At 45.0% G+C, this 60948-nt stretch overlaps 1 protein-coding gene across 11 annotated transcripts; it reads right to left on the reverse strand.

Annotated features, from left to right (window-relative positions):
• Nucleotides 1–35261: 35261 nt before the first annotated feature.
• On the reverse strand, nt 35262–60360 carry THNSL2 (threonine synthase like 2). 11 transcript variants are annotated; one of them, XM_010330351.3, is made up of 10 exons: nt 60201–60360; nt 57847–57921; nt 57273–57507; nt 55690–55884; nt 55133–55285; nt 51469–51699; nt 48095–48243; nt 47864–47989; nt 45757–45908; nt 44602–45334 (listed from the first exon to the last, which is right to left on the reverse strand). In XM_010330351.3, the coding sequence occupies exons 3-10, from the start codon at nt 57493–57495 to the stop codon at nt 45106–45108; spliced, it is 1458 nt and encodes a 485-aa protein (XP_010328653.3). In that variant the 5' UTR covers nt 57496–57507; nt 57847–57921; nt 60201–60360; the 3' UTR covers nt 44602–45105. The 11 variants fall into 11 exon arrangements, with proteins under 11 accessions (XP_074253233.1, XP_010328653.3, XP_039332861.2 ...); XM_039476927.2 differs by lacking the exon at nt 60201–60360 and adding an exon at nt 59239–59354; XM_010330353.3 differs by lacking the exon at nt 57847–57921 and having other exon boundaries at nt 60027–60360.
• Between the last annotated feature and the right edge of the window lie 588 nt (nt 60361–60948).

Raw genomic sequence — 60948 nt, forward strand, 5'->3', positions numbered from 1 at the left:
ACAGCTTCCTGCTGCCTCCTTACAGGATGCAGTTCAGACCAGAATATTAATGGAGATTACAGCAAGGAGAAGCATAGATTTGGGTGCGGAGGGACTGCCTAGCAGAGAAGCTAGGTACCCAGGTAAAGGCCTTCCATGGATGATCTTGAAGCACTTGCTGGAAGCAGGATGGCATGTAGTGGGCCCTTCCCAGAGATGCCTAGAACTAACCCATGTCCTGAACTCTGTATCTAGGACAAATCTACTCATACCCTTGTTTTTCTAGATCGATGATGTGCATGCATCTTTTTTTCCTTCTGCATGTCAAATTCTACCCACTATAATAGGGTGACCACACAACCCAGTTAGACTGGGATAGTTAGGATTGCATCTTTTGTCCTGATACCTCATCCAGTTATTGGTCACCATCAAAACAGAACATTCTTCCAGGGTTGAACATCAAAGAAGACAGGTGACAAGGACTATCAAGTGAGGGGTTTGTAGTGTGGCTCAGTTAGAAGGGCACTAGACTTAGAAGCAGAGGACTTACGTTTATCACTTAAGTGGTAAACTGTACCACTTTCTGCCTAGGTAGGACTCAGTTGTCTCATCTATAAAATGAGCATGATTGTACCCGCTTAAGAGTTATCAAATGTCGGGGAGGTGGGAAGAGATAGCATGGGGAGAAATGACAGATACAGGTGAGGGGACAGAAGGCAGCAAAGCACACTGCCATGTGTGTACCTATGCAACAATCTTGCATGTTCATCACATGTACCCCAAAACCTAAAATGCAATAAAAAAAAAAAGAAAAAAAAAATTCTCATTTTTTCTCCTTCCTTGCCTTTTGTTGGACTAATAAAGCATTCGCTATTCTCCCCACACCAAAAAAAAAAAAAAAAAAAAAAAAAAAGACTTATCAAATGTGAATGGCCTTAGTAAGCTCTGTTCTGTTCTCTCTAGCCATTCCTTTTAATGATTTGTTTTACTTTCATTTTTCAGTTTCAAGTGAGCCAGTTTTTCTCCAAGGTAGTTAACATCTGGTCACATGGAATCAGTGGGGATGTTGGGCTAGGGTCAGGAGCTGGCTGGCCACCTATAGGGTCCCCTCAGAGCTGTAAGAATCTAGTTATGCTTGGAAAAATTCAACCCATCTCTCAGGACTGCAACAGCTGGAGCAGCCATGCCCCAGGAACTGCTAAGTAGAGAGAGAGGTTTGAAAGATCTGGAAGATTATAAAAAGCATTTACTCATTGGAGGTTTAGGAAATTTGAGCCAAAAAAGCAGAAAGCAGTATTGGGAGGTAGATTAACTACAATAAAGGGCTGCATTTGTGCAGGGGAGGAAGGGATTGAAGTCAGCCCTGCAATGCCAGGCCCCTGGGGAACCTGGCTCACAGTGGTCTCTCTAACCTGGTTACTGAGTGCAGCCTTACTCACCAAGTCCTATGTTGGTGAGTTGGATGTGGTGGACACGTGTGTCCAATGCAGAAGACACCGCCAACCTTTGCTCTGGCTGTTTCCTCTTCTTGACAAGCCCCAGTTCTCCCCACCATGTAAATGTAGCCACCTTTCAACACCCAACTAAAGACTGTTGATGTTTCCAGCTTTTTCTTGACTCCACCTGTTCCGAGAAGTATGAATTGCTCCATTCTCACTGTTTTACTCTAAGGTTAACCCTTTTTACAAATGTTGTCATGTTTTATCAGAGACTCTCTCTATATCTGTCTTTTTCCATCCATTGTGGGCTCTGAGAGGACAGGCACTCTCTCCCCCAATCTCCACAACCCCAGTGCCTCCAACAGTGACCTTGGTCAAGTTAACCTCGTAGAGACTCTTTATCTGGACCCAAGATGTTCTGATCCTCCTATGTTGGATATTGCTTAAAGGTGAACTGCGTTTGTTTCTACCCTCTTCTACGCACTCCAGTGCACTGCAGAGGCTAGAAGCCTGAGAACTACATTTCCCCAACTGCCTTGCCAGCAAGGTCAAGGTGCTGCCAATGGCCAAACTTGCAAGAGATTTGACAGCTTTAGCAGATGCATTTATGGTGGCCAGTGATATTTCTCATGCTCTGCCTGTCATCTGTGCTAGCATCAGCAGGTTCCTGCAACCATCTGACCTCTAGATTGCAACATCCCAGAACAGCCTGACCAAGGGTCTAGTGGTGGCCCCGACTCCACCCTTTTACTCTAAGTACCTCATTCCCTGCAATACACTCTCTTTTTGAAATATCTAAAGTGTTTTTTTCTTTTTCTGCACTGAATCTAGATGATACATCATTATACTGACCTGAAGGTATTTGAATCCTGGGTTTATAAACAGAAAATTTTAAAAATAGAATTATACTAATATTAATACATTTTCAGCAAGAGAACATTTTTGGCAAATCTCATTAATCCAATATAATTTTAGATTGATTTTCTATATGACACAGTTATACAACTCCCTCTCCTGTTTCCATTTTATTTTATGGAATTTTAAAAATTAGAATTGTGTTTTCTTCTCTTTTTTCTGTAAAACCTAATGAAAGACTCAGTTATCAAGGGGGGTTTTATTTTTGTCAAATTCAATAATACTTATTGTGTCTTCTAATGTTGTGATTTTTATTTTGTGGTTTTATGTCTGCCAAATCTAATTTTCCTAGTGAGATCCTGTAATTCTCAATTTTGCTGAGAAAATTTAATTATTCTGTCAATTTTAAATCCATAACAAATTTTACCATATATGGCTTTAGCTGTTGACAGTTTAATTAGACGTTGAATATTTTTACATAGCCCAATTTTTCTTAGATCAAATTTTTACGGCTTTGATGTTTCCCATAAGATATGACTCTTCAGTTTTTCTCTCTGCCAGATTTCACTGTGCACCATTTTAGCTGGTATCAAATTTCTTTCTGTGTTATTATTTTTACAGGTTAATCCTAACAGTAATTGTCACTGTAAATTAATTGTATAGAGACTGATTCTTTGCATTGTTTTTTAATTAAAGCAAAGATCATCAGAAGGATGAAGATAGAGGATGTATATGCATAATAAAAATTCTTCTTTCATTTCCTCAACTATAAAACCTAGTTGTTTTGAGGATTAAATTAAACAACACACGAAATACTTAGCATATCTAAAACATAAAGTCAATAACTGCTAGTCATTATTATATTAATTCCAAAGATTTGTGAGATAAATTGAACTGTTAACCCTGTGAGATGGGTATTGTTATTATTATCTCATTTTACACCCAAGGAAAAAGAATGGATTGGTGGCTGGCCATGCCAATCCAGACCATGGGCTCAGGCCTTCTAAGAGTGGATGCCAGATTCTTTCTCCCATCCTATATAGCTCTGCAGGGAAGAGAATGTTTCTGCTCCAGAATGAGACAGTCAGTTCAGCTCTGGGACACATCAACTAGATACGGGTGTGATATACATGACAAGTCATTGTAGAAATTCCACCAGAACATTGCCAAGGGTAGGCTAGGATAGATCTACACACTGGAAAACAGGTTAAACAGAGCAAAACACCAAGCCAACTCCAGAAAGTTGGGGCACCAGGCAGAACTCACCAAACAAGGACCACTGAAGAGGGCCAATGACACCCCAGAAACCCCAAGAGCTTTGGACAAAAGGGATCAGAAAGGAGCCTAATGGTAGCAGATAGAACGAGACTCCTGCTACCTGTCACTCAATGCCCAGCTGGCTATTACACTTTGAGAGCAAGGCAGGCAACAGAGGGAAACAGCAGCTCATTTTGAACATTGAGTAGGGCTAGGCCAGGGCCAAGGCTACATGTTACTTCCCTGTTGCTGTTACAATAAATTATCACAAATTTAGTGACTTAAATGATAAAAATATATTACAGTTCTGGAGATCAGATGTCTGAAATAAGCCTCACTAGGCTAAAACCAAGGTGTCAGGCTAAAACCAAGGTGGAAGCTCTAGGGGAGAATCCGTTTCCTGGATGTTTCCTATTTCTACAGGCTGCCCATACTCTTTGTCTTCCTTCAGTAACTTGAGGCTGAGTCCTTCTCCCACTGTCTTCCTTTGGTTCTCCCTTCCACTTTCTTGGACTTTTGTGATTAGACTGGGCCCATTTGGATAATTCAGGACAATCTCCCTACTTTAAAATAATCTAATCAATTACCTTAATTCCATCTGCAACTTTAATTGCATTTTGCCATCTAACCTAACATGTTCACCGGTTTCGGGGATTATTAACACAGAGATTTCTTTGGGGCCCATTATTCTGTTACCAGAGGCTGATAGAAGTCAACCGGGATAAAAGTAAGGACAGGAGAGGCCAGATCACTATAGAAACAAATCACAACCTGCATTACGTACTAGTTATTGGGCAAATTCCTAGGAGATGGTATGATGTAGCTTTGGTATCAGGCAGAAATGGATTAGAAGTCTGGTTCTAACACTTAATAACCAATTAACAGCCACACTGTGATATTTCCTCAATTGTAGAGTGGTGATGTTAATGCCTAAGTCACATAATTTTTAGCAATAATTCAACAAGACATTGTGTATGAAAATGCCTAACATATTCCAGATATGCTCAATGTCCTTCTACCATTGCTCACATTACAAGATGCAGCTTTTGTTTCCTTCACAACATTCATGTATTTGGCACATCATATGGAACATAAACTATGTACTGGGTACCATATTAGATGCTGCATGAGAGTCAGTACATGGATTCTATCCAACTTCAAAAACACAACAGAGGGTAGAGGTGGATAACAAGGATGAAAAAGGATGAAAGAAGAAATCTTACACCATTAAGAAAGAAGAAAGAATAATAAGGAAAAAGTTGAAACATAAGTAAGTACAATAGATGTTTCTTCTCCTCTTGAGCCTTCTAAATGATGTTTGATTGTTGAATCAAAATTAAAACACTGTATGATGTGTTTCTCAATGTAGAGAAAATATATAAGACAACTATAAATGGAGGAGGGTACAGAAACTCAATGGAGGTAATATTTTTACATTTCACATGAAGTAATAAAATGTTTCACCAGTAGACTGTAATGTTACATATGTATATGTAATACCTACAGAAGCTACTATTTTTCACAAAGTATGCAAAAACATATATTTGAAAACACTATTAAAAATCTTCAAGTAGGCTGGTTTGATGATAATGGGCTACCAGAACTTATTAACATTAGTGTCATTAAAGTTGGTATACAACCTCCCAGTGCTCAATTTGACTGACTTTAAAAAAATGTTCAAGCAATCCACAGGAAGGCATCAAAGTGGAAATAGAGAAATGGAAAACAGAAGCAATAAACAAAAACAAATAATAAAATGACAGATATAAGCGTTAATATGTCAATAATTGCATTAAATATAAATGGTCTGAATATACTAATTAAAAGTTAGAAGTTGGCATAGTGGATAAAAAAGTATGACTTGACTCTAAACTATATGCAAGGAACTCACTTCAAAGATAATGATATAGACAGGTTAAGAGTAAAATGACACAAAAATATACCATGCAAAAATTAATGAAAAGAGAATAAGAGTGACAATATTACTATAAAACAAAGTAGGCTTCAGAGCAAATCAAATTACCAAAGACAAAGTGGAACATAACATCATGATTAAAGCATCACTCCACCAAGAAGACATAGCAATCCTAAATGTGTATGCACCAAACAACAGTGCATGAAAATATATAAAGCAAAAACTGATAGAACTGAAAGGAGAAATAGACAAACCCACAACTCCTGATGGACTTCACCACTCTTTTCTCAGCATTGATAAAACTACTAGACAGAAAATCATCAAGGATTTAACTGAGCTCAACATCACCAACAACCAAAAGGGTCTACTGTCTTACAGGACACTCCACCAAGATAAAATCTATGATTCTAGATTTTGGTGAATGCCGTTTATTCTGAGCTTGGTGCCCTGCATAATAGAAGCCCCTTAATAAAAAGTATGCAAAAGGACAAATGAATTTTAGTAACTTCTGATTTTTTTAGATGATTATTTTACTTGTCCTCTGTGGCTATAAGAAAACTGTGCTCCAACCAGTATGTAAGAACAAAGTGCCTTTAACAGTGCATGGCACACACATAAAAATTGTTAGTTATGATTTGTCCTTCTCAAAAACCCTCACAATGTGGCAGAGAAGACATTATTACTACTATTGTTCAGATATGGAAAATAAGAGAAGTGGTGAAAGTTTTTTCACCATTTACCTCAGCATCCACCATTTTGCAAATCTGTATGCTTTCACAGATCTCTCATTGTAAATTTTGGACTAGCCAACGAAATTGGGTACTCATTGGCCATTATTTCTGGCAAACAGTGACTTGACTGCATGTTTGTGTTTCACATCTGACCCCTTCACTGTTGTCATCTCATAAGGACACTGCCTCCAGCTTGGCAGTCTCTTTTTCTCATCTAAAATTGTTACCAAATCAGTTAACTACAGCTACAGAATCAGAAATTCAAAAGCAGATCAATATAAGTCACCCAATCTAAAGCATCAAAGGAAAAAACAATGCATGAAAAAGAAAAAGCTGAAAGTTTTGTCCCAAATTTTTGACTAAATTAATATTTATTTTTGCACCTTCAAAAACACCCCCTTCTCAATGGCTGCAATACCTCAGTGGGTATAAGTCCCATCCGAAAGCATGTCCTGTTTTATGATTGAGGTCCTTTCTGATGCTGAAGTTTCATTATCAGGTCCTAGAATCACCTGTTGGGGAGACATGCTTTCAGTCTATTACCCATTTTGACATAAATGTGTATGAAGAGAGGTCCCTTTGGGCTTGGGTGGTTTCAGTTCTCTTGTTCTTGTTTTTCACTTAGGATAAGGAAGCGGTACGAAGGAAAGAGTTCAGACAGGGAGAGCTCAGTTCAATTCCTATCCATGATTGTGTAAGGTTATAATTCAGATCACCCAACTCAGGAGTTCTCAAAGGCTGGCCTATGACAAATGTGTAGCCCAGCCATCTCCCAGCAGCTTCCTTGTGCCTCCTGTTTCCTTTCCATTCTTGCATTTTCCTATTTGGCTTTTGCCCCGGGACCAAGTTGCGAGAGAGTAGCCACCCCATCAGGAAGCGACTGCAGGCTAATGCCTGGGCTGACCCTAAGGAGGCGTAATCCACCTCTCTCCAAGAGGCACAGCAAAGGCTTCTGATTCTGTCACCCATGACTGAGGCCAACATGCACATTTCTGCTGCCGGAGTCACCAGCCCAGCCTGTATCCTAATCAAAACTGGCAGAGGAGGAAAAAGAAAAAGAAGAAAAAAAGCATTCACTTGGGAGGCAGCTTAGGGTAGAGAGTAGAGGTGACCTGATCATACCCTAGGCAGTATCCTAAGTGTGTTAGAATGTATGAACATTTCTCATTTAATACCACAACAGTCCTGCAAATAGTACTGTTGTTCATATTTCACAATTAATAACAACACTAATATTTATTAAATGCTCATCGTGTGCCGGGCATTACGCTAAGTGCTTTATGTGCATTACCTCATTTAATTTCAAAATCTCCTATGAGGTAGATGCTATGATTATCCCCACTTTACAGATGATGAAACCAAGGCACAGAAAATCTATGGAACTTTCCCAGTCACGTAGCTAGCAAGCAGAGAAACCAGGATCTGAATCCAGGCCCCCTGGCTCCCAATCTTTTGTTTTTAACCACCTTTCTCTAACTGCTTCATATATGAGGGAAACTAAGGCTCAGAGAGCAAAGTCATTTGTCCACAGTCACACCCAGCTGAGATGCCCACAGAGCTCAACTTAAAACACAAGTCTAATGCGAAAACACAGACTTAAGAGGGGAGAAACCCAGTATTTATTAAGTTTCTAATACAGCCCAAGCACTAGGCCTAGCATTGTTGCATAAATGTTTAATAATCCCCAACCATGGGAAATAGACAATAGGACTCATAGTTTTTTAACAAAGATTCTGAGGCTCTGAAAAGCCCAGACCATGGCACACTCAGATGTTCAGTCTTCTGTCCTCCAAGCTGCCTTTGCTTCACAACTTCTCAGTTGCATCCTCAGGCATGGGTGAGCCATGGGACAGGCTCCTACTATGCTCCTGCTCCAGCAAGAGTTTGGGGCAGAGGTAAGACTTCCCAGTGCTTAAGTTGCATTGGACATGGAGGCAAGAGACCAGCACTTTCAGCTCTGTCTCTATCTCTTTACTAGTGGTGAGACCTCAGTCAAGGGGTCATTTACTATCTATGAGGACAGAGTTACTTGATCAATCTTTGGAAAAGTGATCATGTGATAGTAACCTGAGCTCCTGCTTGTACATATGGGACCTTAGATGGGGTAACATAGCTTCATCATGACTCAGTTTCCTCACCTGTATATCAACATAATCACACCCACTTCACCTGCCTCCCAGTCCCCACCTTGAGTGCTTTAGTTAAGGTGGATGTCTTCACTTCTTTTTTTTTTTTTTTTTTTTTTTTTTTTTGTTGAGACGGAGTTTCGCTCTTGTTACCCAGGCTGGAGTGCAATGGCACGATCTCGGCTCACCACAACCTCTGCCTCCTGGGTTCAGGCAATTCTCCTGCCTCAGCCTCCTGAGTAGCTGGGATTACAGGCACATGCCACCATGCCCAGCTAATTTTTTGTATTTTTAGTAGAGACGAGGTTTCACCATGTTGACCAGGATGGTCTCGATCTCTTGACCTTGGGATCCACCCGCCTCGGCCTCCCAAAGTGCTGGGATTACAGGCTTGAGCCACCGCGCCCGGCCCCGTCTTCACTTCTTACCCGGGTTTCAGCAATGGCTTCCTGACAGGTCTCCCTGTCTCTTGGCTGGTCTGGATGTCTTTTCCACATCCTCTCCTAGCCAGGCTCATCATCTGTTATGAGTTTTATTGTACCCTCCAAGAAAGATCTGCTGAAGTCCTAATCCCTAGCACCTATACACATGACCTTGTACAGAGTCTTTGCAGGAATGATCAAGTTAAGATGAGGTCATTAGGGTGGGATCTAATCCAATATGACTGTATCCTTAAAAGAACAGGAAAACTCCATATAAAGATAGAGACACTCAGGAATGAGGCTGCAGGACTACAGAAGCAGAGGTTGGAGTGATACAGCTGCAAGCCAAGGGACAGCAGGGATGGATGGTCACTACCAGATGCTTGGAAGACAGAAGGAACGATTCTACCGAGAGTCTCGAGGCGGGCATGACCCTAACAGCACCTTGATTTCGGCAGAGGGAGCCAGGCATGCACCCATGCCACTGGGCAGATTCCAGGCCCTTGCAAGATCAAAACCCTGCAGTCCCCAGCACCTGTGCACCAAGCAGCCAGCCCTGCTGCAGCAGGTACAGACCCAACAGCCAGCTGCTTCCTCCCTTAAGACAAAGCCCAGAGCCTACAGCTGTCGGGGATTAGAGGGCGCTGCCATGGGTCACTAAGCTGTTAAACTGCAGGCGCTTTGCTGCTTCTGCCACCGGAGCCGGCTCCTCCAGCTTCCTCTGCCACCTCCTCCTGCTCTCCCTTGCTATGCTGCCTACTGAAAACTCTGGGATTGGGGCACATTTTGGAATACAGGTCTCTAAATAAGGCCAATACTGCTTTTAGGATTAATTTTTAAAGAACACAGGATTTGAGCAGCCTGGTCCAGGAGTCCAGAGGCCGGTGGAAAAGCAGAAATCAAAGAGCTCCTACTGTGTCCAGTCACAGGGTCACTGCCGTGAACTTAGTTTGTATTATGTACCAGGTGGGTTTATATGTATATATATAATCTCGGCAACTCTATGAAATCAGTCATAGCATCTGTACTTTCTAGAGAATTGTCTAAGGCTCAGAGAAGTTAGAGGACTAAAAAGCCAATAAGAAAATCAAAACCCAGTTGCCTGATTGGCAAGTCCTTTCTCCTCTCCACCTGGAGGCTTTTGCTTGTTTAAATCCCCCTGTCTTAGCCCAGATGGGGCCGGGGTGTGCATGGGCGTGCGGGGGAGAAGCAAGACATAGTGAAGTGGTTCTCAAAGTGTGGTCCAACTAGCAGTGCCAGCATCACCTGGGACCTCCTTGAAAATGCAGATTCTCAGGCCGCTCCAGGCCTCCTGAGTCAGCAACCCAACAAGCGCTCCAAGTGATTCTGGAATGTGCTCAAGTTTGCAAACCACTAGCCTAAAAATCTATGGCTCTCTAGGCCTGAACTCGGGGTCCCCTGGCTGAGGATGTGGCGGCTCCAGGGTTAAACGGGCTAAGCATAGGCTCATACCCTATTACCATACCACTGACTGGGGTAGTATGATCCCTTTCACTCACAAACTACCTTTCCAGACCCCGTTCACCAAACCCTCGGACCAACCGCAAGGATAATGCATGTCATGGCCTTCTTTTTTCTAATTAGATTTTCTTAAAAATGCTGGGTTGAAATCCAGACTTTGCCATTCTCTGTGTGACCTTGGCTAAGTCACATACTCTCTGCGCCTTATGCTCCTTATCTGTAAAATGAGGTGATCCTGTGTCCCCACCTCCAAGGACTGAGTGCCAGCGGAAAGCAGAGGCTGTGCCAGGAGCCCAGTGCCGTGCCTGTCACAGCAAGTGCCTGTGCAACAGTTGGTGGATTTCACTGCTGTGGCTGGTCAGGGCTCCAAGAGAATCGAGAGGCTCTGAAGACTAACCCAGGCTGCCTCTCCCTGAGGTCTGATCCCTCAAGAATCTGAGAAGGAAGCGTAGCGCCCCAGCTGTGGCTCTGCTCCCTGCTAGTAGGGCACCCTCCAGAATTCTAGAGAAGGCACGGGATTCCCAGGCTGCTGCCCATGGCTCTGGCTTTGTAACTCTGAATTCATCATTCATCTTCTCTGGACTTGGGTTTCCTGTAAAGAGAAGGGGCTAAATGTGCTCAGAGTTTATCCACGTGCTTGGAGGAGGCTCCCTGGGCTCTGGGTGGAGGAGGCTGTGAGGCCATCTGGGCACGAATGAAAAGAGATTCATTTCAGGACCCATGCAACATAAAAGAGCAACCACACCAAATGCACTCCATCCATTGTAACATCTCAGGGTTATTACAGTGTGGGTTTCCAAACTGAGGAAACTCAGGCTCTCCTGCCACAGCCAGTGTTGCCCTGCTGCCCCTCTAAGAGGCAGTAGGAAGTATCAAGTCCCTAATCACTTCCTCCTGGATGGGCACCTGATCTGTACAGAGGCCGCCCCTCACTTTCAGCCATTCTTGGGCTGTAGGAAGAGGCAGACACTGGACATGCATACTGGTTTCAACCCCCACATGTGCTGTTTTCTCTCATATTCAATCACAGGATGAAAACCTTCCCTTTAAAAATTAAGCAATGTGTTCGGTGACCAATGCCGGAAACTCTGTGGTCTCATTTGCTCCTCAGAGCTGTTCTGAGAGCATGGTGTCATTGTTCCCAGTTTTCCAGAAGCTTGCACAGCTAGAAAGTAGAGGAGTTAGGATCTGAACTCCTGTCTTCTAACTACAATTACATTGCGCTTTGCTTGGAGCTGCTAAGGGTGTCCTGTGATGCTAGAGGCATTACAGGGAGGCCAGCATAAGGGCCCTGAGGAGGGGTCTCTGCTTCAGCAGGTAGGGTGCAGGTTCAGATAGCCTGGGTTCCCATCTTGGCACAGCAACTTTTCAGCTGTGTGTCCTCTGGCAAGTCAATCCACCTCTCTGAAGCAAGTGTCATGGTTTGTGACTGTATAAGTTGAAGGGGCAACCCTGGATATTTTGTGGGGAGAGAAAGGTCTGATTGCCTGATTTAATAAATAAAAGAAATGGAGCTTCATTGTTTCATAATAAAAGTGGTTTATTTGGTAGGCAAAACCTTTGAGAAACAGATTCCATAGAGTGGAAGGTAAATAAGAAAGGCATTCCAAATGATGAAAAGATTAGGGACTGTGCCAGTCCACAGGTGCCAGCCAGGGCCCTCAGCCCACCTTTAGACTGGGAGTGATTTTCTCTCAGATGAGAAAAGGGTTGATGCAAGTACTCCTGGTGGCAAGTTTTCCTGTGGGGCAATTCTCTGTATTATACCTGCAGGGGCTCATCTACCTCTCCTGAATACTCCCAGAAATGAGAGAACCTCTCATAGGCTAAACTCTTGCAGTTTAGATGGCACTGACTGTTAGAAACCTTTTTGTAGAGCAAGTCAGAACCAGCCTCCCTTGGACCCCCATGCCTTTGGTCTCACTCTGGTCTTGAAGGCCACATGGTAAGTCCAGGCCAACAGCTCTCTGGATTTTTGCAGACAAGCATTGGTGTCTCCACTAGCAAAGACTCATGTTTGTTTTGAGTCCATTGCCGTGGCACTCAAAACTACCCACCACCTTACCCCTAGAATGTTATGGACTGGTTTGAAAATTAAAGTTAATTGGCCTGGGCAATGTGGCTCACACCTGTAATCCCAGCACTTTGGAAGGCTGAGCCCAGCGAATCACTTAAGGTCAGGAGTTTGAGACCAGCTGACCAACATGGTGAAACCCCATTTCTACCAAAAATACAAAAATTAGCTGGGCATGGTGGCATGTACCTGTAATCCCAGCTACTTGGGAGGCTGAGGCAGGAGAATCGCTTGAACTAGGAGGCAGAGGTTGCAATGAGCCAAGATCACACCAGCACTCCAGCCTGGGCAAGAGAGAGAGATTCTATCTCAAAAAAAAAAAAAAAAAAAAAAAGCAGTTAATTAAATTCATATAGGGAATTTTATATAACCTCTCCCATGCTTAAATACCAAAGAGATAATAATACCACCACTACCCATTCCCGTATCTGTGTGGTGCTTAATTTCCTTAAATGCACTCTTGCATTATTTTGTTTGATCTCAGCATCCCGAGATAAGCCAATTGGGGGCAATTATCTTCATTTCATGGATAAGAAAACTGAGGCTCAGAGAAGTCAAGTGACTTTTCCAAGGTCACCTGCAAGTGAGTAATGGAACTTCTTGAATTAAAGATTCCTTACTTCATGGTTGGTGCTCTTTCTAGCACAGCTCATTATCAGAACTACTGCTGGGTTCAAAAAGAATCCATTTCTAAGACTCTATCCCACAGGAATATTTATGAAACAAGGCACACGTTTATGTACAAGGATGATCACAACATTGCCTGCATATGATTGCTTGCAATTGACTGTTTGTAATCTGGCTTCCCATCAATGAAGAATTGGTTTAAAATGATAGAACAGCTATTAATGGAATTCTACACAGCTTCCAAAACAGATGAAGTGGCTCAGTGTGTATTCACAGGAGGAATGGGTATGCTGCTTGGCTGAGTGTAGACTGGAAGAGGAGTCCACTTCCAAGCTCATGTGGTAGTTGGCAGGATTCAGTTACTTGCAGGTTGTCAGACTAAGGGCTTCAATTGTTTGCTGTTTGTGGTCTCAAACCACCTTCAGTTTCTTGCCACGTGAGCCTCCATAGGGCAGCTCACAATGGTAGCTGACTTTCCCAAAGTTGCAAAAAGAGAGAGTCTCCTAGCAAGATGAAAGTCACAATCCTATGTATTCACAGGAGTGCTGCCCTTTGCTGCATTCTATGGGTTAGAAGCCAGTCGCAAGTTCTACCATCACTCAAGGGACAGGAATGCCACAAAGACAAGCATACCAAGAAGCAGGAGTCATGCAGGCCGTTTAGAGTCTGTCCCTACAGGGATCAGCCACCTTTTTCTATAAAAGCCAGACAACATATATTTTAGGCTTATACATTAGACAGTTTCTACTATAAGACAGTTGCAACTATTCAGCTCTGCCTTTATCACGCAAAAGCAGCTACAGACAATATGTAAATGAATGAGTCTGTTTCAGTAAAACTTTATTTATGGACAACAACATGTGAATTTCATATATTGTGACATATAATGTCACAAAATATTCTTTTGAGTGTTTTCTCATTTAAAAATGTAAAAATCATTTTTAGCTTGCAAGCCAGAAAAAAAAGGCAGTGGACCAGATTATGGGCCAATGTTTATCAACCCATGTCCTAATTTATCAGTTAGAAAAATTAAATTTTTGCATATCAAATTTTTTAAAATGTGAGTTACTCCAGAATTGAAGGCCTTGGGACAACCTCTCTATGTGATCAACTGCTTATCATTGGAATTGTTCAATTTAGAGACACTGTGACTCTGTTTTGAAGGAGGGAGATAATCCCTGCATTTGCTAAGCCTGAATTCCTTTCTTATTGTCAATATGGTAGCTTAGGCATGCAGAAAGGCTATCGGTCTTTTTTTTTTTTTTTTTTTTTTTGAGATGGAGTCTTGTTCTGTCGCCCCAGCTGGAGTGTAGTGGCGCCATCTCACTCACTGCAACCCCCACCTCCCAGTTGAAGCAATTCTCCTGCCTCAGCCTCCAGAATTGCTGGGATTACAGGTACCTGCCACCATGCCCAGGTAATCTTTGTATTTTTAGTAGAGACCGGACTGGTCTGAAACTCCTGACCTCAAGTGATTCACCCACCTCAACCTCCAAAAATTGGAATTACAGGCATGAGCCACCACGCCCAGCCCAGCATATTGGTCTTGAACTGACTTGTTCTGAGGTTAGGAAGTGACCTTTGATCAGAACATACAGGCCACAGATGAGGCACTCAAGTCCAGAGGGGCAAAGTGACTGCTCCCCACTGCCAAGGAGAGGACTGGACACCCAGCCTCCTGCTGCCCAGTGCATGGTCTTCCTCTATGCCATGTCAGCCCACTCTGGTCTTCCCCTGTTTTCACTTTCATTCTCATTCTGTGTATGTGTGTGTCCTAAACCCACCTCCAGTCCCCTGAGCTGACCCACAGCTCCCTGGGGGCCTGGTAGAGTGTCTCGCTTCTCTTCCGTCTGCTAATCGCATCCTACTCCCCACCCCCCCCTTTTTTTTTTCTGGAGATGGAGTCTCATTCTGTTGCCCAGGCTAGAGTGTGAGTGTAATGGCACGATTTTGGCTCACTGCAACCTCCGCCTCCCGGGTTCAAGTGATTATCGTGCCTCAGCCTCTGGAGTAGCTGGGACTACAGGCTCACACTACCGTGCATGGCTACTTTTTTGTATTTTTAGTAGAGACAGGTTTTCATCATGTTGGCTAGGCTGGTCTGGAATTCCTGACCTTGGGTGATCACCCACCTGGGCCTCCCAAAATGCTGGGATAACAGGTGTGAGCCACCACACCCGGCCTGCTTATCCCCTTTGTCTTCTCTCACCCAGGCATTGACTGGGACATGGTGGGGACTTCATGCGCAGCAAGAGGTGGGAGGAGGGAAGCAAGTTCTCCATGAGTCCAAGTGAAATGCAGTGGGGTTGCCTACAAAGGAAGCATTTGGCAAATTCTTCTTCTGTAGGAATCAACACTTGCTGAGCTGTTTGCTTTGGAGCCAGAAAAAAAAAAAAAAAAAAAAAAGGAAAGGAAAGAAAGGGGAAGGGAAGGGAAGGGAAGGGAAGAAGGGCAGGGAAAAAGGAAAGGGACGTGAAGGGAAGGGAGGTATGTGTTTGACTTGGTGTCTCCTCCAGGGACTCCCACTGGACTGGGAGGAAAGGTAGTTCCACATGGCTAGTGGCAACAGAGGCTATTTCCACTCAATTTTTGTTCAAGGGTTTATGAATAATAAATAGTCATTTAATGAAATTATACCCAGGGGCTTAAAATAGAGCTTGTCTCTAAATGATAAAGTCTAGAGTGATCTTTTAAAAACGGTAATGGCATCATGCCTCCCCCTGCTTGATATCCTTAGGATAAAATCCAAACTCCTCCCTGTAGACTACAGCCCTGCAGCTGCACAGTCCTGCAGCCCCAGCTGCCCCTGCCTGTTTCTCCCGACTCCTACCCCTGCCTTCACATTGGCCATCACCTCCCTGGCCTCCTCTCTATTCCTTCAATAACCAGGCTCATGCCCCCCTCGGGATGTTTGTATTCTCTGTTCCCCCTGCCTAAAAGTTCTTTCCAAGCTCAACACGGTGGCCTGTAGTCCCAGCTACTCAGGAGGCTCTGGTGGGAAGATTGCTTGAGCCCAAGAGTTCAAGTCCAGTCTGGACAACATAGTGAGATACCCTCTCTAAAAACAAACAAACAAATAAACACACATAAAGAGCTTTTCCCCATAAATGTATACAAACAATAAAAACAAAGCTCTTTCTGGGACTTTTAGAAGGGTTGATTCCGCATCATTCAGGTCTTAATTTTAATGTTGCCTCCTCAGAGGGGCCTCCATCCACCTTTTGTGTGAAGGAGTCATGTACTCAGTCATTCTTCCCTCTGCCTGTCTGTGTCCTTTGTATCCCTTAACAACCCCTGCAATCATCCTCTTTGTTTATGGGTCGATAGTCGTCTCTCACTTACTGCCACATCACCAATACGCACTATAGCACCTGGCACACTAGGGCAACTTCATAAATGTTCACCGAATGAATCAATAAATCCTTACTTTCTTTTATAAAGGATAATTGGAATCCCAGTGTCCCTTGATGGATGAATGATTAAACAAACCGTGGCACGTCCATGCCACCAATACAACTAAGCAAGGGAAAGGTGCCAATTATTGACAAGCACAAAAACTTACATGGGATCTCAAATAAATTAAGCTGAGTTGGGCGGAAAAAGCCTATTCTAAAAGGTTACATACTGTGTGGTTCCAGTTATGCAACATTCTTGAACCATTGTAACAGATTAGTGGTCTCCAGAAGTTGGGGGCTGGGGTTGGGGGAGAAAGCGTGCATCTGTACATTGATAGCATGAAGGATCCCTAAGCTGATGCAACAATTCTGTATCTTGACTGTGGAGGTAGTTACACAAAACTACCCATGTGATAAGATAAAATTGCATACAACTGTATGAATGCATATACACAAATGAGTGCTTGCAAAACTGGTGAAATATGAACAAGTTATATGGATTGTATCAAAGTCAATTTCCTGGTTTTGACAGTGTACAAGTTATGCAAGATGTTAACATTGGGGGAGGTTGGGTGAAGCGTGCGTGGGACCTCCCTATATACTCTCTTTTTTTTTTTTTTGCAAATTCCTATGAGTCTACATTTACTTCAAAATTTAAACTTTTTTTTTTAAGTTTTTCACAATCAAAAGAAGACAAATTAAAATATTTTAAATATTAAATTCATTCATAGACAATATTGTTATTGCCATTGTGATATAAAGTGAATCCGATACAATGAAAACTCTTTTGCAAAACAATAATTGAGCAATGTGCTTCGCCTCTAATATCAAAGAACAATCCTTTTGTCTTATTGTTGGATTGGCATTTCTACCTGATTAATATCTAACATGGATAGTGCTTTACAGATTACAGGGCTGTCACAGGTATCATTTCTTTGGAGACTATTAGTATTGAGGCAGGACTGTGACATCCTCATTTCATGGATGAGAAAACCATAGCTCAGACATAAAAATTTATGCAACTTGACTGAGAGGTAGAGCCTGAATGATTCAGGACCCAGGTCTCCTAATTCTAAATTCTTCATCGTCCCATTTTCCACCAATGACACATGTTTGGATAACTGTTCGGAAATCCTAAACTTAAATGTATTCAGATTCTTGGGCTCTGAAGCCTGCACCCACTCCCTCCTCTAGAGGAGCTGTGGCCTCCCAGCCCCAGCCAATTTCAAGAGGCTAATTAGCACTGCTTTTCAAAAACTCAAGGTGGACTAAGAGAGAAAAGCGACTCTGTTGGTTGTTGCTCATTTGCGGATGTTTTCCCTGCAAAACCACATCAAAGCAGGGAAGCCCACCGTGGACTTGGCCGGAAACCAATGCTCACTGGCCAATATGAGAAGCAGCAAGTTTCATCAGGTAGAAAACCATTTTATCTTCTGGGCCCAGATTCCTCACTTAGAATGGATGGAGGCGGAGCATCTCCCAAGCAGCAAAGCTCTTCCTAAGCTCTGAGCTGGTATCGGGAGCCCCCAGCTTGGAGAGCCCTGTCCTGAGCAGGCAGGACTGGAATGGGAGGCAAGCCTTCTAACAAACCCCACAGATGGTCACTCAGTGCCTACAGGGTGCAGGCAGGGTCCATGTGGCTCCGGGAAACAACCCCATCACATTCAGGTACTGAAAAAGTTAAAATGTATTTTAATCTTCCTGGAAGGCTTCACTAAATACATATTGATTTTTTAAAAGAGAAATCAGAGGAGTCACTCTGTTAGAAACTGAAGAAGACAAAAAATTAAAACGCCATGGGTCCCACCTCCTCTCTCTCCACACAGGTCTCCAGGAGATTCCAGCAATCAGGACACAGAGGAACACAGAGAGTCTCCCAGTGAAGAGTTATATTGATGTGAAAGCAGCTGAGGATTTAGCAGGATACATGAATTGGAGTGGGAATGGGGGTGGGGTTATTTGCTGTGTTGGGGAGGGCATTTCAGCAACAGGGGCCATGCATACTCTAACGCAGTGTTCCTGTCTCTCCCGATGTAATTGGGTTTATAACCATCTCCTCAGCTATGCCCTGAGCTCGTTAAGGGCAGAGTCCATGGCTTTCATCTTTTTTTCTTTGTATTTATTCATTTAAAATAATGTTTTGAGATAGTGTCTCACTCCGTCACCAGGCTGCAGTGCAGTAGCACAATCACAGCTCACTGCAGACTCAAACTCCAGGGCTTAAGCAATGATCCTCCCATCTCAGCCTCCCAAATAGCTGGGACTACAGGTGTAGTCCCATGGGCTAATTTTTTCTTTCTTTCTTTTTTTTTTTTTTTTTTGGTAAGGTTGGGGCTCTCACTATGTGGTTTAGGCTGATCTCAAATTCCTAGGCTTAAGCAATCCCCTCTCCTTGGCCTCTCAAAGTGCTGGGAGTACAGGCATGAGCCACCATGCCCAGCTGCTTTCATCTTCAGATCTCAAGTGTCTGGCACTATTACTGGCACATAATAGGCACCAATAAACTTTGAGTGTGTTAAAAGAAAAACCTTAGACAAATTAAATTTAACAGAGCTTAACTGAGCAAAACAAACAAACAAACAAACAAACAAACAAAAAAACTAGTGAATCGGGCCGCCCCCAAGCCAGAATAGGTTCAGAGAGGCTCCAGTGTTGCCTCATGGTAGGAGCAAATTTATGAACAGAGAAAGGAAAGTGGTGTACAGAAAACAACCAGGTAGAGAAATAGCCACAGTGGTTGTGGCTCAGCATTTGTCTTCTTTGCACATGATTTGAACAGTCGGTTGCCTGTGAATGGTTGAAGTGTGACTGCTGGGGTTGGCTGAGACTCAGCTATTGTTACTGAGGCACACTCCTCAATTAGGTTTTCAGTCTGCCTACCACTAAATTAGGTTATGGTTCAACCGTAAGGAGCCAAGTATAGGAGTACAGAGGCTTTCTCGGGCCAGAGTTTAGCTTCATTTAACAAGTGAATGAATGAGTGAATAATGAATGATTATTCTCCTGGTACTGGAGACTTATCCATGATTTCTAAGCTGTGGAGATGATGCAATTTTTTATATGTTATAAAATACTACCTTGACAGCCCTATGTAAGTTTTGCAGTAGGATGACGGTTTGGGAATTTTAGCTAGGCATTCTAAATCTGTGAGGATAGGGCAAGTCACTTTAATCCTCCTCCACCCTAAACCCTTACCCTGGTCCTGTAAATAAAGAGCTATGTTGTGGCTTGGTGCATATAGAATCTGAAAACCCTTGAGCTCTTGTAGTTCTGAGGTTTGGGCTAAATGTGACAATCACCTTCCATTCACTATGCTTTATAGGAATCTTGGACTCCATAAATACTTGTTGATTCGCTAAATGAAGAGGTCTGGGGAGTATCATGACTTTGGGAATATAGACCTTTGCCATTCTTAGCTTTGATCCTCCTTCCTATGTTAGAGAAATACCCCCCTTTATTAATCTTATTGAAAAGAACCCATCTCACACTAAGGAAGAAGAAAGCCAAGAAATTGCTTACCCAGCCTTCCTTGCAGCAAGAACACTGACAGGGACTGAAGGTAGCCAACCAGATACCACCACCTCCCTGGACTTTAATGAGCTGCCGGTAACTCCCATCCCATACCTCAGTCATGAACTTTCTACAAAACAAATACCACTGGGATCACTGCAGACTCCAGTGACACCCAAAGAGCACTCAGCAGATCCAAGGACTCCTGCCTCCCTCCTGCCACGGTCACAGTGGCCCCAGCTCTGCCTGTACCAAGAGATGCCCCCTTAAAGGAGAAGCAGAGCAGATCCACCATGTTTACTCAACTCAGAAGGACTTCAAACTCACAATGGAGACTTAATTGATTCCATATTTCAGGTTGTAGGTAATGCTCCATTGTCAAAGGCCAGAGAGTACCTGAAAATTTTTTTCTATTCTATTATTCTCTGAATGTTTCTTTTTTTCATATTTGATAACAGCTTTTTTTATTGGTTACAGAGCCTAAGCCCATATACAAAATTAGGAACACATTTAGATGCCTCTTTTTAAAGAATATTTTAGTCTTTTTAAACTGAGTTTCTAAAAAATGCAATTTTTAAACAGTTTTGAAATATTCTGTGAATATTTAAGGAGGCAGCATTTTGAGGCTGTTTTATACTAGATAAGAAGTTAAAATCATAATGTAGAGAGGCTAGTTACATGGACCCCAGAATCAGAGAAACTAGTACTTTGCACTGAAACCCTTGAGCTGTGTGACTTTGGTAATTTGGCATGTGGCGAGTTCTGTTCATTGTGGCTGCTATCACTGTTACTGACTGAGGAGTCAGTGTGGGAGAGATGGAGGGGGGACAGGCTAACTCCCAGGACTTGGCCCGTGTGCCTGGCTGAGCCCACCAGACAGTGAAAGAGGGATTAAATCTACTCGGTGGAGCCCTGAGGGCAGAGGAAGAACTGAAGGTGATGTGTTTGGCCTGGATGTAAGACTTTCTAACAAATATTGGAAGATGTGCCAGGGTCGCTCCGTGGAGAACATAAATCTCCAGTATGGGAGGTTTTTAAGCCAAGGCTGGAGAAATGCTTGGTGAGCTATTGGAGAGAGAATTAAATAGATACCTGATTTGATCCAAAATTTAAGCAATGAAACCTCCTGTTTCTTTCTTATTTTTTCGTCTTTTTTTTTTTTTCTGTTCTCTGAAGTGAATGAATTGAACTAAAGAAACCTCCATATTCTGTGACACCCTAGTCACTGCTCTGACTACCTAAAAGGCACACCAAGCACATACTCAGAGCCTCAGCAAAGGAGGGAAAGGGAGAGAAATTCCATTCGAATAAATGCAGCTGGAGTCTTTCAATCAGCGTACCTAAAAATGAATTCGCTTCGTGGCAGCAATTAAAAACAAGTTGTATGTAGCAATGGGGGCACCACAACCTTGGCAGTAATCAGTATTCAGGGCTTTTAAAGTCTTAATTTGGCCCTGAACCCATTACAACAAACAGACCAAAGCAGAGCTGTTAGGGAAAAAGGAGCAAGACCCTTTGAGAGTCACAGAGCCCAGTTTGAAGAATCCCAGAGATTCCATCTAGACAGACGGCGGGGAGGGAGGTGAGGGGAGGTTCTTCCGATTATTACGCACACTGGCTTACATCAAGCCCTGCTTAGAGTTTTATCTATGATATTATTTAACTTAAATTTACTTAATAATCGTAGCTTTTCCATTTGTCTTCCACGTCTATTACCTTAGTTCTACTTTTATAACATTGACTGAGGGAGATTGAAGAGTATCTCCTTTTTCTATATCTTACAGGTGAGGAAATGGGTCCAGATCATACTACATTTTTCAGTGGAGAATTGATAATAGGTAAAAAGTGGGAGGCAGAAGGGTATGATGGACCCCTATGACATGTATGGTTTGGATCTCTGTCCCCACCAAATGTCACATCAAATTGTAATCCCCAGTGTTGGAGGTGGGGCCTGGTGGGAGGTAAGTGGATTGTGTGGGCAGAGTTCTCATGAATGGTTTAGCACCATCCCTTTGGTGCTGTTCTTGTGAGAGTTCTCATGAGATCTGGTTGTTTAAAAGTGAGTAGCACCTCCCCCCTCACTCTCTCTTTCTTCTGCTCTGGCCCTGTGAAGTGTTTACCTTCTGCCATGATTGTAAGCTCCTCGAGGCCACCCCGGAAACAGATGCTGCCATTCTTCCTGCACAGCCTGAAAACATGAGCTAATTAAACCTCTTTTCTTTATAAACTACCCAGTCTCGGGTATTTTTTAATAGCAGGGCAAGAAAGAACTAATACATCCTAATTATTTATTATTCATCCTTGACAACAGTCATCAACCCCTGGCCGGTGGTACCTTATATACACTCCAGTCGAGTTCTCCTTCTAGTTTTATTTGAAACAAATCCCAGCATTGTCTTATTTCATTTGTAAATATTTTGGTGTGTATCTTTAAAATATTAAAATTCTTCTCTCTTTTCAAAACATAATCACAATACTATTATCATACCCCCAAAATTAAATATAATTATTTAATATCATCAAATATCTCTTTGGGGTTCATGTTTCCAATTGTTCGGAGTTTTTCTCTTTTTTTAAAAAAAATCATGATCCAAGTAAGGACCACACATTGCAATCTGTTGATAAATTTTTAAATAGTCTTTTAATCTATACTCTATCTTATCCTGCAATTTATCTGTCGAAGAAATTCAGGCATTTGTTCTATGGAGTTACTCATAGTTTGGATTTTCCTGATTGTATCCCTCTGGTGTGACTTAAGTGTTCTTCTCTCTTCTCCCTCCTCTGTATTTACTGTAAACTAGTATTTGGTTCTAGAGGCAGGATCAGATTTAGGTCACACAGATATTTATGGAAAGCAGGAAATAGCCTTGGTGTGATGATATCCATGCTGTTGGTCCCAGGTATGACTTCCATGTCTGCCACCAGGATTAATGCTCATGAGCCATTGTGCAAACACTGAGCTGGCTGAGGACAGAAGTAGGCTGAGATCTATTGGCTGAGAGATCCTAATTGCTCAGTTGTTTAGTCCCCTCTTCTGCAGTGAAAGCTCCTTGCTGAGCATTAAGGAGTCAAGATAAAGATCCTCACACCTGGTTGGCTGCAGTGGCTCATGCCTGTAATCCCAGCACTTTGGGAGGCCAAGACAGGCAGATCACCTGAGGTCAGGCATTCAAGACCAGCCTGGCCAACATGGAAAAACCCCATCTCTACTAAAAGTAGAAAATTAGCCAGGCACGGTAGCAGGTGCCTGTAATCCCAGCTACTCAGGAGGCTGAAGCACGAGAATTGCTTGAACCCAGGAGGCGGAGTTCGCAGTGAGCCAAGATTGAGCCACTGTACTCCAACCTGGGAGACAGAGCAAGATTCCATTAAAAAAAAAAAAAAAAAAATCCTCATACTTTAGGCCCATTCCCGTAGATCCGTCTATAGACCTTTTCTCCAAACTTCTTTGTCCCTGATCTTCCAATGTTGCTTCTTTTAGATTCCTGACAAGCCAGCCAAGCAATTCACCACAGTCCAGAAGTCTATGTTTACTCTTTCCTTAGGCAATTTCTCTGTCCACAAAAAGAAAATGGCCAGATGTAAGAGATACAGGAAAAAAAAATTTTTTTTTTTTCTTTTCCTATGCAGTTAACACAGAACACTTCACCTGTGTTCGTGGAATGGAGAGAAGTCACCAATATGCATATGGGGATTTTTCCTCACATATCAACCAAGCAGTTCTCCAGCAGATCCCAGCTGGGTATCCTATAATTAAATTCAATTCTAACACTGTCTACCAGGAGTTAGAGCCCACAGGCTGAGGGCTCAGCCTCACAAGACTCCCCAACTTCAGAAGCCAATTGCAAGCTCTAGGTTGTGACCTGTGCTTCTAACAGGCTATAAATCAGTGTTCCCATCATCCACTTTGCAGGTTGAATTCATTTACTAGAAAGGCTCAGGGAAACATTTACATTTACTGGTTTATTATAAGTGAAATTACCTAGGATACAGATGACCAGCCATATAGGGCAAGGTACAGGAGAAAAGGGACACAGAGCTTCCATGCCCTACTCAGGTGCACCACCCTCCAGGCATGTGTCCAGCTATATTGAAACTCTGCAAACCTGTTCATTTGGAGCTTTATGGAGGCTTCATTATGTAAGCATGATTGATCACATCATTGGCTACTGGTGATCAATTTAACCTTCAGCCTCTCTCCTGTCTCCAGAGTTTGAGGGGTGGACTGAAATTCTGGTGACCAGCCCCAATCCTGAAGCTATCTAGGGACCACTAGGCATCTAATTAGCATACCAAAGACATTCTTATTCTGGAGATTCCGAAGATTTTTAGGAGTTGTGGTGCCAGGAACCAGAGGCAGAGACCTAATGTATATATCATATTACATCATATTACACCAGGTGTCCATTGGGAGGTCTCCTGACTGCTGTCTTTTAGGGCCATGCTGAGAGAGGCCATAGTGCATCCACAGTCCACTTTGGTCCTGCAGCTACCACTCAGCTGACTTGTGCACGAACCAAGATTTAACTTTTTCCTCCTCTGTCAGTTGGTCATGGAGAGCACCCTCCCTCCTGCCCAAGACCATAGGTGTGAGCTGAGGAAGATGCATTGAACAATCGTGGTTAAGGGATATGGATGCCAGGACCATCTATGCGTGTCGCTTACTTACCCCCTACCCAAACCTGCATAGACTCAGTCTCCAGTGTACCACTTTCATTTATGACAGATTTCTGCTGCCCAGCCCATTTTCCTCCCTCCTGCCACCTTGGGACTTGGTAGCTTTAACAATATCCAGCTCATGGCCTCATGACTACTTGACTTCCCATGGTCAGAGACTCAATTTCTACAAAGGCGCAGTAACATGTCAGGAGCTGTTCTTGAACTGACGATGTATAAGTCTCTGTTGCAAATGCCTTGACCTTCTTCTAGAACTCTAAGTGTTGTGCTGCCACTTTCTCATGGAGTTTGCTGGAAGCTCCAGATGGCATCTTCCCCTCTTTCTCTGCCACAGATATGTTTGATATCATGCAATCTTCTAGGTTATATGAGCCAAGCAGCAAAGCTGCTTGTCCTATAGTCTGAACCTGCTACAGGGCCTGTTTTCAACTCTGGACCCCACCCAAAGCTAGTGGCCTCCGTATCTACTGATAAATGGGTCACACCAGTATTCCTAAGTATGGAATATGCAGCTTCCAAAACCCCAAGATATCTATTAAGTAATATTTTATCTTTCTTAGCAGTAGGAGTTTTAAGGTACAATAGGTTGTCTTTTACTTTGGAGGGAATATCCTGACCATGTTCTAGACCACTAGACCCTTAAAAACTTTATCAACATAGCAGGTCCTTAAATCTTTCATGACCTTTCGCCTATACTCTAGAGCACATGTCTTTTACCATGGCATCCAGAATATTTGCTTTTTTTTTTTTTTTTTTTTTTGCACTTCAGATGAAATTAGCATGATTTCACATTAAGCATGATTTCACCAATTTATCATGGGAGCTAAAGAGCAGCTTGTGCCCCATGGGATGTTAATAGATGTTTCACATACAAAAAAAATCCCTCAAAGCTATATTAGCTATATTTTTTGCTCTAAAAATTTTTTAAATCTCTAACTAAGAAAAATACTCGTCACTTATATAGGTGCCTTTGATATTATTATGTGATAATACATTTTTTAGTCAGTTAGTGGATAAAGAAACTGTGGTATATACCATGAAATACTAGTCATCCATAAATGGAATGAAATAATGCCATTTGCAGCAACCTGGATGGAACTGGAGACCATTATTCCAAATGAAGTAACTCAGGAATGGAAAAACAAATATCATATGTTCTCACTCATAAGTGAGATCTAAGCTATGAGGATGCAAAGGCGTAAGAATAATACAGTGGGCCAGGCGTGATGGCTCACACCTCTAATCCCAGCACTTTAGGAGGCCAAGGTTGACGGATCACCTGAGGTTAGGAGTTCAAGACGAGCCTGGCCAACATGGTGAAATCCCATCTCTATTACAAATACAAAAAAAATTAGCCAGATGGGGTGATGGGTGCCTGTAATCCCAGTTACTTGGGAGGCTGAGGCAGGAGAATCACTTGAACCCAGGTGGTAAAGGTTGCAGTGAGCTGAGACCATGCCATCGCACTCCACCCTGGGCAACAAGAACAAAATTTTATCTCAAAAAAAAAAAAAAAAAAATATATATATATATATTTATATATATATATATATATGACTTTGGGGCCTCAGGGAAAAGGATGGGAAGGGGTTAAAGACTACTCATTCAGTACAGTATACACTGCTCAGGTTATGGGTGCACCAAAATCTCAGAAATCACTACCTAAAAACATATTCATATAACCAAACACCATCTGTTTCCCAAAAACTTATTGAAACAAAAAAAAATAGTGTGCCTTATTGAAGAATGCCAGGCAGCACTACTTGATCATAAACATGTGGCATCCAATGCAGCTCTATCTATACATGGGGCATATAATAATTAATCCTTGTGCTACATGATTCTTCAATGATCATTATCAGCCTATGCTGCATGTTCAGACTCATACATTTCAAATATATCTGTGGTGCCATTAAGTATTTCTTGCATCCTAAACATTTCTACTGTCTCATAATTTTCATGGCTTTAGAAGAAGAATTTTATTTTATTTTTAACTGACAGATAACAATTGTATATATTTATGAGACACAATGTGATGTTTTGATATGGCTCCCTATATTAGTCTATTTTCACAATGCTGATAAAGACACACCTGAGACTGGACAATTTACAAAATAAACATTTAATTGGACTTAGAATTCCATGTGGCTAAGGAAGCCTCACATCATGGCAGAAGGCAAGGAGGAGCAAGTCACGTCTTACATGGATGGCAGCAGGTGAAGCGAGAGCTTGTGCAGGCAAACTCCCATTTTTTAAAACCAGCAGATATTGTGAGACTCATTCACTATCATGAGAACAATGCAGTGCAGAAAAGAGCTGCCCCCATAATTCAATCACCTCCCATTGGGTTCCTCCCATGACAGTGGGAATTGTGCGAGTTACAATTCAAGATGAGATTCAGGTGGGGGCACAGAGCAAACCATATCACTCTAACATATGAGTGAGAACATGTGATATTTGTTTTTCTGTGCCTGGCTTATTTCACTTAACAAACAAAAATTTCTCTAAGTTTTTCCATGTGCTTCCAATGACAGAATTTCCATCTTGTTTAAGACTGACTAGTATTCCATTGCATATATATACCACGTTTTCTTTACCCATTTATTTGTTGATGGACACTTAGTTTGATTCTCTAAGTTCACCAGTATGAATAGTGCTGCAATGAACATGGGAATACAGACATCTATCTGCAGCAAACTGATTTTTGTTCCTGTGGATATATACCCTGAAGTGGAATTGCTGGGTCATATGGTAATTATATAGGAAGTTTTTATGTAAAAAGCAGAATCATGTGCTCCCAAACTGGTTCTGACAGACAATCACAAAGTCAGGCAGCCTCCAAATGAAGAGAGACCCTTCAGTTTCTAAAAAGCTGGGAAGAGAGCTGTCCAAAATGAAATAACGAATTGCTAAAAATAATAATAAAGCACTGTACAAATATTGCAAAATAGGCAGTTGATATTTTCTTCTTTGCTACATTGTACTGGTGAGAAAAATAAAGTAGAAAAATAGACTTGATATTGACCCTGATAACAAATATCCAAAGCAACCACCTTTCTCCTTATATTAAATGGAAAGATGGTTTTTAAATAATGCAAAGATAAATACTTGAATTTAAAAAATTTGTAGGGATCATACTTTATACAAAAGATATTCCTATATTGTTAAAATCTTGATCTATTTAGTTATTAACAAAATAAAAATAGTTTAATTTCTGTAATTTCATAATTCTATTCTAAAGTAAAACCATAAACCTCCCTTTGATAACTTCTTGCTGCAAAGAATCTGTAAGATAATGTTCTGCTCTCTAGTGTGATCCAATAGCATTATTACATTTTAATCATCTTCATGTCCCCCAGTACACTGTACTTGTAAAAAGTATTTCACAATGATGTAAGTCCTCTGTCTCTCTCTCTTTCTCTTTCTTTCTCTCTCTCTCTCTCTCTCTCTCTTTCTCTCTCTCTCTCTCTCTCTTTCTCTCTCTCTTCCCCCACTCCCCTTTCTTTCTTTCTTTCCTAGGGTTAAGCTCTGTTGCCCAGGCTTGGATGCAATGGTGCCATCACAGCTTACTGCAGCCTCAAACTCCTGGGCTCAAGGGATCCTTCTGCCTCAGTCTCCCAAAGTGCTGGGATCACAGGCAGGAGCCAAAATACTTGACCCTTTATGCTGTTTCTTAACTGTGAGTCCTGGGACAAGCTCCTCAACCTAGATCTCCATTTTCTGACTTCAGAACCGCAGTTTCTTGGGGGTGGAGAAGGCCATGCTAAAATAATTGTAACCATTAATATCTGTCAGGCATCTGTAGTGTCTGTGTGAGCTATTCCACCCACCAGGGCTTAGGGAGCAGCTGTGGGGCCAGCAGCTTCAGCTTCCTCCGGAAGGTCTCACTGTGTTTACCACCTTCATATCTCCTAAAAGTGCCTGTCCTGTTCCCTCAAACTACCAGATTGACACATGGCTTTGGGAGGCTGCAGTACAGCCCAACTACTTCCTGCAGGCGCCTTCTGTCTTCACAGAGGCACCTGAAACAGCCCAGCAACTGCAGTGTCTCCAGGAGCCTTTGAAGCGTGTGCCTTTGTGAGCACCAGCTTTCTCTCTCTCTCTCTGTCTCTCTCTCTCTCTCTCTCTCTCTCTCTCTCTCTCTCTCTCTCTCTCGCCTCTTTCTTCTCTCTCCTTTCTCCTGTCTCCTCTGTCTCTTCTCTCTCCCCTTTCTCTCCTCTCCCTCCTTCCTCTCTCTGTCCTCTTTCCTCTCTCTCTCTCTCTCTGTCCCTCTCCTCTCTCTTCTCTGTCTCTTCTCTCTCCCTTCTTCTCTCTTTTCTCCCTCTCTCTTCTCTCTCCCCCTGACCCCTACTCCTCTCTCTCTCTCTTAAAAAGGGTTAAAATGGACCAGGTGCGATGCACCTCCTCTCCCCACCCTCACCCCACTCTCTCACATACACACACACCCGTCCTTGGGGCTGAAGGGCACACCCCCAGCTCTTGGGAATTGTTTGTGGACAGCCAGCACTCTGGTCCCTACGTGGAAATGGCCTCCTGAAGGAATGTCACCTGACCCAAGATTCCCCTTCCTGGGCTGCCTGCCCGCGGCGACGGGCTGACCCAGGGGATGGACACCACCCACTCCTGCCTCTTTTCCTTCCCTTCCCTGTGGGAGGCCACCCGGGGCTCCCTTTCTCCGTTGCCCGCTGGCCCCACCCCCAGGGACTGCCCTGCTCCAAACCCCTTCCACAAGGCATTTCCTCTGGGAAGTTTCTTGGGCCAAAACCTCCATTTCCCACTTTAATCTGTGAAAATTCCTGTTTTGTTTTTATTTAATTTTCCCTTGGGGAAGGAAAGAGAGGAAGATTCTCAGAAGAGAAGAGGGAAAGGAAAAGTCGAGTAATACAACGATGCTTTTGTGAAGCTCAGCCCAGCTGGCAATGGGATTTCATCCACGTGATCTTAGGAAAGAGGACAAGGCCTCCTCCTTCCAGGCAGCGGAACTACAGGTGATCGTTTTCTTTCTTTCTTTTGCTTGTTGCTTTTTTATATTTTCAGATTTCTTTTTTTCCATGAGCAAATAACAGAAGAAGAAAAACAATAAAGCTATTTTGAAGGAGAAGAAGGAAGTGAGGCCACAGGGCTGGAAGGCTGGGCTCTGCCGCTCTTCCTGAGGGACCCCCTCCCCGCCCCCGCGCAGCAGCTCGGCTGAGAGCGGCTTGGGCAGAGGAAGTGCGGCTGCGAAGCTCAGAGGCGGCTCAAAGCTGGGATTTCTGGCCGAGTAGATCCCCCCATTCTTTGCTTCCAGCCTCAAATCCCACGCTTACTCACTTCACAGCACCTACTTTTAACCTGCCAAATGCCACTAAATCTGTAAATTAAACCTCTGATTACAGAATTCCTTTTGATGTAAAAAAAAAATGTGGGGATTTTTAAAATGTAATTATTCATACACTAAGATTTTAATTGTGCTGTTTTCTCCCTCTCTCGAATTTTTTTTTTTTTTTTTTTTTTTTTTTTTTTTCAGGGCACGGTGATTCCCCCGTGCTGGGCCTGCCCAGGCAGCGCCAGGGGCCGGGTGCAGGAAAGAGCCTGCAGGAGTTTTCTGATGCGGATCAGGAGATCAGGATGCTCTATTCCAGGAGGTGGGAAGGGGTCTGGGCAGCAGCTGGTGGTCCCAGGACTCCGCCCCGCAGCCTCCCGGTTTTAGTCACAGATGACAACTAGATGCCAGGCTGCAGTGTCATTTCAAATGTGGGGAGCTTTGAGACTAGCCCCCCAAGTCCTGGCCTCTGCTGCAGGTTCAACACCCAAAGTGCTGGGACCTCGGCACGATCTCTGGATGAACGACGGTCTGGAGCCAGCAGGATAATGCAAGGAGCACTGGGGATCTGGCCTGGGCTGACCACGTTTCTCTAGCTTGCTTCTCCCTCCCCTCTGCAAGGTGCAACCAAACGGAGCTTTTTGCCTTTTAAAATTGCGGTAAAATACACATTTACCATTTTAAACACCCCCCAACACACACACCTTTTTTGAGATAAGAGTCTTGCTCTGTTGCCCAGGCTGGAGTGCAGTGGCGTGGTGCACTCTCAGCTCACTGCAACCTCTGCCTCCAAGGTTCAAGCGATTCTCCTGCTTCAGCCTCCCGAGTAGCTGGGACCACAGGTGCTCACCACCACGCCCGGCTAATTTTTGTATTTTTAGTAGAGACAGAGTTTCACCATATTGGCTGGGCTAGGCGAAATCCTGACCTCGTGATCCACCCTCCTTGGCCTCTCAAAGTGCTGGGATTAAAGGCATGAGCCACTGCACCTGGTCCATTTTAACCCTTTTTTAAGTGCACATTTCTGTGGCATTACGTACATTTACACTGTCATAAAATCATCACCACCATCCAACTCCAAAATGTTTTCATCATCCCAAACTGAAACTCCATACCCATGAAACTTCCCATTCTCCCCTCCCCCTAGCTCCATCTAAGCACTTAGACCCCTTTCTGCCTCTATGAATTTGACTACTCTAGGACCCTCATAAAAGTAGAATCAATCACACAATATTTGTCCTTTCAACAAATGAAAAGGATGGATGAATTTGTGGCACAGAGTCATCCATATGCCACAATGTCATTCCTTTTTAAGGCTGAATAATATTCCGCCATAGGTATATACTGCATTTGGTTTGTTCATTCGTCCGTTGAAGGACATTTGGGTTGCTTCCGTCTTTTGGCGATTGTAGGTAAAACTGCTGTGGACATGGATGTTCAAATAGCTGTTTGAGTCTCTGCTTTCAATTCTTTGAGTATATACCCAGAAGGGAAATTACTGGCTCATATAGTACAGACTCATTTTTTAAACATGCAGATCAAACCATTCTGTCTCACTGTTTAGAATAGAATCCAAGCCCCTCTTGGAATCTACAAGGGTCTGCCTGATGGGGTCCCTATAGACTCAGGGACCTCCTCTCATCCCATTGTCCTTGGGGACATGGCCACAATCACATTCACCTTCTTTGGGATTCTCAAACACCCCAGGACCTTCCCAGCCCTAAGCCCCTGCTCTGGCCTGTGACTTCCTCCTGAAGTGGTCCTGTGATTGGCCATCTAACCTTCATTCTTGGTTTGGCAACTCAGAGACCTCCCCTGACCACCCCTTCCAAAGCTGGCCTTGTGCCTCTCTGTCCCCATCATAGCTTTGCCCTTTTGACTACTTTCCTTGGTCTGGAATTACTTGCTGATTTATTGACTTCTCGCTTGCCTGCTTCCTGATCTCTCCAAAATGAAAGCTCCAGAGGAGTGTGGACTTTGTCTGTTATATATGTATGCCAAAGACTGTGCCTGGCTTGTTGCTGATGCACCTTAAAAAATTGTTAAATGAATGAGTGAATAAATGAATGAATGCCTGAATCCAAGCCCGCATCTTTCCAAATAGGTGGTAGGTAGGGCCACTGGGGGTTCTTCAGGCCATAGACTGAGCATGGGTATCTTGTAGGGACATAAATTTTACTTGAAGAGATGAAGGGGAAACTTTTTTTAAAAATTGAGATAGAGTTTCACTCTGTAGGCCAGGCTGGAGTACAGTAGTGTGATCATAGCTCAGTGCAGTCTCCACCTCCTGGGTTCCTTGGCCTCTCAAGTAACTGGGACTACAGGCACACACCACCACACCTGGTTAAATTTTTGTATGTTTTTTGTAGAGACAAGGTTTTGCCATATTGCCCAACCTGGTCTTGAACTCCTGGACTCAAGTGATGTTCTCACCTGGACCTCCCAAAGTGCTGAGATTACAGGTGTGAGCCAGTGCTCCTGAAGGAAAACATTTTTATATTTGCATTTACTAAGACAGAAAGATACTTTAAGGAGTTACTAGTTTCCTGGGGCTGCGGTAACTATTATAAACTGGGTGGCGTAAACAACAAGCATGCATTGTCTCACAGTTCTGCAGGCCAGAATCTGAAATCAAAGTGTCAGCAGGCTTGGCTTCCCTTGAGGTCTCTGGGGGAGAATCTGTCCCAGACCTGTCTCCAGCTGCTGGTAGCCAAGGTAATCCTGGGTTTGCAGCTGGCATTCTCCCTGTCTTCATGTCATCTTCCTTTTATGTTTGTCTTCATGTCTAAAGCCCTCCCTTTCATAAGGACACTGGTCATATGGGACTAGGACTCCTCCTAATGATTTCATCTTAAACTTGATCATCTGCAAAGACCCTTTTTCCAAATAAGGTCACATTCATAGACCCTGGCGGTTAGGACTCCATCATCTTGTATGGGATCACAGTTCAACTCATAACAAAGGATGGCATGGAAATGTGCATGGATGGTTTAGATGTGGCGAGAACTTTTATTTGTTTAGACCCAGTAATCAGCTGCACCACCAGGGCAGGTGGATTGTGTTGTCATGTTCTCTCTCCTCTACTGAACTTTGGAGGAAAAGACTGAAAAAGCCATGGCTCTTTTACAGATCAGGCTCCTGAGCCCAGGGAGGGGACGTCTTGCCTCTGGTCATGAGGCTGTCTTAAGTGGAATGAGTGCAGGAACCCAGAGTGCTGACTTCCTGCCAGGGCTCTTTCCAGATTGGAGCTTCTCAGATGGAAGGGGAGTCTCAAAATATGGAGATGGAAATTTGTGTGCCAAGACTTTTGTGGACCGTACCCTCAGGAGATACACCTGCGAGGGAGTGAGGATAGCAGGACAGGTAGAAAGGTGACCCACAAAGCATCTGCAATAGAGGACTCAGACAGTCCTGCAGGGAGCCAGGAGCTGTCCTTTGTATCCCAGCCTGGACCCCTGGGAGGAGGTGTAGCCTTAGGTGAGGTAGGTCCCTGCCATCCAGGGCAATGCCCAGCAAGGGATGCAGCTGTAAGCTATGAGCAGCTGGTATTCCAAGCAGCTGGAGGATAAATAAGTGTGTAGACCCCAAAAAGGGAATCTGGGCAGAGCATCACGGCATCTATTACACAGCTGAGTAAACATTTGTGGACAGGTGGGAAGGTCAGCAAAGTGAGACTTCTTGGATGTGGGCCACAGTGAGCAGTACCAGTCCAGTCAAAATGACAATGATCATGATGATGATGACAGCTGGGAAGGGAGGTGAACAACAGGCAAAGGGAAGCCACGACCAAGCAGTGTGGTCTTTGGCATTCAGAGCCTCTGGTTTCTCATCTGAAAGCAGTGTTTGGGGCGCCTCGAATGGGTTGTGTGTCCTGCACCTGCCCGGCACACAGGAGCTGCGTCCTTTCCCTTCCCTCATCAAGACAGGCTGCTCTCTACTACATTCCCGCCTCTCTGAGTGATTTTCTGCATGCTTTGCCTCTTGGCGGGTGTTTTCATCAACTAGGATTTGACTGCCATTACAAAGTACCACAGCTGAGCCACTTAAACAACAGGAATTGATCATTTCACTGTTCTGGACACTGGAAGTTCAAGATCAAGGTGTTGGTGTCAGCAGGGATGGTTCTTTCTGAGGGTCATGAGGGAAGGATCTGGTCCAGGCTTCTCTCCTTGCCTTGCTGGTGGCCATCTTCTTCCTGTGTCTTCACCTGGCCTTTCCTCTACACGTGTCTGTGCCCAAACTTCTCTTTATAAGGACATGGGTCATGTTGGATTAGGGTACATCCAAATGACCTCATTTTACTACAGTCATCTCTTTATAACCCTATCTTCAAACACAGTCACATTCTGAAGTACTGGGGTTAGAACTTGAACATATGAATTTTGGAGAGGGAAGAGACACTCTTCAGCCTATAACAGCTGGAGACCTCCCTTAGCAAAAACCTACCACCCTTTAGTAGCGTATTTGACTCACTCCCTCTAGGAAGTTCACTAAGTGCCCAACGCTGTATCAATGAGTTCTCAGAACCATCACAGGAAATTACCTAGTGCTCCCACTCCTTGATGCCTGAGTGTGTGTGTATGTGTATGTGTGTGTCCATCTTTATGTGTGTGTGCACGTGTGCGTGTCTGTGTGTGCATGTGTGTGCATGTCTTTGTGTCTCTGTGTCTGTGTATGTGTATGGGTGTGTATGTGTACATGTCTGTGTGTGTACATCTGGGTGTGCATGTCCGTGTGTGTCCATCTGTTGGTGTGTGCATGTGTCTGTCTCTGTGTGTGTCTGTGTGCACATCATATGAGTATACATGTGTGAATGTGTAAGATTTTGTGTGTGAATGTGTGTGTGTGTGTGCGTGTGTGTGTACAGCTCTTCTGTCCAGGGCCTACCTTCTTTAGGATGCATCTCTGTGTTTACCAAGCTGCCAAATACTGGATGTTCAACTGTCTATTGACACCAGACCTGACACGGAGAACAGCACTTTTTGTTCTGAGGAATCCCATCCTCTCCCTCTGAAGGACCAGCACAAGCAAAAGATGCAGCCCAATGAAGGGTTGTGAGAGGCCAAGGGCATGGGGACTGAGAAAAAAAGCAGAGGACGTGGGCTGTGAATAGCCCAGCCCCACAGATTTGCAGACAGGTCCCTACAGCGCAGACAGGTGATGAGGTAGGTATTGGAGGGCACCCAACCAGATAGCAGCAGGGGCAGGAGCCGGGAGGCCTCCTGACTTCCAGGCTACTCCTCCGTCCACACAAACATCACCTCTGTCCCCAGGACAGGTCTCTGTGCTTAGAACCATTGACCTAAAGCTATGCCAAAACATAGCATGCTTTCTTTTATCTAGAAAAAAATGAGGTTTCAATTAGAAAGAGGAACAAGTTCAAGAGATCTACTGTACCGCATGATGACTGCAGTTCATACCAATGTGTTATATGCTTGAAAATGTCTGCGTAGAGAAAATGAGGTATGATGCTTCATTGAGAGTAATCACTTAAATCACAGAAAAACTATCAATTTTCAAAAAATTGTAAGGACTAGAAGGGAAGATTCCTGGCAGTAAAATGGCACTGAGGAGACTGTGATGCTTTCTTTGAAGATGCTGATGTCACTGCTGGTGCTGACAGGATCTCAACGCCACCATTCCAGCCTCCTCCTCAGCAGCCTGTCCTCTGTGAGGTCCGTGAGACTGCATCAACCAACTCAAACGCGTTCCCTGGAAGTTGAGTTTTACAATAAATCTCTAATATGAACATGCTTACTTGTTTTATTCTTCTTTTTCATCAGGCTGAGAGCAGAATAAGGCGCATTCCCAATGTGCTCATTTAACATATTTGCACCATTTTGCCTTTTTTAACCATTTACATATCACTTTGCACTATCCCATCCTCCACACTGCCTACAAAGTCCTAGATCATAAATCACTCCATTTCAGCCCCTGCTCCTTCTCTTTCTTCTTTTCTTCTTCCTCTTCCTCCTCCTTCTTCTTCTTCCTCCTCTTCCTCCACTTCCTTCTCCTCCTCCTTCTTCTTTTTATTTTTTTGGAGACAGTAGTTTCACTCTTGTCACCCAGGCTGGAATGTAATGGCATGATCTCAGCTCACTGCAACCTCTGCCTCTGAGGCTCAAGTGATTCTCCTGCCTCAGCCTTCCAAGGAGCTGGGATTACAGGCACCCGCTAATTTTTGTATTTTTAGTAGAGACAGTGTTGCACCATGTTGGCCAGGCTCATCTCAAGCTCGGGACCTCAGGTGATCCAACCACCTGGGCTTCCCAAAGTACTGGGAATACAGGCGTGAGTCACCGTGCCCAGCCTTGGCCCCTTTTTCTGATCATTCAGTCCCCCAGACCATCCACCCCAAGCCATCACCTATTGGGATAAAGCACAATCTCTTTAAAATGCAGCCATGTCACACCACAAATGCCATTCTCAGGATGACCCTGCCCCCCTCTTCACACGCAATCTGTTGCTTAGGATGCCTTAGCTGCAAGGTACGGAAAACTCAACTAAAATGGGCTCAAATATAACTAGCCTCATTATCTCCCTGACAAAAAGTGCAGAGGTGAGAAGCTGCGGGGCTGCTTGGCTCAGAGGTTCTCACCATCATCAAGGCCCTTGCCCCCTCGCCTCTGCTCTGCCATCTTTATGGGGGACAAGGTGGCTGCAGGGGCTCCAACTTGCACTAGCTTTCACCCCAATGTCAAGAGGCAGAGACGGTCCTGAATTAGTTTTCCCCATCTCATGAGCCAGAACCAGGTAACACGCCATTTCTGAAACTATCATAGAGGATGGGATATCGTGATTGGTTTACACCAGCCCGGCACCTCCCAGAATCCCAGGGCTCATCCTGACCCTCACCTTTCCTTTGAAGGATTTCCCATCCCATGCCTAGTAGGGCTACTAGATATCTTTTCATCCTGTAATTCAACAAACCTCTGCTGAGCATCTAGGAAGCCCCAGGCATGGATGATGTAGCAGTGAACAAAAACAGTCATTTATTTGGCTTCATTTTGTTCATATTTCTATGATAATATGTAACACATTTGTTATGTTTTGTAGCATATGTGATATTAGGCACCTCTCTGAGCCTCAGTTTCCTCATGTATAAAAGGGGGATAATAATGTATACCACTAGGCCTGGCACGGTGGCTCACGCCCATAATCAGCACTTTGGGAGGCTGAGGCGGGCAGATCTCAAAGTCAGGAGTTCGAGACCAGCCTGACCAACATGGTGAAAGCCTGTCTCTACTAAAAATACAAAAATTAGCTGGGGATGGTGCTGTGCACCTGTAATCCCAGCTACTCAGGAGGCTGAGGCAGGATAATCACTAGAACCTAGGAGGTGGAGGTTGCAGTGAGCCCAGATTGCGCCACTGCACTCCAGCCTGGGCAACAAACTGAGACTCTGTCTCAAAAAAAAAAAAAAAAAAAAAAAAAAAGTACACCTCTTTGTTGCAAGATTTGGAGATAATACACCTAAAGAACCCCGATGTGCTCAATTTATAGTTGATACACAAGAAATGGTAACTCTTGGCCGGGCATCGTAGCTCATGCCTATAATCCCAGCACTTTGGGAGGCCAGCATGGGTGGATGGCTTGAGCTCAGGAGTTCAAGACAAGCCTGGGCAACATGAAAAAACCTATCTCTACAAAAAATATGAAGATTAGCTGGGCATGGTGGCATGTGCCTGTAGTTCCAGCTTCTCAAGAGGCTGAGGTGGGAGGATCACTTGAGCAGGGAGGTTGAGGCTGCAGTGAGCTGAGATCATGCCACTGCACTTCAGCCCTTGTGACAGAGTGAGAACCTCTCTCAAAAAAAAAAAAAAAAAAAGTAACTCTTTACAGATGTGTTTCCCCCAGAGTATTCTCTTGTGTCATGAACTTTTTTGAAAGTCTAGAATATTTTCAAAAGTATTTTAAAAAAATATACATGGTAGAAGAAAGGAAACCAATTATACTGAAAGACAGTTATGAAAATATTTTGAAATATTTGAACACAGAAACATATGCTCTTTATTGATAATTAAAAACACAATATGGTGTCAGGTCTAATAATATATCAAAGTAGTGATGATGAGAGTTAATGGTATTTCAAGGCGCCCACAACCTCTGTAATGTCATGTGAAAAGGCCTGTGGTTTCTATTGTTGACAAAGACACAGGTGTTGCTAGGATTAACTTGTTTGCTGCCGACATGTATATTTGAAGGAAGTGTTAACCTTTCGTTACAGGTCAGGAGCTGGAGACGAGCCTGGCCAACATAGAGAAACCCCATCTCTACTAAAAATATAAAAATTAGCTGGATGCTGTGGTGTGCACCTGTGATTCCAGCTACTTGGGAGGCTGAGGCAGGAAAATCGCTTGAACTCAGGATGCGGAGTGAGCCAAAATTGCACCACTGTACTCCAGCCTGGGTGACACCATCTCAAAAAAAAAAAAAAAAAAAAAAAATTCGCTAAATGAGAACACACACAGAGAGCCCTTGTTTGAGTCTTCTTGCCAAACCTGGAGGCCAGAAGAGATTTAGGGTTTCCAGGGAAATCCGAGACAAAGTCTTCCCATCTGCAGCAGTGACCGTCTCTATGCAATTTTTTTCATTTTCTGAGCTTTGGAAGATGACTGCTTGAGACCTGCACAAAAGTCAACCCCAAACTGGGACGGCCAATCACTTTGAACATCCCCAGGGCTCCCTTCCCAGAGCCCCGCCTGTCTTGGGCTGCCTGAGGGTGTTGACAGGAGACATTGCTGTACAAAGTGAGAGGCCCTTGACTTCTCCAGCTGCCCTGCCTTGATTATCGGTGTGACCTCTTTGAGCCTCAGTTTGCTCATCTGCAAGAAGCAAGGGCTGGGGAGCGGGGGGATGACGTTTCTCATATGGTGCTCCAGGCATGCATTCTTGCTGTTTCAGGATTCTCTATCAACCACGTGTGTGTGCCTGTGGGGTGGGGGTGGGGGGGTGATTTCATCTTGATTTTTTTTTTTTTTTTTTTCCTGAAAAATGACATTTTCTGGATTATCAGTCTGGCCACCTTAAAAATACTATCTCAACTGTCACAAGCCAGTAAGTAGTAGCAGATGGAAGGGACACATAAGACAAGCTGGCACCAAGTGAAGACCATGTGACATGGGATGTGCTTGGGATGCTGTGCTTGGGCTATTTCCCTGTGGTTAGAATAGGAAAAGGATGAAAGAGCAAAATTATTCCACCACCAATGTGAGATAAATACATGGAATAAACAATAAAAATCACGTTGTAGGAATGAAGTGCCAGAGTCCCTCTGCACTGGAGTTCTGAGGGCAGCACATGATATAGCATTTATGAATGAGATTATTTGGAATTTTTAAAATTTTGTTTGTAGATTTGTTCATATTTAATTTGAATGTTCATTTCTGCTTATCCTTGTATGGGAGCTATCAGTACAAGGAATTTATGGGTAATTTTATGTTTGCACATGTCTAAGTGGCTTTATTATGAAAAAAACTGTTTCAGACAATATTAGAGGTATCTGTGACTTTTTTTTTAAAGGAGGGGTGTCCCAATATAAAATTAGAAAAGCAATGAATTTAAAATATATATCTATTTGGGGCCAAATTTCCTCTCCACACCTCCCCCCCCAACCCACCACCACCAAAAACAACCTTCAGGGCCTCTAATTCCCAGAGAGCAAAGTCAGACTTGCCTGCCTATGGGGTGTGGGAGTGGGGCTGGGGGTGAGGTTGGGGCAGGAAGGGAAGTGGTCAGTCCTCTTTGGAGGGAGGACCTTGGGTGTGCTCTGCTGCCCTCTTCTGGCCACACAAATCATTGCTGGGCTTATCTTGGGCTTGGAGAGTCTGGAGGGTGTGTTTGGCCCTTTGGGCAGGTGGCGGGTCACGGTGACCTTTAGTTGTAGGACCGTTGCACAGAGCTCACCTCTACCCACCTAAACCTTTATGGCCTGGATTGAGCCAATTTTACAAGCAAGCACTCTCCCTGTTTGGGGGAGCCTTGGATAAGGAATTGGGGTAAGAAAGCAATGATCCACACCAGGAATGAGATGAGGGAAAGGGCAAGAGTGTCACCTCCATGGTCTCCCTGGTGACCAAACCAAGGGGAGGTTCCCGCAGTTTCACCCTGGCCTGAACGGTCCAAGCCCTGCCTCCGTTCTCAACTTTGTCTATTACAGGGCTTGGTCTTGGTTTACTCAGTTCCTGAGCATCCTTTCAGGGGAAGGAAGCCCCCTCCCTAGCCTCAAAGACACCTCTGCCTGCAACAGGAGGCCCTGTGCCTTCTCCAGGGTGTTGGTTTATGTTAAATCTTTGCAATGCCACTGAGGAGAAGAAAATAGTCCTGACTCTAGAAGTCTCCCTGGGCACTTCAAGCCCTTCAAGACCCAGACTGTTCTCCACACTCCCACAGCCCCAACTCAGGCATCTTTCTGGGCCTGCAGCTCCTCCTACTGGTTCTGCTCCAGTTGAACATTCACAGTGAAGGCTAGGTGTGAGCCTAGGGCCTGAGTTTACGGCAGTGGCCTTTGAGGAATGGGTAAGTAGTCAGGGAGCAGACCCCCAAACCAGCCTCTGGAACACTAAGGTCACTGCAGGGGTGGAAGGGTAAGAGGCACCTGGGGCCTGCAATGGAGAGCACATTGCTCAAGCCATGGAGCAGCTCCTGGATATGGCCATGGAATTTCATCAATGCCAGTCACATCTTTTCTTCATTTTTACCTCTCCCCTGGTATCCATCACTGTCCAGCACAGAGTAGGAAGTAACCACGCTGGCCCTCAGCATCTGCCCAGCCCCTGGTCCCTGGGAGGCCCCCCAGCTGTGGAGTGGAGGACTGGTGGGTGGGACATGAAAGGGCAGATCTCAGAAGGAAAACTTTTGAGCAAAGGCAGGAAGCTCTGAATACTGAGATGACCCTGTCCTCTTTTCAGCAGGGTGATGGCCCTGCTCTCACTATATTGCTTACCCCATGTTTCTCTCGGGACACAGCTGAGAAAACTCAGCAAAGACTCCATCTCCCCCACTCTTCCTGCAGGGCCCACTCAGCTGGGACTCCCTGCCAGCAGCTGGAAATTCCCAGAACCACTCTCACTTTCTTCCTACAATAACACCCTCCTCTGAGCAGACACCTGCTCCCGGCCATCCTCACAGTGAGGAGCCCAGCTCCACGTGCAACCCTAAGTCAGAGGGATGTCCTTCCCAAAGCTTCTGGCTCCATACCCCCTTCCCAGAGCATCTGGCCCTTCTCCTAATGATGGGCCCTCTCCTCTACCCTCCACCTTCCCATCTAGCCTTCAGACCACCATACACTGATTTGACAGAAACTTGGAGGCAATAGACCCAAAGCATTCCTCATGTATGGTGGTCTACCCGAGTGGTTAGGTTCACAGATCCTGTAACCAGCCTACACATCCCTCCTCCACCACACACTGACTGTGTGGCCTTGGACAAGTTACCTTACCTCTCTGAGCTGCATTCCCTCATCTCTACTTCTTCCTAGACTCCTCATAAGGATTAAGGGAATCAATGTCTGTAAAGTGTTTTATAAGGGTCTCAGCACATCATTGGCACTCAAGAGAGGAACTGTACTATCCGCATCATCATTGCAAATTAACATCGTTTGTTAACTGGCTAGCAGAGCCACTACTGACTAATCTGTGGCATATGGTCCCCAGTGACCCTAACAGATTCTGTTGTGGGGCACATTGGCTGGGCCAGGTCAATCTCTAACCCTATGCCCAAAGCTGCATCAGCACTGTTGGGGTGGGGGGGCAAAGAAGAACTTTATCCTTAAAGAAGAGGCAACATCACAGGCAAGATAAGACTAATTCACAAAGCAATTAGTAAAAAACACAAGATAGCTTAAAACTACAAAGTTGTTCAATGCAAACTATAATTGTGTTAATAGTAAGAACCATTTGTATGGCATTTGAGAGTTTACCCAGCACTTGCAAATACATTATTTCATCTCATGTAATCCTCAAAGCAAACCAGCAAGGTAAGTACAGATGTTCCTCAACTTACAATAGTTACATCCCAATAAACCCTTCATAAGTTGAAAATATCCTAAGTTGAAAATACATTTAATACCCTCAACCTACAGAAACATCATCGTTTGGCCTCGCCTACCCTAAATGTGCTCAGAACACTTACATTAGCCCACAGTTGGGCAAAGTTATCTGTCAACACAGCATACTGTGGAATATGGGCTATTTAAGCTCATGATCACAGGGCTGACTGGAAGCTAGGCTCACTGCTGCTGCCCTGCATTACAAAAGACAATCATACTGCACCTGGTTAACCTGGGGAAAAATCAAAATCCGAAGTGCACTGACTGCATATTAACTCAGTCTACTGGATGCATATTGCTTTCACACTATCACCGTCCTAAAGTTGCAAAGTTCTAAGTCAGGGATCATCTGTTTTGTTAAATGCAGATGAGGAAACCACGGCTCCCAGAGATTAAATGGCTTAGTTGTGATCACTACCAGTAAGTGGGTGATGCAGAAAAGAAAGGTTCCACCCTGATTCTTACTTCATCTAGTACTAAGATCCTTGTTTTTTCCTGTGTGTGTGTGTGCGTGTGTGTGTGTATGTGTGTGTGAGAGACAGAGAGAGACAGACAGACAGACAGACAGTCTCCTTGGGACTGGGTGAGACTAAGACATCTGAAATTTATTTCCTCCCAGTTCTAGAGGATGGAAGTCTCAGATCAAGGCACCCTCAGGGTTGCTTTAGTTTTGGGGCCTCTCTCCTTGGCTTGCAGATGGCCACCTTCTTCCTCTGACTTCACACAGTTTTCGTTCTGTGCACGCATGTCTATATCCTAATTTCCTCTTACAAAATAAGGAACACCAGTCCCACTGGTTGAGGGCCCAGCATAAGGACTTCGTTTTAATTAATTACCTTTTTAAAGACCCTATCTCCAAATACGGTTACATTCGGAGATACTGTAGGTTCAACATATAGTAGAGGTGACACAATTCAGCTCATGTGTGTGCGTGCATGTGTGTGTGTGTATGTGTGTTACAGGGGTGGGCCCTTCTCCAGACTTCATCTCACTCTCGTCCATCTTCTCATTTCCCCAGGACTCCCTGTGGCCAGTGTAGCCTCAATTCAGGTTGCCTGTTGATGTGCGCTGTCCCTGGCGTGACCTTATTCTGGGCCTCCCTCACTGGTATGGTGGCCTCTCAGAGCTGGATAGGTCCCAGAACCCTTCAGGGGATGGGGTTTCCCCGTGATCTTGGTCCTGGCCAGAGGTCCTCAGAATATAGCAGCAAAGAAAAAGGAGCTGCCTGCATGGGCCTGCCCGCAGCAGGCATCAGTGCCAGTTACAGAGACCAGGAAAGCAGGGCTGCAGCGGCCCCTGGAGGACTCCTGGAGAAGCATGGCCATCTCCCAGACCAATCCAAGAAAGGAAGATGGCAGGAGGACTCAGGAGTAGGGCCAGGGCCTGGGGAAGGATGGAGGGAAGCAGGCAGTAGAGCAAGCCCCATAAGATTGTGCCCGCTGACACAGGAGGCTGTGTATGAGGAGAAATAAACATCAAACTGGAGGCTACAATGTGTGGGTTCAAGTCCCAGCCTCTCTGTTCCCAGTGTTGCCACCCTGGTAAGTTACCTCATCTCTCAGAGCCTGTGTTCTCACCCACAACATGGGGGAAACAGTAGCACTTGCTTCACATGTTGCTGTCAGGATTAAATGAACTAATTTTGGTAAAATGTCACCTGACACACAGTAGGTATTATCAGGGCTGCACAGTAACTTTTGTGGGTACTGGGCACTTTTGCTTTCATGGGTATCTTCCTCTATAAAAAAAAAATATTTAAAATTCTATGGTAAAACTGTGTTAGAAGAAAAATGAATAAAATCCCAGCTGGATTATACTCACTGTTTTCTTTTGGTTTTAAAAGAACTGAAGACATTTTCATGGGTCTCTAATGAATGGTGGCCACTAAGCATTGGGCCTATCAAATCTAATGCGTAAGTGGCCCCAGGGGCTGCATCAGTGTCTGCTGCTGTGGATGTTAAAATGTCTCAGAAACTGCCAAGTGTCGTGGCTGGTAAGGAGTCACTGTCACTCCTTTAAGAACACTCATTCTGTCCTCCCGGGGCCCAGCATCCCTGTCCTCCCCTCTGGGTGCTGACTGCAGTGCCTCAAAGTCCAGTCTTCCAGCAGAGGGCGCCACAGGCCTTCCCTTTAGTCCCACAGAGATGTGCAACTGGGATGTTCTGATGGGGAATGCCCTGCAGGGGTTGCACCTGGGTGAGCAGTGCCTTCAGATCTTGAGGCAGGCAGGGGAAGAGGGCTCTGAAGGACAGATGTCCACTAGGTCATTTCACAGCAGCTCCCAGGATGGTGGCAACAGCGTCCTCTAGTGGCAAAAAAAATCCCTCCATCTAATGCCTTGCCTCCCCTGCCCTTTTAGGGGCTCCCAGCATCCAAGGCATGGGGCTTGTGTTGCTGTTCATGTGTTTGTCTAAAACTCTCCTCAACCCACACAGGACTGAAACCTGATGAACTGGATTGGAACGTGAGTCAAATAGGCTCAATTCCAAGTGATGTATGAGCAATAGGATGCCTTGACATTGATGCCAATGCTTTCCCACAAAGCCTCCATCTGGTGAGCCCCACCTCAACCTCTATAGATGCCACCACCACCAGGACCACCGGCTCATACCTTCTCTGCTGGCCCCTCAAGCCTGGGCCAATGCAGGACAGCAGAGTGATGCCACACACACCTCAGCCCACCACTCAGCAGCCCCCAGGGCTGCCCCGAGTCCTGCAGCTCTTCTAGGAAGGGACCTCCCCACAGGACATGCCATCTCCATCACACTGAACAAACATTTTATTCCAGGGATTCCCAACATGTGAACAGGGTGGAAGTCTCTGACAAAGCAGGCCAGATGCTTTGGATTTGGTTTGGGGGGCCAAATCAACTAAGGCTCAGAGACCATATAAGGCCTGCATGAAGGAGGTGAGCAACCCCCACCTTCACAGGTCTGGGGTCCTAAACCCCTGGAACCATGGTCAATCCTGTGCCCAAGGCTCTTCTTTTGCAGGCCATGAAACTCTCACTACAGCTGTGACACTGCTGCTCAGGCCAGGGAGGGAGGGGGTACTACTGGCAACTGTTCACACCCCCTCACTCAGCCTCCCTGGTGACTGGGCACAGAGAAGCCAGGGAACAGAGCAAAGCCAGCTGGCTCCAGAACCAGCTGAGCAGCCTCCCAGGAACCTCCTAACCTATGCTTAATGGGGAGGGTGCACAAGGCAGCTTAGAGGGTGCGCCTCCCTGGGATCTGAAGCCTAAAGGAAGCCACCTCCAGCCAGGCTACCAGGAGGCGTTCAGAACATGGCCCTTCCACCGCCGGCTAAGGTCCTCAACGGTGTCCCGAAGCATCAGCGTCCAGGGGTCACCTCTCCGCATCGGGGTGCAGTGTGTCTCCTTGTGCTCCAGGGCTACAATCTCCACAGGAGTCTCAGGAGTCAGGCCAGCAGCCAGGACAGCTTCTGGGAACTTGGCTGCAGAGGCAGGGGCGAGGCAGCACCGGGGAGTGCTGCTGGGAATGGGGGCAGGTGGCAGCAGGAGGACAGTGAGAGAATAGATAGAGGGATGGGAAAGGAAAAGATGGAGGAGGAAGTAGAAGGAACAGGGGAAGTTTAGGGATAGGGTGGGGTATGGAGGAGACACAGACAGACGATTGGCACCTTAAACTTATTGCTACAATAATGCTACCTGGGCAAATTCCTCCTCCAGGTTGGAGGCCAGCTCAGCCACCAACTCTGCCCCTGGCTGTCCTTGGGATACCTGTCATGCTCCCTCTTCTGGGCCCACAGTTTCCAGGGTCCAGTTCCACACAGCACCCATCACACCCCATTACGGCCATTTGTTCGCATTCCTGTCTCTCCCGCTACTTGGAGAAGAAGAGGGCCCCTGAAATTCAAATGGTCCCCCAGTGACCCAGGCCCCCATGACCTATACCTGGGCTGCTGCCTGTCCATCTGCTGGTAATGGTAGTTCACGGCCACCGCTGAGTGGGGGCACAGCAAGTACTGGTTCTCATCCCAGCAGCGGCCCATGGTCTGGGTGATGGCTTCATCCGACACTGACTCGGATGTCATCGCCTCTAAAAGCTGAAGGGTCCCAAGTCAGAAGGATGAGACTCAGTGTAGGGGGAAGCAGGGAAAGATGACAAAACCCCACTCTCCACCACAGACCCACACAAAACCCAAAGATCCAATGGGACATTCAGACAGAATGGCTCAGATGTGGCTCACAATAAAATACAGCCTCCCAGTTTTGAGCTGACTCACTCAATTTGAGGATCCATTTGAGTTTTATGTCAATCCATTTAGTTGGGATTTGGCTCCTAGTCAACAAATATAGATTTGTTCAACAACCTGCCACAGACAGAAGGCTTGGGGCAGCCACATATCTGGTGCTTGGTTTTTGGCACACCTCCTTCTTGTCAGTTCCTATTCAGCTCACTGAGCACTTCTTCCAGGAAGCCCTCTCTGCTTCCTTCAGACAGAGGAGGACTCCTTGTCAGTGTGTTTCATTTATTTGATCATCTTCTGAAAATGTACTGCATGCTTACAATACATCAAGCACCCTGCATATACTTGACTGCCGTAAAGATCACAGCTGTTTTTCTTTTCTTTTTCTGAGACAGAGTCTCTCTCTATTACCCATGCTGGAGTACAGTGATGCAATCTTGGCTCACTGCAACCTCCACCTCCCAGGTTCAAGTGATTCTCCTGCCTCAGCCTCCCAAGTAGCTGGGATTTACAGCCACGCACCACCATGCCCAGTTAATTTTTGGTTTTTGTTTTGGTAGAGACAGGGTTTTACCATGTTGGCCAGACTGGTCTCAAACTCTCGACCTCAAATGATCTGCCTGCATCGGCCTCCCAAATTTCTGGGATTACAGGCCGTGAGCCACCCAGCTGATATCACAGATTGTCATATAGCTACCTGCTGTGAATTAGGGTTCCCAGCAGGCAATGAATGTATTTTACTTGACTGTGTTTCTCATACCTAGCACAGTTCCTGGCTCACAGTAGATACATAACATGAATGGATGAATGCCATTCCAGCAAGTGAAGTGTCTTCTATGTGTATAGCCAGAGAGAGAACGAAGGAGTGGGGGGTATGGTGTCTGTCTTCACGGAGAACCTCATTTATATGAGAAGGAATGTGAATATCAAAACAAACCATTAACCAAACAAATTGATCTTTGGGTGCATCAAAAGCAGTACAGATTCCAGAAGGCTGAAATTCTGCTCCAGTCTGCACTGGTATGGCTCAGCCTGGAGAACTGTATCCAACTTTGAAAACAACACTTTAAGGTGGATAATGACCATGCAAAATTATGTCAGGCAAGGGACCATTAAAGGAAGTGAGAAGACTAACTTGGTAAATGAGGATTCTCTTTAAATATGGGAAATACTAGGATATAGAATCAGACTGTGTAAGCTAGAAGCAGATTCTAGCTCAACATAAAGACTTTTGTAATGGTGAGAGCTCGTGTGAGGCATTGAGGGCCTGGTCACTGGAGGTATGCACAGTCTGGATGGCCACTCAGAGGACACCTGTTTCTTAAGCTATGAGCCAGTCACTTGTACTGCCACTTTACATGGAATAATTGATTGAACGAGGAGAGGTAATAGAGAACATGGTTTACAGTCAAATGGCCTCAATCCCAAGTGAGCTCTAAGACACTGGGCCAGTTTCCTAAACTCTGTGCCTCAGTTCCTTCATCTATAAAATGTGGATAGTAAACCTCATAGAGTTGTTATGAGATTTAAGTGAAATAATATACATGAGGCACTTTGCATACTTCCTAGTTAATATATGGCTTGATACATTAACTTATTTTTACTTACTATGGGTGTTAATTTCTAATAATACTGGCAACTGGGAGCCATTTTGCCCATCCAGTATGAACAGAGACCATTGTTCCTGTTGAGTTCGCCCCTCCCTTCCTCAAGAAACAGGTGTCCTTTTCCCCTTACCAGACTTCCAAACCCCAGGTCTGCGATGTGGCTGTACCCTTTCCTTTCTCTGTGGTGTGTGGGTAGTGACTGACCTTGCTGTGCAGTTCCTTGGGCAGATTCAGACTTTGGGTCCTTTCAAACTGCTCCATGAGGGCTCTTGTCACCTGGCTGTCAGAGCCAGAAAGCAGCCAGAATACCCTCTCCATGTTGTAGGGCACCTGGGCAGAAAGTCAGTTTCAGGCCCACACTGATCTCAGCCCCATCCAGCCCACCCAGCCCCAACTAATACCTGGGCCACATCTGCACACCTCCCCCAGGCCTACCTGAATGTCCATAGCTGATGCCAAGGTTGATTTAACAGTCTCAGACAGAGAGAAGTCTCCCTGCTGGACAGTCCTGTGGATGATGTCATTGCGGTTCACTGCCACAACCAGACGGATGGGCAGGCCTATCTTCTGAGCGATGTACCCAGCTTAAGACAAGACAGAAGAAACAAAAGAAAAAAGTAAATTGGGCTTCATCAAAATTAAGAAACTTTTGTGTTTTGAAGCTTTTGTGCTTTAAAAACAACACTATCAAGAAAGTGAAAAGGCAACTCATAGAATGGGAAAAAAATGCAATTCATATATCTGATAATGTCCTTGTATCTAGAACATATAAAGAACTGTTGCAGCTCAACAATAAAAATACAAATAACCCAACTTAAAAATGGGCAAAAAAACAGGCATTCCTTCAAAGAAGACATACAAATGGCCAATGAGCACATGAAAAGATGTTCAACATCATTAGTCATGAAAGAAATATAAACAAAAATCATGAGACATCACTTCACACCCTCTAGGAGGGTGAGAATCAAGATGACAGATAATGAGTGTTGGTGAGGATGTGGAGAAACTGGAAAATTCCCACATTGCTGGTGGTGACATAAAATGGTGCAGCCACTTCGGAAAATTGAAGTCTGTCAGTTCCTTAACATATTAAACACAGAGTTATCATATAACCCAGAAATTACACTCCTAGTTATATACCCAAAAGAAATAAAAATATATGTTCACATGAAAACTTATACACAAATGTTCACTGTGGTATTATTCATAACAGCCGAGGTGTTAAAACAATCCAAATGTCTATCAGCTGATAAACTGATAAATAAAATATACCACTGTATGGTATATCCACACAATAGCAACAGTACTGATATATGATACAACATGGATGAACCTTGAAAACATCATACTAGGTGAAAGAAGCCAGGCACAAAAGACCACATACTCTATGATTCCACTTATAGAAAATGTCTAGAATAGGAAAATTTATAGAGACAAAGTAGATTCATGGTTGTTGAGGGCTGGCGAGGGAGGTGGTCTAAGGAAAAGTCAGGAGTGACTACTAATGGGTACAGCGTTTCTTTTCAGCGTGATGTAAACTTTCCAAAATTGATTATGGTGACAGTTACACAACTCTGTGAATATATTATACTAAAAACCACTGAATCATATACTTAAAATGTGTGAATGGTATGTGAATCATTTAGCAATAAACCTGTTACACACACATACACACGGAGAGAGAGAGAGAGAAGAGAGAAGACAGAGAGCAAGAGAGCGAGAGCGTGAGAATGAGTAGGAGCACATAACCACACCATAAGGCCGTTCTATGTGTCAGCCCCCTGCCAGGTGCCAAAGTATTTAATAGATGGCTGACTACTGTAAAACACCAATTTTTGGAAGAGGAAATGAAAGTTCCAAGAGGTCAAAATGACCTGTCCGAAGCCTGTGAAGTGTCAGAGTCAGGATTCAAAATACACCCACGTCCAGAGCACATACCCTCCCTTGACTCAGCCTCCTAGAGACAGTAGCTTCAGACTATTCTCACTGCACAGGCACCAGGGGAGGCCAGAGCAGCACCCTCAGTCCATCCCAACAGCAGGTCTTATTTTCATGGAACAAGCAAGGAATTCCTCCCCCTCAGAGGTGTAGAGCCCAGACACGTCACATTGTTTAGTAAAGTTTTACACATGGTGCTTTCATGAGCAGTTTACCTCTGGTGAGTAGCTAAGAGTTAGGGACAACCACACCACCTAATATCACTCTTAACTTGGAAAAACACTTTCTCATTCTTTTTTTTTTTTTTTTTAATGAGACTGAGTCTCTGCTGCCCAGGCTAAAATGCAATGGCGCAATTTCAGCTCACTGCAACCTCCACCTCCTGGTTCAAGCAATTATCCTGCCTGTGCCTCCTGAGTAGCTGAGATTACAGGCATGCACCGCCATGCCTGGCTAATTTTTGTATTTTTAGTAGAGATGGAGGGTTTCACCATGTTGGCCAGGCTGGTCTCAAACTACTGACCTCAACTTTCTCATTCTTATTTCACCTCATCCTCATGAGAACATCATGATATCCTTGCCTGACAGAGAAGAAATGGAGGCTCAGGAAGGTCCAGGGCCTTAAAGCCAAAGAGTTGGTTCATGACAGAGGAAAGAGGGATAGAAACACCCTCAGCAAATGTTGGCCACATGTTTATTTTGTATCAAGTACTGTGGTATGCTTTGGGCTGCAGAGGGCCACTGGCTGCACAACTTGGTGCATCACTAATTGGAGGGTGATAGGAATGGGGAGCACGGTGGGCTTTACCCCATAGTGGCAAAGAAGCCCATCCCTCCTTGCCCGCCAGCCCACTGTTCTCTCCACCCCCGTCAGTGGCAGAGGTCAGGAAGCTTCCTAACCACTAAGATGCTTCGGTGCTCTCAGCTAGACCATCCTTGGTGCCCATCAGAACCAATGCCATCACTGGAACTACCAGCAACAGTGATTCCCCTATCCTTGTCAGCTCTGCAGCCAGACTGCATGGGTCATGCTCCTTGCTCCACTGCTGCCCAGCTCTGTAATCAGGGCATGACTGCTTTCTTTGTGCCTTTGTTTCCTCATTACAAAATAGAAAGTATCCTCTCCGCAGGAGGATGAATGAGTTAATACATGAAAAGCACTTAGAACAGTGCCAGTTGCACAGTAAGTCCTTAATAAGTATTAATGATTATTAGAGAAATGATTTTAATGCTACACAGGTGTACAGCACTTTGCCCTTACAAAGTCAGCATGCACATAGGAATCTTATTTGCTCATCGAGGCAGTCCTGGGAGATATGATGATACAATCTCATTTTATAGCTCAGAGGTTGAGTCTAAAGGACTGTTCCACAGTCTCTCAGCTAGTAAAGAACAGAACTTGGGCCAGAACCCCAAGTCCAGAACTTTTTCCACTTCACACAGGGTCAGGGTAGTGTGTCCAGGAGTGGGAACACATGTGCCAGTCAAGCCACTTGCCCTCACAGTGGGCGGCTGATCAGGGTTGGAAGCAAAGTCCACATTTCTGATTGAGGGCACTTCCAGCCAGACATAACAGCTGACCTTTGACCTTGCCTCTCCACACTCTGCTGAGCCAGCAAGCACATTGGGTCAGGCTGCAGGAGCACTCAGGGTTAACCCATCACCCTCTGATGGCAGCAGGAGCCCAGGATGCTGCCCCAGGCAATGAGGTGGAACATCTTCTGGGAGCTTCTTCTGTGGGCTTTCCCATCACCTTCAGAACTGGGACTCCACCTTCTTTCTCCTCACAATTGCATCCAAAGGGCAGCTAAAAGGGCTGGGGCCACAGGCATTTTTCTGGAAAGCCCATTTGTGCCCCAGGGGCTCCTTACCTGCAAGGTTACCAGCAGCCCCTGTTGGCACAACCACTTCCACCAGGGGTAGGGGATGCGTGTCCAAGGACGGTGCACACTGGAAGTAGGCAAAAAAGTAGTGGGCCATCTGCACCAGGATCCGGGACCAGTTGATCGAATTCAGGCTCATCAGATTGTGCTTCTTGACAAAAACCGTATCAGCAAACACGGCCTTGATCGGCTCATCAAGCTCATCACTGTTTCCCTCCACTGCCAGGGGAGAGAAGAGAGGGCAGCTGTCAGGAGCACATAGAACCCCCAGGAGGTCAGCACTCACTTGTGACAAGGCCAAGTCCATCCTCCTGGGACCTTCGCACGGCCTTGGTTTCTTTACTTTCACATAGCTTGGCCTCACTTTCTAGACTCAATGTTAAGGTCCTCAAGGACAGAAATCATGCCTCAGATTCTTGTGTTCCTAAAGATCTGCCCTAGCTTAGAACAGAAAGGGCAGCCAGAACCAGTGCCAATGTTTCTACCATTATCTAAAATAAGACAGCAAATGTCAACCTTCTGGGACACTGGGAGAATTTCTCTTTGTATTCCATGCCCACTTCCCCCACTCTTCCACAGAGGAGGAACTACGTACCTGATTGTGAGATGGTAAGAGACCTAGCCTTTCCTCCACAGTCCTCTATCAGGGGCCAGGGTGGAAACTGTCACCATTCCCCTGTGCCCTCTGCCCTCATTTAGATCACAGGGTAGGGGTTCTGCTCTCTGCTCCTACAAGGCAGGTAAGCTTACATGGACAGAACTTCCCATCCCTGAAGCTGGGTGTGTACATCAGTGTAATTTATGAGTGAATTGCCAGATGAATTTGTGGGTGAATTGTCTACTAATAAAAGTTATATCCACAATCTAGCTCAATAAGCAATCAAGCCAATACTGATTTCTTATCTGATACCCGAGTATTTCTCCATTGGATCTACACTTGGGAGGGGAGAGGGGTAAAATTTACTGGGAAATGTACCAGAGTAGGAGTAGGCATTAAGGGTGCTAACCATTCTGCCCTTCACCACTGTGTAGCAGCACTGGGGCTGGGGGACTGACTCTAGATCCACGTGTGTACCTGAAATAGCCAGAACCAGTCGTGGTGATTCTATTCCTTTGCCAGGACCATGCCAATCAGTGCCTGGCATTCTCATGGGGTCAGGTTTGGCTCCACAATGAGCATGTGACTAAATTCAGGTCAGTGAGCCACAAGGACACGTTTGCTGGGTTTTTTTTCTTTTTTCTTTTTTCCATTAGAGACCTAATATGGTGATACAAGTTTGCTGGGTTCTAAAAAAAGATTTGCTGCTTTTTAAAAAGAGCTATAGGAAAGGAGAGACATGTACCTCAAGGAATCACCTTATGACCACAAGAGGAATGAACCTTAGGACTGGGAATGGCAAAGCAGAGAACGGGAAGGACCTAGGTTCCTGAGAGTACTTTGAGTCACCAAATCAAGCAAATGGGAGCCCACTCCTCCTCTGGATTTCCAGTTATGGAAGCTGGAAAACATTCTTGTTCATGCTGGTCTGAGTTGAATTTTTTGCTACTTCCAGCCAAAAGTATCCCAAACAATATAATTAATAAATACCTAGCACTTGCTGATTATTCCGTGCTTAAGAAGAATGAAGTATACAATGTACATGGAAATTAATGACCTTATAAACCAGTGTCCACACACAAAAATCTAAGTGGTCCATTCCTACTTCCTAAGCTTATCAGTCTACAGAAAAATACATATTTGCTGTTATAACCTGTACTAACACACATTCTCCTTAAAACCAAACCAGAAAGCTCTAGAAAGCAAAGGAAGCATTTGAATACTGCCATTTATAAACAAAACTGATTTCTGCAAAGTCTACTGCCTTAGTTTCTTATTTTCTTGAATATGTAGAGAACAGAAATACCCCCTTCAGATCCAGTATTTAATGACTTACTGAATTCATCAGATTCCAGATTTGTGCCATTACTTTACAACTGGGCACTGTTCTCCAATCCACAAGTCAGGAATGGAGCTTTCATTCACACCCTTAGGTCTGTGTACAAGGTAAGAAGAGAGAGACAGGACAGAAGCACAAAATGCTATTCTTTCCTTCATTCTAGGAAAAGACAGTCCTAGATCCATAACTAGCAATTTTGGTACTTGGGGTATAACAAGGATCCTCAGGAGCCTGAATCTTATGCATTAAAGTCTTGTAACAACTACACGAAAATGCAGCGAAATGTGAACAATTAGCAAGGCTAATGTGTAAGATGATATCAACACCTGCATTAGCTAAATCATGGACTTTTCAACAGCAAATGTATGCACTCTGTAAAGAACAGAGCAGAGGGGCAGTTTGCTCTTAAACAAACTGGCAAAGGATATTTACGCTACTCCTTTGGATAACGTTTGTTTTCATTATGCTTTTGCGCCTTGTCAAAATTGATGTTATATAAAAATAACCCCTACAGGATTATCATAAGAGGCCAGGCCAGTTGTAGAAGGAATATTCTCTGCCATCACACTTGCTGTCCTGCCAGGTGAGTGACCAAACTAAGCCAGGCCTCCTGGAAAGCCTGCCCAAGGCCACAGCCTGCCCAGCCCAAAACTTATTCCAAATCCCCACCTTGTAGCTACCTTGAGTCCACTGGGGTGCGAGAGGTAAAAAATAAAAATGTACAGCTCCACCCACATTCACCCCATCTTTCTCTACTCTCAATCCCTATAAAGATTAAATCCATTCAGAATAGATGACATGATATTAAAGAAAATGGCGTTTGCTTTTCTCCAAGCACAAGATGCTGTGACTCTCATAATGTGACTCAAGTAGGGGTATAACCAGTGGTAGGTACCACTGAGTAGTTCCCTGTTTTAAATATTTAGACCAGATAACCAGTGCATGGCTTAGTTGTTCCCATATTATAAAGAACAGCGTGAACTGTCAACATGTAATAAAACATTCTCTCTCTTTTTTTTTTTTTTTTTTTTTTTAGACAGGGTCTCAACTGTTGCCCAGACTGCAATGCAACGGCATGATCTTGGCTCATTGCAACCTCTGGGCTTAAGCGATCCTCCCATCTTAGCTTCTGGAGTAGCTGAGACTACAGACACATATCACTACGGCTGGCTAAGTTTTGTATTTTTTATAGAGGCAGGGTTTCGCCATGTTGCCCATGATGATCTCAAACTCCTAGGCTGAAGCGATCTACCCACCTTTACCTCCCAAAGTGCTGGGATTACAGGCATGAGTCACTGCACCTGGTAGCACATTTTCTTAAAATAATTATTTAACATGTTGGTGTCCCCTAAACTTCAGTCTTGGAACAAAATCCAAGTCAGTTGGCTCAGGTTATGGCTCTGCATGAGGCTCCCAACATATATGACACTTGCAGGTTGGACCTGCATGAAGGTGGCATTTTTTGGTTTTCAATCTGTACTTCCTATGTTGTACTGTTGGTATTGACTTATGTCTCTGTCGCCTTCAATAGTTTACTGTGTAGCCAGAACCCTGCCCAAAGCTAAGCCAAGGCATATACACCAACCTTGAATACGACTGATAAAAGGAAGACAGTCAGCTAGCCAATAGTGCAGTTGTGTTCCAGCCCATCTCCCAACGCAGACCCAATTAAAGTAGGGCTGCACTGTCCCCAGAGACTCTGCCTCAGCACACACCTCCAAACACATGGACGTTCTCCCTCAGCACTGTTGTCATCTGGAGCTCCTGAATCTTTGTGCAGTGACCTTTGGGCAGCAGAACGATAATGTCCACGTTCTTTGCCCCTTGAACACTCTCAATGGCAGCACTTCCTGTGTCCCCAGACGTTCCTGGATGGGAAGAAAGAAGAACTCGCCCCCTTTAGAACAAAGGGAATGAATGAGGAAACAAATGGTCCCCAAAGCAGTGTCGTCAAATAAAGCAATATCTACTCAAATACTTGGAGGATATGAACCTAGTACTCCACCTAAGGTCCATGGATCCACGAATAAAATTCAGGACATCAGTGAACCTGTGAACGACATCATCTTAAGCATTTTGGGCATTTCAAACATTACTCTGAGAAAGATCCACAGACTCCATCAGCCTGGCAAAGGGGTCCACGGCACCAGAAAAGGTTAGGAACCCTGCTCTGGAAGAACTGGTAACACAGTCCCTGAGGGGCTCAATGAATGGCATCCTATAGGTGGACACCCTACACTCAGGTATTCCGCGTTCATGCTCCAAAACACACCTACGACCACAGTGACATGCTTCTCCTTCTTCTCCAGGAAGTACTGCAGGAACTGTGCTGTGCAGGACAAGGACAGGTCCTTAAATGCATATGTGACGCCATGCCACAGCTCCAACACGTTCAGCCCATTCCTCAACCTGGACAGATGGACCACCTCTCTGTGACGGAATCTGCTGAAGGCTCGGTCAATCAGATCTGTGAGGATGAGGCGGGTGGAGAGCCACTGAGGGGCCTGGTCTCTTTCTCAAGTCCCCTCTCAGTCTCTGAATATAAAGTTTCCAACTCCTGCTACTAAGTTAAAAGGCCAGAAATTTTCATCTTAAATGGTATCATTTTTGAATACAATTGTATAAACCTAGAAAAAAGTCTGGGAAAACATGCACGAAACTGTTCATAGACTCCTTATAGTGATTTCCCCAGAGACCAGAACTGGTACTAGAAGACTTTATTTTTCACTTTTTATACTTCATTGTTTGACTGTCTTGTGAGCAAGTACTCCAATCAGGGGTCAATTAAATAGCTACATAACACACTAATGTCACATCCCATCTAATGCTCCTTCCTAAAAAGAGGAAGCTTTTTGTTTGTTGCTCACACCTGTGACTCAGAACCTTTGGATGGTTGATATACAGCCCTCCCTAAGGCAAACTGTAGAAGTCCTAGAGCAGAGCTTCTCAAACTGTCACTGGCAAACCAAGCCCCTGGGATCTTGTTAAAATGCAAGCTGGTTCAGTCAGTGGGAGGGAGTCTCAGATTTCCAACAAATGCCCAAGCAATGCCATCACTGCTGGTCACTGGACTGCATTTTACGTGGTCCGTTCTCTTGCCAACCCCAAACCACCACCACTAAGTTATGGATTTTGTACTTGCTACTTAAAGTGTGGTTCATGGACCAGTAGTCTAGTATTATCTGGACATCTGACAGAAATGCAGAATTCTCACACCTACCCCAGACCTACTAAATCAGAATTTGCTTTTTAAGAAGATCCCCAGGGGAATCCATAGGCACATTACAGCTTAAGACAAACTGGTCCCAGACAGTCTTGAAGTCCCCTCTGGAACTACCATTCAAAAAAACAAAATAGCAATTTGGGGGTCTGTGTGCTTTACGTGCAGGAAAGAAACACCCCAACATTCAAGTCACTCAAGATAATTCTAAAATCTCTAGTCTTGAAGAGGTTTCTGAAGAAAGAAAGAAAGAGAGAGAGAAAGAGAGAGAGAGAGAAAGAAAGAGAAACAGAGAGAGAGAAGGAAAGAAGGAAGGAAGGAAGGAGAGAAAGGGGAGGGGAGGGGAGGGAGCGAAGGAAGGAAGGAGAAAAGAGAGGAAGAAAGAAAGGGAGAGGCAGAGAAAGAAAGAAAAGGAAAGAAAGAATTCCCTGTAAGTAATTTCAACATTCATCTTGCTGGAGAAAGGATGAAATCTTTCAGAATATTTTCAGTTCTGGGATTCTAGAGTCAGGAAAAAATCCCAAAGTTTGAGAAACATGATTATAGACTTCTTAGTGGTTTGGTGATGGATTTGCAACTCTGTAGACTGAGCTAGCAGGGGCTCAGGGAGTGGAAGTAGGCGTGGGAGTGCTCACCATTTAAGTCATCTTTTGGAATGAGCTCAGAGCCAATGAAGAGGGCGCACAGCTCCTTCACGAGGCCAGGATAGGAGAGTGCACTCCACTGACACAGGGTCTCTCTGTCCAACTGTGGGAGCTCCTCAGGCATAAAGAGACCTCCATCGGATGCATAGCCAGAGAAGAGGGCCCCCTCAAAGTCAACCCGTGGGGCCATGCCCCTGGTGCTAACGTACCACATGATCCTGGAAGCCTGCAGAGGGGACAGTCCCAGAGGCACCTGGTCTCAAAGCTCCCACATCCCATGGAGCAAAGCACACACAGCTCCACAGTTAGCCTCTGGACCATCACTCTCTGGGGGCACGTGACCCAGACCTAGAGATGGCAGTCCTATCTCAAGTCTCACACCAGCTTTATCTGCAATTGTGCAAATCATGATTCCACCAATCAAAACGAGGTAATTCCACTGATCTCCTATCCTGAAGGAGGGGGTATCAGAGCATGCCAGGAAAAGAGAAAGCTTGGTCCTCACCAGTAGGAAAGAAGGGCTGGGGGTGAGGACAGATAATATTAATAGAAGGCAACTGCTCACTTGATATCCCTCTTGATAAGGTGAAGACCAACACACAGGGTCATACACCCCTTTGAGAGATGTCTGGGTCTGCTTCTGCTCAAAAAACAAACAACTTCAATGGTTATCAGAAACAGTCTACAGCCAAGTAATTCTCAACTCTGCTAGCCTGCTGGAATCAACTTGAAAGCTTTATAAAAAAGTGCAAATACCTGAATCAATTAAATTAGACTGTAAATGAGAGGCTTATCAAGAGAGTCTAACGTGCAGCCAGGGTTGAGAAGAGGGTAATCAATTCATCCCAGTTTGCCCGGGGTTTTCTGGTCTTAAAACTGCAAGACCCATGTACCAGGAAACCCCTCAATCCCAGGCAAAGATGGTTGGTCATCATAGTGGATGTCCCAGCATCTTAGCCTAATGTCCCAGCATCTTAGCCTAAGATGTCCCAGCATCTTAGCCTAATGCTAGGACAGTTAGAAGTGCTGACATGCAGTCTCTTTAAAACTAACTGGCCCTGCATGGACTGAGTTCTCTGGTTCCTGGGGAAGCCCAGGACACCTCAGGCCTAACTCTGGTCACACTTCCAAGTCAGTTACTTTTCCAGGAGCCAGGTGCCATGTCAAGGAGCTGGGCTTGAACAACACCTTCCTCTGGATCATGACAGTGAATTTAGGAGGACTGGCTTCAAAGCCCCATAGTAACTGGGGATGAATTTGACTAGACATATTTCTCAGTATTAGCTTGGACTTTCTGTGCCAGGGTGGAAGGGGAACCCCTACCCTCTGGGGGCAAAGCCACCCAAAACACTGGGTGAGCATTGACTTGGAGGAATTCTGGTTTCTTAGTCTGTGGCTCTAAAATCTGTGGGCCAGTGCAACTCTCACATGGGCTGCCACATGCCACTCTCTTAATTACAAATTTAAGTGCATCTAACTTAGAGACAAAGACAAGGTTGATCATACAAACCATTAATCTTTTGAAAGTGATTATGCTGGGACAAACAGTATAAGCCAGAACTATCTCTGGCAACCCAGGATACAAGGTCACCCTGTATGTGAGTCCATGTCAAAGAAATGAAATCTGGGTAATTCCAAAAGTTAACTGCAGTGGATAAGCAAAGCAGGTGCAGTGTTCCATAAAACAGAACTGGTGGGGGGGGGGGGGGGGGCAGGGGCTAGCAGTGCCTTCCACAAAGAAAGGAATTTCTGCAATTCTGTAGTAAGAGTTAAAGCCATCGCAAACTGCCCAAGACCCTGGAGTAACAGAAAGCAAGCCTTCATAGGACCAGACTGAAATGCTACGCCTGAGCTTCCAAGGAAACTACGGCAGGAGTGAGGGCAGGAACAGGCAGGGCCATAGGATACAGCAAAAGAAAATATTTTTGAAATGTCCTTCCCTGGGTGGAAGGAATACCTCGGGCACTGGGAAGGAGGATGTAGAACTGTCCTGGAACAGTGGGCAGAGGGGCTGGCGCAGGGTTCTGCACAGGTCATGGAAGGAGCGGGCCTGATTAGCACAGACCCATGCCCTTCACACAACAGGACTGTCCCTGTTCTGTCCAATGGTCTCCAGCAGCAGCATTACCAGGCCAAGAGAGCAGAGCTACAGAGAAATACACATGATTGGGTTCCATGAAGGCCACAGGCCGAATCAGCAACCGCAGGTGGTGGCGAAGTTGAGGAAGAAAACCAAGCGCTGTTGTGAGGCTGCTCTATGAGCGCTTCAAGCGTGGGATGGGGACCTGGACTACGTGACCTCTGGGATTTTATATTCTAATAATTTTTCCGTGCGAGGTACTCCTCTGGAACCTATTCCAGAGTGGGAAAAGGTCAGAGAAACTCTGACCAATAACCAGGATAAATAACTAATGCGGAAAATAGGAGTCGTCCGAAGGCTGGGGACGGGAAGGTGGGTAGAAGGGAGCTCCTCCGGGAGGTGGAGGGGCTTTGTGAGGAGGGGTGGAGCAGGGCAGAGCCGGACCCCAGCAGCCCACGGCACCCTTAGCGGTGGAGGCAGGCCCCCGGCTCTCTGAGGCTGCCGGCGCCAGTCATCCAGCCGAGGAGGGCGGCCCAAGCCCTCAGGGGGCTCGCAGGCGCCTGAGGTTGCACTCCCAGCCCCTGAATACACCGCGGACTTCGGTTTCGGGGTTCCCCAAGAACTGCCCAAACCCCGCAGAAAACGTAAAGCATCGGAAACCCCACCACCACTCTCCCAAATTCTCCTAAGTGCGAGCGCCGGAAGTAAAGGTTCCAGAAACGCGGAGCGGCCGACGCGGGCCCTCGGAAGTCAGGGCTGAGCGGAGCCGCGAGAGCGTCGAGACTCGGAAATCTCGCCCGCGACGACCGCTGGAGGGCTGCGAGGTTGGCAAGCGTTACCCGTGCGGAGTACGGGACGCGACGCGGCGACCCGGGATGCTGACGTGCGCGCTCCCGCGTCCGCGTATCCGGCGGCGGGATGAGACTTCCGGTCGGGGCCGGGGCCGCGGCTCTCAGTTCCGCCGCTGGAAGGACCTGGGGTTGCGGCGCGGGGCGGAGGTCGGCGGGGAGGGCGTGGGCAGCGCCGCGGCAGGAGGGAAGCCTCGCGAGAGAGAAGCCTCGTGCACCTCCTGCGGCCTGTTTTTTAAGGCTCTTCACTAAACGCTTTATTCGCCTTCAGCCTCTGAATCTTCGCTGCAGGGCTGTGAGTCCCACAAAATCAAAGTTTTCAGTTTAGAAAATGGACAGAAGGATGTGAGGAAGAAGGACCCTGCGTTCCTTTAGGATCCTAGTTTCTTGTCTGCAGCATCAGAGGGCTGGACAGACGCCTTGGTCCTCAAACTGTGGTTAGTATGTTAAGACTTCAGGACCCGCCAGGTAGGTGACATCGACTCCACTCCAAAAAATCTTTTTTAAAACATTTCAGTGGTTTTGAGGGGTATACAATTCTTTATATTTTTTGAGAAACACTTTTTATTAAGCATAGGTCTGTTTCAGGATAAAAGCCCATCACCCCATTTTTAAGAGAAAAAAAAACTTGAAGGAAAAACAAAACAGCAACAAAAACGCCTTCTAAATATGCCCAAATGCCCCTGGATTCACATTCAGCTCCTGGGGCCCAACCCACTGAAGCAAAGTTAGAGGAGCT

The sequence above is a fragment of the Saimiri boliviensis genome, chromosome 1 (assembly GCF_048565385.1).
Source record: "Saimiri boliviensis isolate mSaiBol1 chromosome 1, mSaiBol1.pri, whole genome shotgun sequence".
Classification (NCBI taxonomy): domain Eukaryota; kingdom Metazoa; phylum Chordata; class Mammalia; order Primates; family Cebidae; genus Saimiri; species Saimiri boliviensis.

Excerpts from the sequence above, each read along its gene's own strand:
- THNSL2 (XM_010330351.3), bottom strand. The coding sequence starts at position 57,495 with ATGTGGTACGTTAGCACCAGGGGCATGGCCCCACGGGTTGACTTTGAG. Across the intron at positions 55,885-57,272 it reads TCCAAAAGATGACTTAAATG|ATCTGATTGACCGAGCCTTC; the intron begins GTGAGCACTCCC and ends TCATCCTCACAG. Across the intron at positions 51,700-55,132 it reads GAACGTCCATGTGTTTGGAG|TGGAGGGAAACAGTGATGAG; the intron begins GTGTGTGCTGAG and ends CTCCCCTGGCAG.